At 45.5% G+C, this 72,089-nt stretch overlaps 2 protein-coding genes across 2 annotated transcripts; both read left to right on the top strand.

The window, feature by feature from the left end:
* The first annotated feature begins 42,066 nt into the window (after window positions 1–42,066).
* LOC147980148 (uncharacterized) lies at window positions 42,067–53,982 on the top strand. The gene is made up of 16 exons (XM_087547390.1): window positions 42,067–42,434; window positions 42,534–42,618; window positions 43,063–43,165; window positions 43,258–43,342; window positions 43,792–43,875; window positions 43,965–44,068; window positions 44,390–44,498; window positions 44,757–45,193; window positions 45,891–45,972; window positions 46,129–46,311; window positions 46,380–46,433; window positions 51,468–51,560; window positions 51,648–51,713; window positions 51,824–51,870; window positions 51,991–52,662; window positions 52,808–53,982. The coding sequence occupies exons 1-16, from the start codon at window positions 42,318–42,320 to the stop codon at window positions 53,190–53,192; spliced, it is 2,706 nt and encodes a 901-aa protein (XP_087403516.1). The 5' UTR covers window positions 42,067–42,317; the 3' UTR covers window positions 53,193–53,982.
* LOC147980149 (uncharacterized) lies at window positions 48,152–50,407 on the top strand. The gene has a single exon (XM_087547391.1). It carries the CDS (start codon window positions 48,507–48,509, stop codon window positions 50,328–50,330), a length of 1,824 nt encoding a protein of 607 aa, XP_087403517.1. The 5' UTR covers window positions 48,152–48,506; the 3' UTR covers window positions 50,331–50,407.
* Window positions 53,983–72,089: the final 18,107 nt, after the last annotated feature.

The raw sequence follows: 72,089 nt of genomic DNA, 5'->3' as shown, positions 1-72,089 counted from the left end.
GAACGTTTGGCAAGCTCGGTATGATAACTACTTGATAGTTTAGTGCGCCATGCTTTATGGCTTAGAACCGGGACTTCAAAAATGTTTTGAATGCCATGGGGCATATAAGATGTTCCAAGAGCTGAAATTGGTATTTCAGACTCATGCCCGAGTCGAGAGGTATGAGACCTCTGACAAGTACTTTGCCTAAAAGATGGAGGAGAATAGCTCAACCAGTGAGCATGTGCTCAGATTGTCTGAGTACTACAATCGCTTGAATCAAGTGGGAGTTAATCTTCCAGATAAAATAGTGATTGACAGAGTTCTCTAGTCACTATCACCAAGTTCCTAGAACTTTGTGATGAACTATAATATGCAAGGGATGACGAAACCGATTCCCGAGCTCTTCGTGATACTAAAATCGATGAAGGTAGAAATCAAGAAAAGCATCAAATGTTGATGGTTGACAAGACCACTAGTTTCAAGTAAAAGGGCAAGGGAAATAAAAGGGAACTTCAAGAAGAATGACAAGAAAGTTGCCACTCCCATGAATAAGCCCAAAGCTAGACCCAAGCCTGATACTGAGTGCTTCTACTGCAAAGGAAATGGTCACTGGAAGCGGAACTGCCCCAAATACTTGGCGGATAAGAAGGATGGCAAAGTGAACAAAAGTACATATGATATACATGTTATTGATGTGTACTTTACTAGTGTTCATAGTAGCCCCTGGGTATTTGATACTGGTTCAGTTGCTATGATTAGTAACTAGAAACAAGAGTTACAAAATGAACAAAGAATAGTTGAGGGCAAGGTGACGATGTGTATTGGAAGTGATTCCAAGGTTGATAAGATCACCATCGCACACTCCCTTTACCTTCAGGATTAGTGTTGAACCTAAAATAAATGTTATTTGGTGTTTACGTTGAGCATAATATGATTGGATCATGTTTATTGCAAATTCATTTAAGTCAAAGAATAATTGTTATTCTGTTTACATGAATAATACCTTCTGAGGTCATACACCCAAGGTGAATGGTTTACTGAATCTCGATCGTAGTGATACACATAATATTGATGCCAAAAGATGCAAAGTTGATAATGATAGTGCAACATACTTGTGGCACTGCCGTTTAGGTCATATTGGTGTAAAGCGCATGAAGAAACTCCATGTTGATGGGCTTTTGGAATCACTTGATGCTTGCGAACCATGTCTCATGGGCAAGATGACTACGACTCCGTTCTCCGGAACAATGGAGCGAGCAACTAACTTATTGGAAATAATACATACTGATGTATGTGATCCGATGAGTGTTGAGGCTCACGGCGGGTATCGTTATTTTCTGACCTTCACAGATGATTTGAGAAGATATGGGTATATCTACTTAATGAAACACAAGTCTGAAACATTTGAAAATTTCAAAGAAATTTAGAGTGACGTAGAGAATCATCGTAACAATAAAATAAAGTTTCTATGATCTGATCGCGGAGACAAATATTTGAGTTATGAGTTTGGCCTTCAATTAAAACAATGTGGAATAGTTTCACAAACTCATGCCACCTGGAACACCATAGCATAATGGTGTGTCCAAAGATCATAACCGTACTTTATTAGATATGGTGCGATTTATGATGTCTCTTACCGATTTACCCCTATCGTTTTGGGGTTATGCATTAGAGACAACTGCATTCACGTTAAATAGGGAACCATCTAAATCCGTTGAGACGACACCATATGAACTGTGGTTTAGCAAGAAACCTAAGCTGTCGTTTCTTAAAGTTTGGGGCTATGATGCTTATGTGAAAAAGTTTCAAACAGATAAGCTCGAACCCAAATCGGAGAAGTACGTCTTCATAGGATACCCAAAAGAAACTGTTGGGTACACCTTCTATCACAGATCCGAAGGCAAGGTAATCGTTACTAAAAATGGATCCTTTCTAGACAAGGAGTTTCTCTCGAAAGAAGTGAGTGGGAGGAAAGTAGAACTTAATGAGGTAATTGTACCTTTTCTCGAATTGGAAAGTAGCTCATCACTGAAATCAGTTCCAGTGATGCCTACACCAATTAGTGAGGAACTTAATGATGATGATCATAAAACTTCAGATCAAGTTACTACCAAACCTTGTAGGTCAACCAGAGTATGATCTGCACCAGAGTGGTACGGTAATCTTTTTCTGGAAGTCATGTTGCTAGACCATGATGAACCTACGAACTATGAGGAAGCGATGATGAGCCCAGATTCCGACTTATGGCTTGAGGCCATCAAATCTAAGATAGAATCCATGTATGAGAACAAAGTGTGGCCTTTGGTGGACTTGCTTGATGATCAGCAAGCCATTGAGAATAAATGGATCTTCAAGAGGAAGACAGACGCGGATAGTATTGTTACTATCTACAAAGCTCGACTTGTTGAAAAGGGTTTTTGATAAATTCAAGATGTTGACTACAATGAGATTTTCTCACTCGTATCGGTGCTTAAAGTCTATCTGAATCATGTTAGCAATTGCCACATTTTATGAAATCTGGCAAATGGATGTCAAAACTGCATTCCTTAATGGATTTCTTAAAGAAGAGTTGTATATGATGCAACAAGAAGGTTTTGTCAATCCTAAAGGTGCTAACAAAGTGTGCAAGCTCCAGCGATCCATCTATGGACTGGTGCAAGCATCTCGGAGTTGGAATATATGCTTTGATAGTATGATCAAAGCATATGGTTTTATACAGACTTCTGGAGAAGCCTGTATTTACAAGAAAGTGAGTGGGAGCACTACAGCCTTTCTGATAAGTATATGTGAATGACATATTGTTGATCGGAAATGATGTAGAATTTTCTGAAAATCATAAAGGAGTGTTTGAAAGGAGTTTTTCAAAGAAAGACCTTTGCGAAGCTACTTACATATCGAGCATCAAGATCTATAGAGATAGATCAAGACGCTTGATATATTTTCAGTGGGTACATACCTTGACAAGATTTTGAAGTAGTTCAAAAATGGAACAGTCAAAGAAGGAGTTCTTGCCTGTGTTGCAAGGTATGAAGTTGAGTAAAGACTCAAAACCCGACCACGGCAGAAAATAGAAAGAGAATGAAAAGCCATTCCCTATGCCTCAGTCATAGGTTCTATAAAGTATGCTATGCTATGTACCAGACCTATTGTGTACCTCACCATGAGATTGGCAAGAGGGTACAATAGTGATCCAGGAGTGGATCACTGGACAGCGGTCAAAAATATCCTTAGTGGAATAAGGAAATGTTTCTCGGTTATGGAGGTGACACAGATTTCATCGTAAAGAGTTATGTCGATGCAAGCTTTGACACTGATCTAGATGACTCTAAGTCTCGATCTAGATACATATTGAAAGTGGGAGCAATTAGCTAGAGTAGCTCCGTGCAAAGCATTGTAGACATAGAAAAATTGAAAATACATACGGCACTGAATGTGGCAGACCCGTTGACTAAATTTCTCTCACAAGCAAAACATGATCACTCTTTGGGTGTTAATCACACAGCGATGTGAACTAGATTATTGACTCTAGTAAACCCTTTGGGTATTAGTCACATGGAGATGTGAACTAATCACATAAAGATGTGAACTATTGGTGTTAAATCACATGACGATGTGAACTAGATTATTGACTCTAGTGCAAGTGGGAGACTGAAGGAAATATGCCCTAGAGGCAATAATAAAGTTGTTATTTATATTTCCTTATATCATGATAAATGTTTATTATTCATGCTAGAATTGTATTAATCGGAAACTTAGTACATGTGTGAATACATAGACAAACAGAGTGTCCCTGGTATGCCTCTACTTGACTAGCTCGTTAATCAAAGATGGTTAAGTTTCCTAGCCATGGACATGTGTTGTCATTTGATGAATGGGATCACATCATTAGAGAATGATGTGATGGAGAAGACCATCCGTTAGCTTAGCATAATGATCGCTTAGTTTATTGCTATTGCTTTCTTCATGACTTATGCATGTTCCTATGAATATGAGATTATGCAACTCCCGAATACCAGAGGAACACTTAGTGTGCTATCAAACGTCACAACGTAAGTGGGTGATTATAAAGATGCTCTATAGGTGTCTCCGATGGTGTTTGTTGGGTTGGCATAGATCGAGATTAGGATTTGTCACTCTGTGTATCGGAGAGCTATCTTTGGGCCCTCTTGGTAATTGTAACACCCCGGATATGACTTTCCTAATATGTATTCCAACTCTTGCCGTTTCCGGCCTTAAGTTATTTTATTTTCTCGGGTTCGGGCTTTTGTCTCCGTGTGTTGTTGTCGTTGTCATGCATCTCTTATCATGTCATCATGTGCATTGCATTTGCATACGTGTTCATCTCATGCATTCGAGCATTTTCCCCGTTGTCCGTTTTGCATTCCGACGCTTCGTTCTCCTCCGGTGGTCATTTCTACCTTTCTTTCATGTGTGGGGATTAAACATTTCTGGATTGGACCGAGACTTGCCAAGCGGCCTTGGTTTACTACCGGTAGACCGCCTGTCAAGTTTCGTATCATTTGGACTTCGGTTGATACTCCAACGGTTAACCGAGGGACCGAAAAGGCCTCGTGTGTGTTGCAGCCCAACACCCCTCCAATTTGGCCCAAAAACCCACCAAAACCTTCTCCATCATCTAGAACATTCGATCACGATCGCGTGGCCGAAAACCTCACCTCATTTGGACTCTCCTAGCTCCCTCTATGCCTATATAAAGCCCCCTCAAAAATCTCCTTCTTCCCCATCCAAACCCTAGATCCATCTCCACCCGCGTCGCCGGACGAAAACCCGGCCGGCCGGATGTGTCCGGTCCGCCCCGCCACCGCCACGTGGCATGCTGCCATTCGCCGCGCCCCGTGACCACTTCGCCGCCCCTGCACCACGGTCCCGCTAGGCCCGTGCGGGGCCCTCCACCGGCCCGGCAGCGCCGCCCGCCTGCTGCGCCTCGCGCCTCAAGCCGCCGCCATCCCCTTCGCATCTGGCGCCCGAGGCGACCGGAGCCGTCGTCCGCCATCGATGCCAACCGGCGCAGCTCGCCCGACCCGGCGCCGCCGCACCCGGGACCGGCCACCGTCCCCGGCCGCGCCTCGCCGCCGCCTCCGCCCCTCGTCGCCCCGGCCACCGGCGCCCGACGCCGTTGTTCCTCCTCCTCCGGCCGCTGCGTCGATTGTCTCCGGCGAGCTCCTTCCCCGACGAACCTCGGGATCCACGCCGGCTGGATCTGGATCTAGATCTCGGTTGACCTAATCTCGCCCGAAACCCTAACTTTTTACGTTTTCCCTCATGCTATAACTTTGCATCCGTAGCTCCGTTTTTGGCATATAGCATATCAAAATGTTCGTCTCAGAGAGTACATCATTTCATTCCATTGCATCATTTTCATTTGAGTTCATCTTGATGCCCGAAATGCTGTTAGAAGAGGGCTACTTGAGATAATTGGCAAATCTGCTGCTCCATTTAGATATTTGTCATTTTTCCATGATTAATGTGTGCATGATATGCCCATGAGCTCTACATATGTTTTGTTAAGGGTTTTGCCATCTTTCCAGAGGTGCAACGCATGTATTTTTGTGATGTGTGTGGTGACTAGCACAAGCTTGCAAAGTGAGACACTTGGTAATGCTGATTTTAGGGACTTAGCATTTCCACTAAGTCCTTGACCTGTTTATCTCATGTTGCCATATGTTCATGTTGTTTCATAGTGATCCGTGCCTCTTTTGAGGATGATCAGTAAGGATGTTTTGTTAATCGTGTAGTGCTCTATCCATCCATGGCTTTGTTTGCAATTATGGATCAACCTAGCTTGAGTCAATCGAGCTCTACTTTTGCTACTTCGTGAATCTGGGCAGATTGTCTACTTGTTAGCGATTTTGCCGAGGATGTTGTAGTTGATCCGTGCATTCTATGCTATTGTTCTTGCCATGTCTAGCTTGCATTTTGTGTATTCTTGATGGATGTATTCTTAGCTTGTGATGACTTGCTCCGTAGTGAGTGCATCGAGCTCTTAAACATGCCTACTTGATATCTGTCTCAGCATGTTACAGTTTTCACTAAGTCTGAGAACTGATTATGTTTTTGCCATGTTCACATGCTTGCAATTGTATTTTCTGATCCCTTTTGGCTCAAGGTCACTAAGGGACTTTTGTTAAGCTCTTTGAGTAGCTCCATGCCATGCTTTACTTTGCCATGTTCAGGTCCTGTAGCATACAGTTTTGTTGCTCCGAAGTGTGCTACCTGATCTGAAATCCCAGACAAGTGTTAATTTCACTAAGTCTGAAATCTGTTTACCATATGCTTTTTTGCCATGCTTGTTTGAACCTGTTAATGGATGAATTGGCCGTAGCTCAGTGCTAGACTTGTGTTAAGCATCATGAATGCATCCCTGATATGTATTTTGTTGTCATGTTTGAATGTTGTAGCATGTTCATCTCATTGCATTTAGATGACTACTTGCTGTAAATCGCAGAACGTGGTCATATTTGAATTGCTTGCCATTTCCAAACCGTAACTCCGATTCCGGCGTTCTTTATATCGTTTTCAAGCGATTTCATCTCATCTTTCCAGTGGCACACTTGAATTCCCAAGTTGAGGCCAGGTTCATGCATCCCTTGTCAAATCTTGCAGATGCATCCCGCATCGCATCCCGCATAGCATACCATGGTTGCATCATATTGTTTGATCCTTGCACGTGGTTGATTATGTCCTTGTTGCTTGTTTGTCTTGTTTGGGTAGAGCCGGGAGACGAGTTCGCTAACGAGGAGCCCGTTGAGTTTGCTTTCGAGGACCCAGTCAACTCTGACAACTTTGCAGGCAAGATGATCATACCCTCGAAATCACTACTATCTTTGCTTTGCTAGATGCTCGCTCTTTTGATATGCCAATCTACAATGCCTACCACTTGATTTCAAGCCTCCCAAATTGCCATGCCAAACCTCTAACCCACCATGTCCTACCAAACCGTTGTTTGGCTATGTTACCATTTTGCTTAGCCCCTCTTATAGCGTTGCTAGTTGGAGGTGAAGATTGGAGGCCGTTCCTTTTTTGGAACATTATTTACTTGTTGGGGTATCATTATATTATCTTGTTATCTTAATGCATCTATATACTTGGTAAAGGGTGGAAGGCTTAGCCTCTCGCCTAGTGTTTTGTTCCACTCTTGCCGCCCTAGTTTCCGTCATATCGGTGTTACGTTCCCGGATTTTGCGTTCCTTATGCGGTTGGGTTATAATGGGAACCCCTTGACAGTCCACCTTGAATAAAACTCCTCCAGCAATGCCCAACCTTGGTTTTACCATTTGCCACCTAGCCTTTTTCCCTTGGGTTTCGTGGACTCAAGGGTCATCTTATTTTAACCCCCCCCCCCCGGGCCAGTGCTCCTCTGAGTGTTGGTCCAACCTAGAGCACCGTGCGGGGCCATCCCTTGGCAACTTGGGTTACGTTGGCTCCCGTACGCTTAGCTTATCCGGTGTGCCCTGAGAACGAGATATGTGCAGCTCCTATCGGGATTTGTCGGCACAACGGCTGGTGTTGCTGGACTTGTTTTACCATTGTCAGAGTTGTCTTGAAGAACCGGAATACCGAGTCTGATCGGAACGTCTCGGGAGGAGGTCTATTCCTTCGTTGACCGTGAGTGCTTGTCATGGGCTAAGTTGGGACTCCCTTGTAGGGATTTGATCTTTCGAAAGCCGTGCCCGCGGTTATGGGCAGATGGGAATTTGTTAATGTCCGGTTGTAGATAACTTAAACCTTAACTTAATTAAAATGAATCAACCATGTGAGTTACCGTGATGGCCTCTTCTCGGCGGAGTCCGGGAAGTGGACACAGTGTTGGAGTAATGCTTGCGCAGGTTGTCGTCTAGTTTCTCGCTCGCGCTTTGCCTCCTCTTCTCGCTCTCTTTTGCGAATAGGTTAGCCACCATAGATGCTAGTCGCTTGCTGCAGCTCCACATATTTATCCTTGCCTTTTCCTATTAAGCTTAAATAGTCTTGATCGCGAGGGTGCGAGATTGTTGAGTCCCTGTGGCTCACAGATTACTATTAAACCAGATGCAGGGCCTGATGATTCCGCCCCAGGTGACGCGCTCGAGCTCAAGTGGGAGTTCGATGAGGACTCTCAACGATACTATGTTTCCTTTCCTGATGATCAGTAGGGGTGCCCAGTTGGGGGTGATCGGGACCGTGTTGCATGTTGGGTTATCTTTTATTTTGGCGTCGTAGTCGGGCCATGAGTGTTTGGATGATGTAATGTTATTTATGTACCTTGATTGACGTGGCGAGTGTAAGCCAACTATGTTATCTCCCCCTTTTATTATCTATATTACATGGGATGTTGTGAAGATTGCCTAACTTGCGACATATGCCTTCAATGCGATTATGCCTCTAAGTCGTGCCTCGACACGTGGGAGATATAGTCGCATCGAGGTGTTACAAGTTGGTAATCAGAGCATTCCCCGACCTTAGGAGCCCCATTGCTTGATCGTTTTTAGCGGCCAAGTTGTGTATAGAAAAATGTTTTGAGTCATTTAGGAATTATATATCGGAGAGTTTAGAAATTCTTTTTACTTCCCAGTCTCCTCATCGCTCTGGTAAGGCATCCTGACGTAGAGTTTTGACTCTTCTCTTCTCAAATTTCACTAAAAAAATTTAGGATCACGCGGGTATCTTGGAATCGTTCCGATGGTTTTATGATGAGAACATTGTCTTGGTGCCTCCTGTCAGGGGTTTTGTGGAAGTGTCCCGGGGAGTTGAGCTCTGAGGTGTTGTCGTCATAATTTTATCGTTGCAGTTCTGGATTACCTGAGTTTAGTACGCCGACATCGAAAATCTCTTTTATGCAGTTCGTTGGTGAGATAACCTCGACGCCACCCAGTACTGGGGCGGGAGTTCGGGAGTATCGCCATAACTTGTATAACGGATGCTTTTCGAAGGTTGAGGTAGATGGTTTCCGAAGTTTTTCTCGGTTATGTGTTGAAGGATGGATACAGCTGGATGTAGGATTTGCTAGATTTGGGTGAGATATTATGCTTCCCCTGTATCCCCCACCTGATTGCATAACCGGAAAGGTTCGGGAGTTTCATAGGTGGGAATTCTAGTAGCTCTAGTTCTTCTTCCACGGATATTTGGTTTGAGATTGGGGTTTCTTACCGAGTATTCATTCTTGATCCGTACCTTGTTGATTTATTTCTCTACCTAAATTCTACGTGGCTTCTCAATTTATGGATATGTGACCATTTCAAGAGGAATGCATTCGTTCATTTTGTTCGGATGTGAAGACTTTATGTTGCAATTTTCATTCTGTTGGATTCAGCGTCATTTTATCTGTCTATGTGCTAACAGTGGTCAACCTCTTCAGGATGGCTCCCGCTAAGAGCACCAGTCAGAATCAGAATCAAGATCCGCCACCACCTCCCCCTCCTCTGGAGGCATGGCAAGCTTTGATGGCCGCAACCAATGCAAACACATAGTTGATCATGCAAATTCTTCAAGAGCGCAATCAAGCGAATCAAGGCAACCAAGGGAATCAAGGCAACAATCAGAATCACTTTGCTACACTCAACCAGTTCCTTGCTAACGGGCCAAAGACTTTCAGCAATTGTGTTGAGGCAACCGATGCTGACGATTGGCTTGTGGATCTGTGCAAGCATTTCGAGTGCAGTAACGTCAGGCCTGAGGACTTCGTAAAGTTTGCTTCCTTCCAACTCAAAGATCAAGCTGCAGAATGGTTCCAGCAGTATAAGGATTCCAGAGGTGGACGTGTTATTACCTGGGATGAATTCCGTCAAGATTTCAGAGCTCACCATATTCCCCAGAGCGTGGTTGAAAGCAAGCATGAGGAATTCCGCAACCTGTAGCAAGGCTCTTTGTCTGTCTGTGACTACAACAAGTTGTTTCAGAAGCTCGACCGCTTTGCCAAATAGGACGTCCCTGATGAGAAGAGCATGATATACCAGTTCAGGGGTGGTCACAGAGAAGAAATTCAGCTAGCTCTTGTTCTCTTCGAGCCCTTGAGATACGATGAGTTCTACAACATGGCACTGAAGCAAGAGGCCGCTCAGTTGAGGTGTGATGCTTCCAAGAAGCGAGTCAGAGATGCTACTCCTTCTTCCTCTACTCAAGTGGCCAAGCAGCAGAAGTATTGGCTTCCTCCTCCTCCATTCCGTTAGCCGTATCAGCAGAAGAGCAAAGGTGGCAGTGGATCTTCCCACCCACCCAACCCTGGCTTTCAGAACAAGACTTTGTCTCAAGCTCCAAGATCGAGTGCTCCGTACCACCGTCCGCTTTCAGAGGTCACGTGAAACAAGTGCCAACAGAAGGGTCACTATGCCAACAAGTGTCTCAATCAGAGGCGCCTCCCTCCTCCTCCTATCAGATCGGCAAGTACAGCTGTGGTCAAGCATAACCCCAAGCACGCTAAGGTCAACTTGCTGAATGCAGCTCAGGCAGAGGACTCATCAGATGTCATCATGGGTAACTTTCCAGTTAACTCTTTTCCCACAAAAGTTCTTTTTGACACTGGTGCATCGCATTGTTTCATGTCAAGATCATTTGTTTCCAAGCATGACTTCGTTTCACAAATGTTGGGTAAACCTATGGGAGTGGTTTCTCCGGCTAAGTCTATGAGGGCTACTTCAATAGTCCCGGATATTTCTATCATGATGGGTGATTTCAAGTTTCTGGCTTCCCCAATGGTTCTTGGTAACTCGGATATTGATCTTATTCTCGAGATGGATTGGCTTTCTAAGCACAAGGCTCAGCTTGATTGTGCAGCCAGGCAGATTCAATTGACTCATTCGTCTGAGGATGTAATTGTCTTTGCCGCGAATGACGATACCATCCGTCTATTTTCTCTCAATGAGAAGGGTGAACTGGATGCCATCTCGCAAATTCCAGTCGTTTGTGAATATCAAGACGTCTTTCCAGAAGAGCTTCCAGGAATGCCTCCGCACCGGCCAGTTGAATTAGTTATTGATCTTGAGCCCGGCACGGAACCAGTGTGCAAGCGTCCTTACAAGCTCGGACCTGAAGAGTTGAAGGAGCTGAAGAAGCAACTCGATATTCAAGAGAGAATGGGTCTCATCCGGCCTAGTTCGTCTCCGTGGGGTTGTGGTGTTCTTTTTGTGAAGAAGAAGGATGGAACGGACCAACTTTGTGTTGATTACCGTCCATTGAACAAGAAGACCATCAAGAACAAATACCCACTTCCCAACATCAACGAGCTGTTCGAACAACTCAAAGGTGTCCAAGTATTCTCCAAGCTTGATCTCCGTATGGGTTATCATCAGATTCGTATCCGTGAGCAAGATATTCCCAAGACGGCTTTCAGGACAAGCTATGGTTCATATGAATACACTGTCATGTCTTTTGGCCTCGTCAACGCTCCTCCGACTTTCTCTCGCATGATGAACTTCATCTTCAACGCCTACACCAATGACTTCGTTTTGGTCTATCTCGACGACATTCTGGTTTTCTCGAAGAACAAGGAAGATCACGCCAAGCACTTGCGTTTGGTGCTTGATAAGCTGAGGGAACACCAGTTCTACGCCAAGTTCTCCAAGTGCGAATTTTGGCTCGATGAGGTTCTTTATCTTGGTCATATCATCTTTGCCAAGGGCATTTCCGTGAATCCTGAGAAGGTGTCTGCAATTGTGAATTGGGAACCTCCTCATAACGTGAAGCAACTCTGTAGCTTCCTCGGTCTCGCAAGCTACTGTCGAAGATTCGTTGAAAACTTTTCTAAGATCGCAAAGCCTCTCTCAAATCTTCTCCAGAAGCACGTCAAGTACGTTTGGTCTCCGGAGTGTGGCATTGCTTTCTACACTTTGAAAGAGAAATTGATCACTGCTCCAGTTCTGACTCCGCCTGATGAATCCAAGCTGTACGAGGTCTTTTGTGATGCCTCTCTCCAAGGTCTTGGCGCAGTGTTGATGCAAGAGAAGAAAGTTGTTGCTTATACCTCTCGCTAGTTGAAGCCCAATGAGAAGAACTACCCCACTCATGATCTTGAGTTGGCGGCAGTTGTGCATGCTCTTTTGACTTGGAGACATCTCTTATTGGGAAGAAAAGTGGACATTTTCACTGATCACAAGAGTATCAAGTACATCTTCACTCAGCCTAATCTCAACCTCAGGCAAACTCGATGGGTCGAAATGATTCAAGAGTATAATCCAAGTATTGAGTATACTCCAGGCAAGGCCAATGTGATTGCTGACGCATTGAGGAGGAAGGCTTACTGCAATAGCCTGATTCTCAAGCCTTATCAACCCGAGCTTTGTGAAGCTTTCCGCAAACTTAATCTACAAGTTGTTCCTCAAGGTTTCCTCGCCAACCTTCAAGTCTCTCCTACCTTGGAAGACCAGATTCGACAAGCTCAGCTTCTTGATGCTATGGTGAAAAAGGTGAAGATTGGGATTGCCAAGAGTCAACCCAAGTACAAGTGCTACCGCCTTGATGACAAGGATACTCTCTTCTTCGAGGATCGTATTGTTGTACCCAAAGGTGACCACCGTAAAGTGATCATGAACGAGGCTCACAATTCTCTCCTCTCCATCCACCCTGGGAGCACGAAGATGTATCAAGACCTCAAGCAGGCTTATTGGTGGACTCGAATGAAGCGCGAGATTGCTCAATTCGTGAACAAGTGTGATGTCTGCAGAAGAGTGAAGGCAGAACACCAAAGGCCAGCTGGTCTCCTCCAACCGCTTGCCATTCCAGAATGGAAGTTTGACCACATTGAGATGGACTTCGTGACTGGGTTTCCAAAGTCCAAGCGTGGCAATGATGCTATATTCCTTGTCATCGATAAACTCATCAAAGTGGCTCATTTTCTGCCTATCAAAGAGTCAATCACTGCAGCTCAATTGGCGGAACTCTATACCTCTCGAATTGTCTCTCTGCACGGTATTCCTCAAGTGATCTCTTCAGACCATGGCAGCATCTTTACCTCCAAGTTTTGGGATTCTTTTCAGAAGGCCATGGGCACCAACATCCGCTTCAGCACAGCTTTCCATCCTCAAACTAGCGGTCAAGTCGAGCGTGTCAACCAGATTCTTGAAGATATGCTCAGGGCTTGTGTGATCTCCTTCGGCATGAAGTGGGAGGATTGTCTTCCTTATGCTGAATTCTCCTACAACAACAGTTTTCAAGCAAGTTCGGGCAAGGCCCCATTTGAAATTCTGTATGGCAGGAAGTGCCGTACCCCTCTCAACTGGTCCGAAACCGATGAACGTGAGCTTCTCGGAAATGACTTAATCACAGAGGCAGAGGAAATGTGCAAAGTCATTCGAGATAACCTCAAAGTAGCCCATTCCCGCCAGAAGAGCTACTATGATACTAAGCACCGTGATTTGGCTTTTTAGAGATCGGAGATCATGTTTACCTCCGCGTCTCTCCTATGAAAGGTACTCGTCGCTTCGGTATCAAAGGGAAGCTTGCCCCCAGATACGTGGGACCTTTCAAGATTGTCAACAAGAGAGGCGATCTCGCCTATCAACTCGAGCTTCCTTCAAACTTTGCAAATGTTCATGATGTGTTCCATGTCTCTCAGCTTCGAAAGTGCTTCAAGACTCCTGACCGCACCGTCAACTTCGAGGACATTGAGCTCCAAGAAGATCTCTCCTATCGTGAGCACCCAGTTGCTATTCTTGAAGAGATTGAACGCAAGACTCGCAACAAGTCAATCAAATTCCTCAAAGTCAAGTGGTCACACCATTCCGACCGTGAAGCTACCTGGGAACACGAGGATCACCTCTGTTCTAAGTACCCGGCGTTTTTTCAGTCCTAGATCTCGGGACGAGATCCTTTCATAGTGGTGGAGTGTTGTAACACCCCGGATATGACTTTCCCAATATGTATTCCAACTCTTGTCGTTTCCGGCCTTAAGTTATTTTATTTTCTCGGGTTCGGGCTTTTGTCTCCGTGTGTTGTTGTCCTTGTCATGCATCTCTTATCATGTCATCATGTGCATTGCATTTGCATACGTGTTCATCTCATGCATTCGAGCATTTTCCCCGTTGTCCGTTTTGCATTCCGGCGCTTCGTTCTCCTCCGGTGGTCATTTCTACCTTTCTTTCGTGTGTGGGGATTAAACATTTCCGAATTGGACCGAGACTTGCCAAGTGGCCTTGGTTTACTACCGGTAGACCGCCTGTCAAGTTTCGTATCATTTGGACTTCGGTTGATACTCCAACGGTTAACCGAGGGACCGATAAGGCCTCGTGTGTGTTGCAGCCCAACACCCCTCCAATTTGGCCCAAAAACCCACCAAAACCTTCTCCATCATCTAGACCGTTCGATCACGATCGCGTGGCTGAAAACCTCACCTCATTTGGACTCTCCTAGCTCCCTCTATGCCTATATAAAACCCCTCAAAAATCTCCTTCTTCTTCCCCGTCCAAACCCTAGATCCATCTCCACCCGCGTCGCCGGACGAAAACCCGGCAGGACGGACGTGTCCGATCCGCCCCCCCGCCGCCACGTGGCACGCTGCCATTCTCCGCGCCCCGTGACAACTTCGCCGCCCCCCGCGCCGCGGGCCCGCTAGGCCCGTGCGGGGCCCTCCCCCGGCCCGGCAGCGCCGCCCGCCTGCCGCGCCTCGCACCTCAAGCCGCCGCCATCCCCTTCGCATCCGACGCCCGAGGCGACCGGAGCCGCCGTCCGCCATCGACGCCAGCCGGCGCAGCTCGCCCGACCCGGCGCCGCCGCACCCGGGACCGGCCACCGTCCCCGGCCGCGCCTCGTCGCCGCCGCCTCGCCCGGCCGCCGCCTCCGCCCCTCGTCGCCCCGGCCACCGGCGCCCGACGCCGCCGTTCCTCCTCCTCCGGCCGCTGCGTCCATCGTCTCCAGCGAGCTCCTTCCCCAACGAACCTCGGGATCCGCACCGGCTGGATCTGGATCTAAATCTCGGTTGACCTAATCTCGCCCGAAACCCTAACTTTTTACGTTTTTCCTTATGCTATAACTTTGCATCCGTAGCTCCGTTTTTGGCATATAGCATATCAAAATGTTCGTCTCAGAGAGTACATCATTTCATTCCATTGCATCATTTTCATTTGAGTTCATCTTGATGCCCGAAATGCTGTTAGAAGAGGGCTACTTGAGATAATTGGCAAATCTGCTGCTCCATTTAGATATTTGTCATTTTTTCCATGATTAATGTGTGCAAGATATGCCCATGAGCTCTACATATGTTTTGTTAAGGGTTTTTCCATATTTCCAGAGGTGCAACCCATGTATTTTTGTGATGTGTGTGGTGACTAGAACAAGCTTGCAAAGTGAGACACTTGGTAATGCTGATTTCAGGGACTTAGCATTTCCACTAAGTCCTTGACCTGTTTATCTCATGTTGCCATATGTTCATGTTGTTACCTAGTGATCCGTGCCTCTTCTGAGGATTATCAGTAAGGATGTTTTGTTAATCGTGTAGTGCTCTATCCATCCATGTCTTTGTTTGCAATTATGGAGCACCCTAGCTTGAGTCAATCGAGCTCTACTTTTGCTACTTCGTGAATCTGGGCAGATTGTCTACTTGTTAGCAATTTTGCCGAGGATGTTGTAGTTGATCCGTGCATGCTATGCTATTGTTCTTGCCATGTCTAGCTTCAATTTTGTGTATTCTTGACGGATGTATGCTTAGCTTGTCATGACTTGATCCGTAGTGAGTGCATCGAGCTCGTAAACATGCCTACTTGATATCTGTTTCAGCATGTTATAGTTTTCACTAAGTCTGAGAACTGATTATGTTTTTGCCATGTTCACATGCTTGCAATTGTATTTTCTGATCCCTTTTGGCTCAAGGTCACTAAGGGACTTTTGTTAAGCTCTTTGAGTAGCTCCATGCCATGCTTTACTTTTCCATGTTTAGGTCCTGTAGCATACAATTTTGTTGCTCCAAAGTGTGCTACCTGATCTGAAATCCTAGACAAGTGTTAATTTCACTAAGTCTGAAATATGTTTACCATATGCTTTTTTGCCATGCTTGTTTGAACCTGTTAATGGATGAATTGGCCGTAGCTTAGTGCTAGACTTTTGTTAAGCATCATGAATGCATCCCTGCCATGTATTTTGTTGTCATGTTTGAATGCTGTAGCATGTTCATCTCATTGCATTTAGATGACTGCTTGCTGTAAATCGCAGAACGTGGTCATATTTGAATTGCTTGCCATTTCCAAACCATAACTCCGATTCCGGCATTATTTATATCGTTTTCAAGCGATTTCATCTCATCTTTCCAGTGGCACACTTGGATTCCCAAGTTGAGGCCAGGTTCATGCATCCCTTGTCAAATCTTGCATATGCACCCCGCATCGCATCCCGCATAGCATACCATGGTTGCATCATATTGTTTGATCCTTGTACGTGGTTGATTGTGTCCTTGTTGCTTGTTTGTCTTGTTTGGGTAGAGCCGGGAGACGAGTTCGCTAACGAGGAGCCCGTTGAGTTTGCTTTCGAGGACCCAGTCAACTCTGACAACTTTGCAAGCAACATGATCATACCCTCGAAATCACTACTATCTTTGCTTTGCTAGATGCTCGCTCTTTTGCTATGCCAATCTACGATGCCTACCACTTGCTTTCAAGCCTCCCAAATTGCCATGCCAAACCTCTAACCCACCATGTCCTAGCAAACCGTTGTTTGGCTATGTTACCGTTTTGCTCAGCCCCTCTTATAGCGTTGCTAGTTGCAAGGTGAAGATTGGAGGTCGTTCCTTTTTTTGGAACATTATTTACTTGTTGGGGTATCATTATATTATCTTGTTATCTTAATGCATGTATATACTTGGTAAAGGATGGAAGGCTCGGCCTCTCGCCTAGTGTTTTGTTCCACTCTTGCCGCCCTAGTTTCCGTCATATCGGTGTTATGTTCCCGGATTTTGCGTTCCTTACGCGGTTGGGTTATAATGGGAACCCCTTGACAGTCCGCCTTGAATAAAACTCCTCCAGCAATGCCCAACCTTGGTTTTACCATTTGCCACCTAGCCATTTTCCCTTGGGTTTCGCGGACTCAAGGGTCATCTTATTTTAAACCCCCCCGGGCCAGTGCTCCTCTGAGTGTTGGTCCAACCTAGAGCACCGTGCGAGGCCGTCCCTTGGCAACTTGGGTTACGTTGGCTCCCGTACGCTTAGCTTATCCGGTGTGCCCTGAGAACGAGATATGTGCAGCTCCTATCGGGATTTGTCAGCACAGCGGGTGGTGTTGCTGGACTTGTTTTACCATTGTCGGAGTTGTCTTAAAGAACCGGGATACCGAGTCTGATCGGAACGTCTCGGGAGGAGGTCTATTCCTTCGTTGACCGTGAGAGCTTGTCATGGGCTAAGTTGGGACTCCCCTGCAGGGATTTGATCTTTCAAAAGCCGTGCCCGCGGTTATGGGCAGATGAGAATTTGTTAATGTCCGGTTGTAGATAACTTAAACCTTAACTTAATTAAAATGAATCAACCGTGTGAGTTACCGTGATGGCCTCTCCTCGGCAGAGTCCGGGAAGTGGACACAGTGTTGGAGTAATGCATGCGCAGGTTGTCCTCTAGTTTCTCGCTCGCGCTTTGCCTCCTCTTCTCGCTCTCTTTTGTGAACAGGTTAGCCACCATAGATGCTAGTCGCTTGCTGCAACTCCACATATTTATCCTTGCCTTTTCCTATTAAGCTTAAATAGTCTTGATCGCGAGGGTACGAGATTGCTGAGTCCCTGTGGCTCACAGATTACTATTAAACCAGATGCATGGCCTGATGATTCCGCTCCAGGTGACGCGCTCGAGCTCAAGTGGGAGTTCGACGAGGACTCTCAATGATACTTTGTTTCCTTTCCTGATGATCAGTAGGGGTGCCCAATTGGGGGTGATCGGGACCGTGTCGCATGTTGGGTTATCTTTTACTTTGCCGCCGTAGTCGGGCCATGAGTGTTTGGATGATGTAATGTTATTTATGTACCTTGATTGATGTGGCGAGTGTAAGCCAACTATGTTATCTCCCCCTTTTATTATCTATATTACATGGGATGTTGTGAAGATTGCCTAACTTGCGACATATGCCTTCAAAGCGATTATGCCTCTAAGTCGTGCCTCGACACGTGGGAGATATAGTCGCATCGAGGGTGTTACAGTAATGCTCATCACTATAAGCCTTGCAAGCAATGTGACTAATGAGTTAGTTGCGGGATGAAGTATTACGGAACGAGTAAAGAGACTTTCCGGTAATGAGATTGAACTAGGTATGATGATACCGACGATCGAATCTCGGGCAAGTAACATACCAATGACAAAGGGAACAATGTATGTTGTTATGCGGTTTGACCGATAAAGATCTCCGTAGAATATGTAGGAACTAATATGAGCATCCAGGTTCCGCTATTGGTTATTGATCGGAGATGAGTCTCGGTCATGTCTACATAGTTCTCGAACCCGTAGGGTCCGCACACTTAATATTCGATGACGATTGGTATTATGAGTTATGTGATTTGATGTATCGAAGGTTGTTCGGAGTCCCGGATGAGATCACGGACATGACGAGGAGTCTTGAAATGGTCGAGACGTAAAGATCGATATATTGGAAGGCTATATTCAGACATCGGAAAGGTTCCGAGTGATTCAGATATTTTTTGGAGTACCGGGGAGTTACGGGAATTCACCGGGAGAAGTAATGGGCCTTATTGGGCTTTAGTGGAGAGAGGGGAGAAGGGCCAAGAGGTGGCGCGCACCTCCCCCTGCCCAAACCGAATTGGACAAGGGGTGGGGGCACAACCCCCCTTTCCTTCTCCCTCTCCCTCTCTTTCCTTCTCTCCTACTCCGAATAGGAAAGAGGAGGGGAATCTGATGTCTACTACACAACCTTCTTCTTGTAGACGTTGTTGGGCCTCCAAGTGCAGAGGTTTTTAGGACAGTAGCAAATTTCCCTCAAGTGGATGACCTAAGGTTTATCAATCCGTAGGAGGCGTAGGATGAAGATGGTCTCTCTCAAGCAACCCTGCAACCAAATAACTGTAACATCCCAAATTTTCAATTTGGAATGTTATACATTAGGTCATCACTGCATATCATATTTTATTTGCTTTTGGCATGATCCAGAAATTCTACGCAACTCAAGGACCCACGGAGAGAGTTGGGGATTTCGTTATTTTCATATTTGAGTTTTTCTCAAATTTTGAAAATAGGATCATTAATTTTATTTATTTTATCTTCAATTATTTCTATAATAAAATATGAGAGAGGGAATAAAATGACTTTCCCAAAATAAAGAAATATTGAAGGTTTAATAAAAAAATCAAGTAAGATTTTATTTCGGATTTTGTCGCTATTTTATTTGAATTTAGGAAAAATTGCACGTTTTTAAAACTGCATTTTAGGGCCAAGAAAATGTTCATCCTGTTCTAAATATTTTATTTAGACAGTGAAAATTTGTTTTGGCATTTTTAGATTTTTTATTTATTTTTCTAGAATTTATTTTATGTTCGGCGGAATTATTTAAAAAAACGCGCGAGAGCCCGACTGGGCCAAGGCCCAGCCGAGTCGGGCCGGCCTCGCCAGCGCCACCGCCAGCCTCGCCGTGTCGCCGCCGGACTCGGGGAGTCTGACCCCGAGCCGCCTCCGTCGTCGCCCCTTCCCCAAGCCAGCCGAGCCCCCCCCCTCCTACAAATACGCCGCCACCCCGCCGCCCTCACCCCGTCCTAGCCCCGCTGAGCCGCCGCCGCCTCGCACCGCCGCCAGGAGCCGCCCCCCCCTCCCCCCGCCGCCGCAGCCCCGTCACCCCGCACCGTCCCGTCGCCCCGCCGGAGGTATAGCCGCCGCCGCCGCCGTGGTCCGGTTTAAAAAAAAATGATCCGGTTTTTTAGAAACCCAAGTTTCGTTTTTTTATAAATCGGTTTTTCCGGTTTATTTGTTTAGCGAGCGTTCGCTCGTTCGTTCGTTTTAACGAACGTGTTCACCGTTTAGTTTCAAATAACGAACGTTCGTTCGTTAATATGTTCGTCAGTTTTTCTTTTTCTCAGATTTTCTGCGGTTATTTCTGATCGCGATTTCCGATCCGATTTTTGTTTTAGTTTATCTTTTCGCTCGTTTGCCGGAATCAGGCGATTCAAGCGCCTGGAGTTTCGTCTCAAAACCCTCTTTCCGTTTAACCAACTCAAACAAGTTTTTGCATCTGTAAATTTGACTTAGATCCGGATTAGTAAACGAAGTTTGTTTCTTTTGCTGTTTGACTTTCGTTGTTTCGTTCGAGTTGATTCTTTTTGCAAACCGGAGTTCTTAATTTGAACTTTCTGGTTAGTTTTCTTATTTGAGTTTTACCCGTGCATTAGATGAGTACTTATTGTATGCTTGTTTGTTTGTGATAGAGTACCCGGAGTGCGCCGCTTGCTACTTTGAATCTCTAGGTTTCGCGGATTATCAGCCAGGCAAGTAACACTTTGATCATACCTCTTTAATACCCAGTTTTATTGCATTAGATCAATCCTCAAACAATTGCATGATTAGGATCTAATTAAATTGTGGGTTTTGGAAAGTAGATGAGGTAGTACCTATTACCTGTTTTATTATCAAACCCTTGGGAGTTACTTCTACGTTTGCTTATTATGCCATGTTATGCTAGTAGACGTGGATTGGGTGAGTGTATCCATGACAGATGTGAGATTGATAAATTAATGGTTTATTTAAGGTGGCAACTTAAACACACATTTGGGTGGATTGAGGCACCTGGGTATTCCAGCGATTGCCTGTTTTTCTTTATGGACCGCCACCCAGGCTCAAAGGGATCATGAGATTATTCATACTAGAAACTTCCGTGTGCAGCCACAAGCTACTATGGGCTCTAGCATAGTTGACTAAGTCGTGTGAACTCTTACAGTGGTAGACTAGCAGATGTAGGGGATGTAGGTTCATACTGTCTACCCGATCGTAAGGTGCTAGCACTTCTGAAAGACTATGTCTCGGTCATCCGTTTCTCAAACATCATGCAGTGCGAGAATCCCAACGGAGGAGATCGAGTCTTGTGGGGAAAAGTGCGCAAACCTCTGCAGAGTGTATAAACTAATCATGGTTAGCCATGTCCCTGGTTATGGACGTCTTGAGTATATAGTACTTGGATTATCATGTGAATCTCATCATGTTACTTTAAATTAATATTGTTGGGTTTTAATGATGATACTTAATTGGGATTGAGAGGATGTCTATCTTCTCAATGTTTAACAACCACCATGATAGTTAAATAAAATTTATTCCTTTGCAGTAGGGAAAAATTGGCTTTATGCAAAAACTGTAAGCATAGAGCTTTCCACCAGCCATATATGCATGTAGTATAGCTTTATTCTTTCATTACTCTCTATGTGTTACATTGCCAGCATATTCCATGTGTTGACCCGTTTTCGGGCTGCAACGTTCATGCTGCAGACTTTTCAGACGACGAGTAAGGTGCCTTTAGGTCGTGGTTCTATACTCAGTGATGCCGTTGGAGTTGATGGACTCACTTATCTTCCAAGCCTTCCGCTGTTATCGTTATTAGATGGCCTTAAGCCATATTTATTATAACAAGTTCTCTTTTGAGACATTCGATGTAATAAGTGTGTGATTTCTACTCTGTTATAAATCCTTAAAGTACTGTGAGTGTCAGCATTACTGATCCAGGGATGACACTAAAGCACAGAGATCAGACTATTTGAGGTCTGGTCGCTACAAGATGGTATCAGAGCACATGCTGAATGTAGGACACGACCACTAAGCTAAAAGCCCTAGATCACTACTCACTCTTCTCATTTCTGACTCCTCATCTTTTCTACTCTTTTAGGATGGCGGATGCAAGGAACAAGTTCACGCAACCAGATGAAGATACACCCTTTGGACGTCACTTGAAGGAAGTCACTAGATACCTGAACATCGGAGTACCAAGCTTCACCGGGACCTGCAACGCCACTTTACCTGAAGAGGAACGCTGAATGATTCAAGTTCAAGTTCCAGGAAGGACGTTCATGCCCGTCACTGAGCCCATAGAGTTTTCCTTTGATGCACCAACCTGGAGTCTAGGAAAGAGCATCGCAGCCCACATCACTATGGGGCGCATTGGAGAAGTTTACCACAAGGATCTCAAGGATACTATCTACCAGATTTGTGGGCGCCGAGATGAGAAATGGGAGATGATCAGCACCAGGAAGGATAGATCAATTGCATCTTTCATCCAGGAGATAAACCAGCAATGTGTTGAAACAAGGCCTAGGGTTCATACTTTCACTAGTGCAAGTTCCCTCAACAATAATAACATAATTGGATCACATAACTATCCCTCAAGATGCAACAAAGAGTCACTCCAAAGTCACTAATAGCGGAAAACAAACGAAGAGATTATGGTAGGGTACGAAACCACCTCAAAGTTATTCTTTCCAATCAATCCGTTGGGCTATTCCTATAAGTGTCACAAACAGCCCTAGAGTTCGTACTAGAATAACACCTTAAGACACAAATCAACCAAAACCCTAATGTCACCTAGATACTCCAATGTCACCTCAAGTATCCGTGGGTATGATTATACGATATGAATCACACAATCTCAGATTCATCTATTCAACCAACACATAGAACCTCAAAGAGTGCCCCAAAGTTTCTACCGGAGAGTCAAGACGAAAACGTGTGCCAACCCCTATGCATAGATTCCCAAGGCCACGGAACCCGCAAGTTGATCACCAAAACATACATCAAGTGGATCATAGAATACCCCATTGTCACCACAGGTATCCCACGCAAGACATACATCAAGTGTTCTCAAATCCTTAAAGACTCAATCCGATAAGATAACTTCAAAGGGAAAACTCAATCCATTACAAGAGAGTAGAGGGGGAGAAACATCATAAGATCCAACTATAATAGCAAAGCTCGCGATACATCAAGATCGTATCACCTCAAGAACACAAGAGAGAGAGAGAGATCAAACACATAGCTACTGGTACATACCCTCAGCCCTGAGGGAGAACTACTCCCTCCTCATCATGGAGAGCACCGGGATGATGAAGATGGCCACCGGAGAAGGATTGCCCCGTCCGGCAGGGTGCCGGAACGGGTCTAAATTGGTTTTCGGTGGCTACGGAGGCTTCTGGCGGCGGAACTCCCGATCTATTGTCGTCCTCGATAGTTTTAGGGTATATGGATATATATATATAGGCGGAAGAAATACATCAGGGGAGCCACAAGGGGCCCACGAGGGTGGAGGGCGCGCCCAGGGGTGGGCGCGCTGTTGGGGAACGTAGTAATTTCAAAAAAAATTCCTACGCACACGCAAGATCATGTGACGCATAGCAACGAGAGGGGGGAGTGTGATCTACATACCTAGTAGATCGACAACGGAAGCGTTTGGTTGATGTAGTCGTACGTATCCACGGTCCGACCGATCAAGCACCGAAACTACGGCACCTCCGAGTTCTAGCACACGTTCAGCTCGATGACGATCCCCGGACTCCGATCCAGCAAAGTGTCGGGGAAGAGTTCCGTCAGCACGACGGCATGGTGACGATCTTGATGTACTACTGCAGCAGGGCTTCGCCTAAACTCCGCTACAATATTATCGAGGACTATGGTGGAAGGGGGCACCGCACACGGCTAAGAATATGATCACGTGGATCAACTTGTGTCTCTGGGGTGCCCCTGCCTCCGTATATAAAGGACTAAAGGGGGGAGGCTGGCCGCCCAAGGAGGGCGCGCCAGGAGAGTCCTACTCCCTCTAGGAGTAGGATCCCCCCCAATCCTAGTTGGAATAGGATTCGCGGAGGGGGGAAAAGAGAGAGAGGGGCCGGCCCCCTCTCCTTGTCCTATTCATACCAAGGGAGGGGAGGGGCGCGCGGCCCATGAGGGGCTGCCTCTTCTCTTTTCCACTAAGGCCCATCATGGCCCATATAGCTCCCGGGGGGTTCCGGTAACCTCCCGGTACTCCGGTAAAATCCCGATTTCACCCGGAACACTTCCGATATCCAAACATAGGCTTCCAATATATCAATCTTTATGTCTCGATCATTTCGAGACTCCTCGTCATGTCCGTGATCACATCCGGGACTCCGAACAACCTTCGGTACATCAAAATGCATAAACTCATAATATAACTGTCATCGTAACCTTAAGCGTGCGGACCCTACGGGTTCGAGAACAATGTAGACATGACCGAGACACGTCTCCGGTCAATAACCAATAGCGGGACCTAGATGCCCATATTGGCTCCTACATATTCTACGAAGATCTTTATCGGTCAGACCGCATAACAACATACGTCGTTCCCTTTGTCATCGGTATGTTACTTGCCCGAGATTAGATCGTCGGTATCTTAATACCTAGTTCAATCTCGTTACCGGCAAGTCTCTTTACTCGTTCCGTAATACATCATCTCACAAGTAACTCATTATTTGCAATGCTTGCAAGGCTTATGTGATGTGCATTACCGAGAGGGCCCAGAGATACCTCTCCGACAATCGGAGTGACAAATCCTAATCTCAAAATACGCCAACCCAACATGTACCTTTGGAGACACCTGTAGAGCTCCTTTATAATCACCCAGTTACGTTGTGATGTTTGGTAGCACACAAAGTGTTCCTCCGGCAAACGGGAGTTGCATAATCTCATAGTCATAGGAACATGTATAAGTCATGAAGAAAGCAATAGCAACATACTAAACGATCGGGTGCTAAGCTAATGGAATGGGTCATGTCAATCACATCATTCCCCTAATGATGTGATCCCGTTAATCAAATAACAACTCTTTTGTTTATGGTTAGGAAACATAACCATCTTCGATTAACGAGCTAGTCAAGTAGAGGCATACTAGTGACACTTTGTTTGTCTATGTATTCACACAAGTATTATGTTTCCGGTTAATACAATTCTAGCATGAATAATAAACATTTATCATGATATAAGGAAATAAATAATAACTTTATTATTGCCTTTAGGGCATATTTCCTTCAGTCTCCCACTTGCACTAGAGTCAATAATCTAGTTCACATCGCCATGTGATTTAACAGCAATAGTTCACATCACCATGTGATTAACACCCATAGTTCACATCGATATGTGATCAACACCCAAAAGGTTTACTAGAATCAGTAATCTAGTTCACATCGCTATGTGATTAACACCCAAAGAGTACTAAGGTGTGATCATGTTTTGCTTGTGAGATAATTTTAGTCAACGGGTCTGTCACATTCAGATCCGTAAGTATTTTGCGAATTTCTATGTCAACAATGCTCTACACAGAGCTACTCTAGCTTATTGCTCCCACTTTCAATATGTATCTAGATCGAGACTTAGAGTCATCCAGATCTGTGTCAAAACTTGCATCGACGTAACTTTTTACGACGAACCTTTTTGTCACCTCCATAATTGAGAAATATTTCCTTATTCCACTAAGGATAATTTTGACCGCTGTCCAGTGATCTACTCTTAGATCACTATTGTACTCCCTTGCTTAACACAGTGTAGGGTATACAATAGATCTGGTACACAGCATGGCATACTTTATAGAACCTATGGCTGAGGCATAGGGAATGACTTTCATTCTATTTCTATCTTCTGCCGTGGTCGGGCTTTGAGTCTTACTCAATTTCACACCTTGCAACACAGGCAAGAACTCTTTCTTTGACTGTTCCATTTTGAACTACTTCAAAACCTTGTCAAGGTATGTACTCATTGAAAAAACTTATCAAGCATCTTGATCTATCTCTATAGATCTTGATGCTCAATATGTAAGCAGCTTTACCGAGGTATTTCTTTGAAAAATTCCTTTCAAACACTCCTTTATGCTTTGCAGAATAATTCTACATTATTTCCGATCAACAATATGTTATTCACATATACTTATCAGAAATGTTGTAGTGCTCCCACTCACTTTCTTGTAAATACAGGCTTCATCGCAAGTCTGTATAAAACTATATGCTTTGATCAACTTATCAAAGCGTATATTCCAACTCCGAGATGCTTGCACCAGTCCATAGATGGATCGCTGGAGCTTGCATATTTTGTTAGCACCTTTAGGATTGACAAAACCTTCTGGTTGTATCATATACAACTCTTCTTTAGTAAATCCATTAAGGAATGCAGTTTTGTTTATCCATTTGCCAGATTTCATAAAATGCGGCAATTGCTAACATGATTCGGACAGACTTAAGCATAGATATGAGTGAGAAAATCTCATCGTAGTCAACACCTTGAACTTGTCGAAAACCTTTTGTGACAATTCTAGCTTTGTAGATAGTAACACTACTATCAGCGTCCGTCTTCCTCTTGAAGATCCATTTATTTTCTATGGCTTGCCGATCATCGGGCAAATCCATCAAAGTCCATACTTTGTTCTCATACATGGATCATATCTCAGATTTCATGGCCTCAAACCATTTCGGCGGAATCTGGGCTCATCATCGCTTCCTCATAGTTCGCAAGTTCGTCATGGTCTAGTAACATGACTTCCAGAACAGGATTACTGTACCACTCTGGTGCGGATCTCACTCTGGTTTACCTACGAGATTCGGTAGTAACTTGATCTGAAGTTACATGATCATCATCATTAGCTTCCTCACTAATTGGTGTAGTAGTCACAGGAACAGATTTCTGTGATGAACTACTTTCCAATAAGGGAGCAGGTACAGTTACCTCATCAAGTTCTACTTTCCTCCCACTCACTTCTTTCGAGAGAAACTCCTTCTCTAGAAAAACTCCGAATTTAGCAACAAAAAGTCTTGCCTTCGGATTTGTGATAGAAGGTGTACCCAACAGTCTCCTTTGGGTATCCTATGAAGACATATTTCTCCGATTTGGGTTTGAGCTTATCAGGGTGAAACTTTTTCATATAAGCATCACAATCCCAAACTTTAAGAAACGACAACTTTGGTTTCTTGCCAAACCACAGTTCAGATTGTGTCGTCTCAACGGACTTAGATGGTGCCCTTTTAAACGTGAATGCAGCTGTCTTTAATGCATAACCCCAAAACAATAGTGGTAGATCGAAAAGAGACATCATAGATCGCACCATATCTAATAAAGTACGGTTATAATGTTCAGACACACCATTATGCTGTGGTGTTCCAGGTGGCGTGAGTAGTAAAACTATTTCACATTGTTTTAACTGAAGGCCAAACTCGTAACTCAAAATATTTTACCTCTGCGATCATATCGTAGAAACTTTTATTTTCTTGTTACGATGATTCTCCACTTCACTCTGAAATTCTTTGAACTTTTCAAATATTTTAGACTTGTGTTTCATTAAGTAGATATACTCATATCTGCTCAAATCATCTGTGAAGATCAGAAAATAATGATACTTGTCGTGAGCCTCAATATTCATCGGACCACATACATCAGTATGTATGATTTCCAACAAATCTGTTGCTTGATCCATTGTTCCGAAGAACAGAGTCTTAGTCATCTTGCCCATGAGGCATGGTTCGCAAGCATCAACTGATTCATAATCAAGTGATTCCAAAAGCCCATCAGCATGGAGTTTCTTCATGCGCTTTACACCAATATGATCTAAACGGTAGTGCCACAAATAAGTTGCACCATCATTATTAACTTTGCATCTTTTGGTTTCAATATTATGATTATGTGTATCACCACGATCGAGATCCAACAAACTATTTTCATTGGGTGTGTAACCATATAAGGTTTTATTCATGTAAACAGAACAACAATTTATTCTCTTACTTAAATGAATAACCGTATTACAATAAACATGATCAAATCATATTCATGCTTAACGCAAACACCAAATAACACTTATTCAGGTTCAACACTAATCCCGAAAGTATAGGGAGTGTGCGATGATGATCATATCAATCTTGGAACCACTTCCAACACACATCATCACTTCACCCTTAACTAGTCTCTGTTTATTCTGCAACTCCCATTTCGAGTTACTAATCTTAGCAACTGAACTAGTATCAAATACTGAGGGGTTGCTATAAACACTAGTAAAGTACACATCAATAACATGTATATCAAATATACTTATGTTCACTTTGCCATCCTTCTTATCTGCCAATCACTTGGGGTAGTTCCGCTTCCAGTGACCAGTCCCTTTGCAGTAGAAACACTTAGTCTCAGGCTTAGGACCAGACTTGGGCTTCTTCACTTGAGCAGCAACTTGCTTGCTGTTCTTCTTGAAGTTCCCCTTCTTCCCTCTGCCCTTTTCTTGAAACTAGTGGTCTTGTCTACCATCAACACTTGATGTTTTTCTCGATTTCTACCTTCGTCAATTTCCGCATTACGAAGAGCTTGGGAGTCGTTTCCGTTATCCCTTGCATATCATAGTTCATCACGAAGTTCTACTAACTTGGTGATGGTGACTAGAGAATTCTGTCAATCACTATCTTATCTGGAAGATTAACTTCCACTTGATTCAAGCGATTGTTGTACTCAGACAATCTGGGCACATGCTCACTAGTTGAGCGATTCTCCTCCATCTTTTAGCTATAGAACTTGTTGGAGACTACATATCTCTCAACTCAGGTATTTTCTTGAAATATTAACTTCAACTCATGGAACATCTCATATGGTCCATGACGTTCAAAACGTCTTTGAAGTCCCGATTCTAAGCCATTAAGCATGGTGCACTTAACTATCAAGTAGTCATCATATTGAGCTAGCCAAACATTCATAACGTCTGCATCTGCTCCTGCAATAGGTCCGTCACCTAGCGGTGCATCAAGGACATAATTCTTCTGTGCAGCAATGAGGATAAACCTCAGATCACGGATCCAATCCGCATCATTGCTACTAACATCTTTCAACACAATTTTCTCTAGGAACATATCAAAATAAACACAGGGAAGAAACAACGCGAGCTATTGATCTACAACATAATTTGCAAAATACTACCAGGACTAAGTTCATGATAAATTTAAGTTCAATTAATCATATTACTTAAGAAATCCCACTTAGATAGACATCCCTCTAATCCTCTAAGTGATTACGTGATCCAAATCAACTAAACCATGTCCGATCATCACGTGAGATGGAGTAGTTTCATTGGTGAACATCACTATGTTGATCATATCTACTATATGATTCACGCTCGACCTTTCGGTCTCCGTGTTCCGAGGCCATATCTGTATATGCTTGGCTCGTCAAGTATAACCTGAGTATTCCGCGTGTGCAACTGTTTTGCACCCGTTGTATTTGAACGTAGAGCCTATCACACCCGATCATCACGTGGTGTCTCAGCACGAAGAACTTTCGCAACGGTGCATACTCAGGGAGAACACTTCTTGATAATGAGTGAGAGATCATCTTAAAATGCTACCGTCAAACTAAGCAAAATAAGATGTATAAAAGATAAACATCATATGCAATCAAAATATGTGACATGATATGGCCATCATCATCTTGCGCCTTTGATTTCCATCTCCAAAGTACTGTTATGATCTCTATCGTCACTGGCATGACACCATGATCTCCATCATCTTGATCTATATCAATGTGTCGTCACGTGGTCGTCTCGCCAACAATTGCTCTTGCAACTATTGCTATCGCATAGCAATAAAGTAAAGCAGTTATTGGGCGCTTGCATCTTATGCAATAGAGAGACAACCATAAGGATTTTGCCAGTTGCCGATAACTTCAACAAAACATGATCATCTCATACAACAACTTATATCTCATCACGTCTTGACCATATCACATCACAACATGCCCTGCAAAAACAAGTTAGACGTCCTCTACTTTGTTGTTGCAAGTTTTACGTGGCTGCTACGGGCTTAGCAAGAACCGTTCTTACCTACGCATCAAAAACCACAACGATAGTTTGTCAAGTTGGTGCTGTTTTAACCTTCGCAAGGACCGGGCGTAGCCACACTCGGTTCAACTAAAGTTGGAGAAACTGTCACCCGCAAGCCACCTATGTGCAAAGCACGTTGGGAGAACCAGTCTCGCGTAAGCGTACGCGTAATGTCGGTCCGGGCCGCTTCATCCAACAATACCGCCGAACCAAAGTATGACATGCTGGTAAGCAGTATGACTTATATCGCCCACAACTCACTTGTGTTCTACTCGTGCATATAACATCAACATATAAAACCTAGGCTCTGATACCACTGTTGGGGAACGTAGTAATTTCAAAAAAATTCCTACGCACACGCAAGATCATGTGACGCATAGCAACGAGAGGGGGGAGTGTGATCTACATACCTAGTAGATCGACAACGGAAGCGTTTGGTTGATGTAGTCGTACGTCTCCACGGTCCGACCGATCAAGCACCAAAACTACGGCACCTCCGAGTTCTAGCACACGTTCAGCTCGATGACGATCCCCGAACTCCGATCCAGCAAAGTGTCGGGGAAGAGTTCCATCAGCACGACGGCGTGGTGACGATCTTGATGTACTACTGCAGCAGGGCTTCGCCTAAACTCCGCTACAATATTATCGAGGACTATGGTGGAAGGGGGCACCGCACACGGCTAAGAATATGATCACGTGGATCAACTTGTGTCTCTGGGGTGCCCCTGCCTCCGTATATAAAGGACTAAAGGGGGAAGGCTGGCCGGCCAAGGAGGGCGCGCCAGGAGAGTCCTACTCCCTCTGGGAGTAGGATTCCCCCCCCCCCCAATCCTAGTTGGAATAGGATTCGCGGAGGGGGGAAAAGAGAGAGAGGGGCTGGCCCCCTCTCCTTGTCCTATTAGGACCAAGGGAGGGGAGGGGCGCATGGCCCATGAGGGGCTGCCTCTTCTCTTTTCCACTAAGGCCCATCATGGCCCATATAGCTCCCGGGGGGTTCCGGTAACCTCCCGGTACTCCGGTAAAATCCCGATTTCACCCGGAACACTTCCGATATCCAAACATAGGCTTCCAATATATCAATCTTTATGTCTCGATCATTTCGAGACTCCTCTTCATGTCCGTGATCACATCCGGGACTCTGAACAACCTTCGGTACATCAAAATGCATAAACTCATAATATAACTGTCATCGTAACCTTAAGCGTGCGGACCCTACGGGTTCGAGAACAATGTAGACATGACCGAGACACGTCTCCGGTCAATAACCAATAGCGGGACCTAGATGCCCATATTTTCTCCTACATATTCTACGAGGATCTTTATCGGTCAGACCGCATAACAACATACGTCATTCCCTTTGTCATCGGTATGTTACTTGCCCGAGATTAGATCGTCGGTATCTTAATACCTAGTTCAATCTCGTTACCGGCAAGTCTCTTTACTCGTTCCGTAATACATCATCTCACAACTAACTCATTAGTTGCAATGCTTGCAAGGCCTATGTGATGTGCATTACCGAGAGGGCCCAGAGATACCTCTCCGACAATCGGAGTGACAAATCCTAATCTCGAAATACGCCAACTCAACATGTACCTTTGGAGACACCTGTAGAGCTCCTTTATAATCACCCAGTTACGTTGTGACGTTTGGTAGCACACAAAGTGTTCCTCCGGCAAACGGGAGTTGCATAATCTCATAGTCACAGGAACATGTATAAGTCATGAAGAAAGCAATAGCAACATACTAAACGATCGGGTGCTAAGCTAATGGAATGGGTCATGTCAATCACATCATTCCCCTAATGATGTGATCCCGTTAATCAAATAACAACTCTTTTGTTTATGGTTAGGAAACATAACCATCTTCGATTAACGAGCTAGTCAAGTAGAGGCATACTAGTGACACTTTGTTTGTCTATGTATTCACACAAGTATTATGTTTCCGGTTAATACAATTCTAGCATGAATAATAAACATTTATCATGATATAAGGAAATAAATAATAACTTTATTATTGCCTCTAGGGCATATTTCCTTCACGCGCCCCCCTGCCTCGTGCTCTCCTTGTTGATCCCCTGACGTGCACTCCAAGTCTCCTATATTGCTTTCTTTCCAAAAATAACTTTTCCGAAGGTTTCATTCCGTTTGGACTCCATTTGATATTCCTTTTCTGCGAAACACTGAAACAAGGGGAAAACAGAAACTGGCACTGGGCTCTCGGTTAATAGGTTAGTCCCAAAAATCATATAAAATAGCATATAAATGCATATAAAACATCCAAGGTTGATAATATAATAGCATGGAACAATCAAAAATTGTAGATACGTTGGAGACGTATCAACATCCCCAAGCTTAATTCCTGCTCATCCTCGAGTAGGTAAATGATAAAAAAAGATTTTTTGATGTGGAATGCTACCTAACATATTCATCATGTATTTCTCTTTATTGTAGCAAGAATATTCAGATCCATAAGATTCAAGACAAAATTTTAATATTGACATAAAAATAATAATACTTCAAGCATACTAACTAAGCAATCATGTCTTCTCAAAATAACATGGCCAAAGAAAGTTCATCCCTACAGAATCATATAGTTTGGTCATGTTCCATTTTCGTCACACTAGAATGCTCTCATCATGCACAACCCCGATGACAAGCCAAGCAATTGTTTCATACTTTAGTAATCTCAAACTTTTTTCAACTTTCACGCAATACATGAGCGTGAGCCATGGATATAACACTATGGGTGGAATAGAATATAATGAGGGGGTTATGTGGATAAGACAAAAAGGAGAAAGTCTCACATCGACGCGGCTAATCAATGGGCTAGGAAGATGCCCATCAATTGATGTCAATGCAAGGAGTAGGGATTGCCATGCTACGGATGCACTAGAGCTATAAATGTATGAAAGCTCAACAAAAGAAACTAAGTGGGTGTGCATCCAACTTGCTTGCTCATGAAGACCTAGGGCACTTGAGGAGGCCCATTGTTGGAATATACAAGCCAAGTTCTATAATGAAATTTTCCCACTAGTATATGAAAGTGACAACATAAGAGACTCTCTATCATGAAGATCTTGGTGCTACTTTGAAGCACAAGTGTGGGAAAATGGATAGTAGCATTGTCCCTTTTGTATTTTTTTATTTGGCCTTTCTCTTTTTTTGGCCTTTTATTTGGCCTTTCTCTTTTTTGGGGACAATGCTCTATTAATGATGATCATCACACTTCTATTTATTTACAACTCAAAGATTACAACTCGATACTAGAACAAGATATGACTCTATATGAATGCCTCCGGCGGTGTACCAGGATTGTGATGAATCAAGAGCGACATGTATGAAAAATTATGAACGGTGGCTTTGCCACAAATACGATGTCAACTACATGATCATGCAAAGCAATATGACAATGATGATGTGTGTCATAATAAACGGAATGGTGGAAAGTTGCATGGCAATATATCTCGGAATGGCTATGGAAATGCCATAATAGGTAGGTATGGTGGCTGTTTTGAGGAAGATATAAGGAGGTTTATGTGTGAAAGAGCGTATCATATCACGGGGTTTGGATGCACCGGCGAAGTTTGCACCAACTCTCAATGTGAGAAAGGGCAATGCACGGTACCGAAGAGGCTAGCAATGATGGAAGGGTGAGAGTCCGTATAATCCATGGACTCAACATTAGTCATAAAGAACTCACATACTTATTGCAAAAATATACAAGTCATCAAAAACCAAGCACTACGCGCATGCTCCTAGGGGGATAGATTGGTAGGAAAAGACCATCGCTCGTCCCCGACCGCCACTCATAAGGAGGACAATCAAATAACACCTCATGTTTCAAATTTGTTACATAACGTTTACCATACGTGCATGCTACGGGACTTGCAAACTTCAACACAAGTATTCCTCAAATTAACAACTACCCAACTAGCACAAATTTGATATCACTATCTCCATATCTCAAAACAATCATCAAGTATCAAACTTCTCTTAGTATTCATTGCACTTCTATGAAAGTTTTTATTATATCCCTCTTGGATGACCATCATATTAGGACTTGTTTCATAACCAAAGCAAATTACCATGCTGATTAGGACTCTCAAAATAATATAAGTGAAACATGAGAGTTCATCTATTTCTATAAAATAAAACCACCACTGTGCTCTAAAAGGATATAAGTGAAGCACTAGAGCAAATGACAAACTACTCCGAAAGATATAAGTGAAGATCAATGAGTAGTCAAATAATTATGCAACTATGTGAAGACTCTCTAATATTTAATAATTTCAGATCTTGGTATTTTGTTCAAACAACAAGCAAAACAAAAGTAAATAAAATGACGCTCCAAGAAAAACACATATCATGTGGCGAATAAAAATATAGCTCCAAGTGAAGTTACCGATGAACGAAGACGAAAGAGGGGATGTCTTCCGGGGCATCCCCAAGCTTAGGCTCTTGGTTGTCCTTGAATATTACCTTGGGCTGCCTTGGGCATCCCCAAGCTTAGGCTCTTGCCACTCCTTATTCCATAGTCCATCGAATCTTTACCCAAAACTTGAAAACTTCACAACACAAAACTTAACAGAAAACTCGTAAGCTCCATTAGCGAAAGAAAACAAAACACCACTTCAAGGTACTGTAATTAACTCATTCTTTATTTATATTGGTGTTAAAACTACTGTATTCAAAATTCTCTATGGTTTATAAACTATTTTACTAGCCATAGATTCATCAAAATAAGCAGACAACACATGAAAAACAGAATATGTCAAAAACAGAACAGTCTGTAGTAATCTGTAACTAACGCAGACTTCTGGAACCCGAAAAATTCTAAAATAAATTTCTGGACATGAGGAATTTATATATTAATCATCTGCAAAAATAATTAACTAAATATCGCTCTCGAATAAAAAATGGCAGCAATTCTCGTTAGCGCTAAAGTTTCTGTTTTTTACAGCAAGATCAACAAGACTTTCCCCAAGTCTTCCCAACGGTTCTACTTGGCACAAACACTAATTAAAACATAAAAAATCAATCATAACATAGGCTAGGTAAATTATTTATTTCTAAACAGGAGCAAAAATTAAAGAACAAGAATAATATTGGGTTGCCTCCCAACAAGCGCTATCGTTTAATGCCCCTAGCTAGGCATGATGATTTCAATGATGCTCACATAAAAGATAAGAATTGAAATATAAAGAGAGCATCATGAAGAATATGAATAGCACATTTAAGTCTAACCCACTTCCTATGCATAGGTATTTTGTGAGCAAACAACTTATGGGAACAAGAATCAACTTGCATATGAAAGCAAAACAAGCATACCTTCAAGATTTTAAGCACATAGAGAGGAAACTTGATATTATTGCAATTCCTACAAGCATATGTTCCTCCCTCATAATAATTTTCAGTAGCATCATGAATGAATTCAATAATATAACCAGCATCTAAAGCATTCTTTTCATGATCTACAAGCATAGAATTTTTATTACTCTCCACATAAGCAAATTTCTTCTCATGAATAATAATGGGAGCAAACTCAACAAAATAATTATCATGTGAGGCATAATCCAATTGAAAACTAAAATCATGATGACAAGTTTCATGGTTATCATTATTCTTTATAGCATACAAGTCATCAAAATAATTACCATAGATAGCAACTTTGTTCTCATAATCAATTGGAACCTCTTCCGAAATAGTGGATTCATCACAAAATAAAGTCATGACCTCTCCAAATCCACTTTCATCAATATAATCATCATAAATAGGAGGCATGTTTTCATCATAATAAATTTGCTCATCAAAAATTGGGGGACAAAAATATCATCTTCATCAAACATAGCTTCCCCAAGCTTGTGACTTTGCATATCATTAGCATCATGGATATTCAAGGAATTCATACTAACAACATTGCAATCATGCTCATCATTCAAATATTTAGTGACAAACATTCTAATGCATTATTCTTCTAGCACTTGAGCACAATTTTCCTTTCCATCATTCTCACGAAAGATATTAAAAAGATAAAGTGTATGAGGCAAACTCAATTCCATATTTTTTTTGTAGTTTTCTTTTATAAACTAAACTAGTGCTAAAACAAGAAACAAAAAGATTCGATTGCAAGATCTAAAGATATACCTTCAAGCGCTAACCTCCCCGGCAACGGCGCCAGAAAAGAGCTTGATGTCTACTACAAACCTTCTTATTGTAGACGTTGTTGGGCCTCCAAGTGCAGAGGTTTGTAGGACAGTAGCAAATTTCCCTCAAGTGGATGACCTAAGGTTTATCAATCAGTAGGAGGCGTAGGATGAAAATGGTCTCTCTCAAGCAACCCTGCAACCAAATAACAAAGAGTATCTTGTGTCCCCAACACACCCAATACAATGGTAAATTGTATAGGTGCACTAGTTTGGCGAAGAGATGGTGATACAAGTGGTATATGGATGGTAGATAAAGGTTTTTGTAATCTGAAATATAAAAACAGCAAGGTGACTATTTATAAAAGTGAGCGTAAATGGTATTGCAATGCGTTGAAACAAGGCCTAGGGTTCATACTTTCACTAGTGCAAGTTCCCTCAACAATAATAACATAATTGGATCACATAACTATCCCTCAACATGCAACAAAGAGTCACTCCAAAGTCACTAATAGCGGAGAACAAACGAAGAGATTATGGTAGGGTACGAAACCACCTCAAAGTTATTCTTTCCAATCAATCCGTTGGGCTATTCCTATAAGTGTCACAAACAGCCCTAGAGTTCGTACTAGAATAACACCTTAAGACACAAATCAACCAAAACCCTAATGTCACCTAGATACTCCAATGTCACCTCAAGTATCCGTGGGTATGATTATACGATATGCATCACACAATCTCAGATTCATCTATTCAACCAACACATAGAACCTCAAAGAGTGCCCCAAAGTTTCTACCGGAGAGTCAAGACGAAAACGTGTGCCAACCCCTATGCATAGATTCCCAAGGTCACGGAACCCGCAAGTTGATCACCAAAACATACATCAAGTGGATCATAGAATACCCCATTGTCACCACAGGTATCCCACGCAAGACATACATCAAGTGTTCTCAAATCCTTAAAGACTCAATCCGATAAGATAACTTCAAAGGGAAAACTCAATCCATTACAAGAGAGTAGAGGGTAAGAAACATCATAAGATCCAACTATAATAGCAAAGCTCGCGATACATCAAGATCGTATCACCTCAAGAACACGAGAGAGAGAGAGATCAAACACATAGCTACTGGTACATACCCTCAGCCCCGAGGGAGAACTACTCCCTCCTCTTCATGGAGAGCACCGGGATGATGAAGGTGGCAACCGGAGAAGGATTGCCCCCTCCGGCAGGGTGCCGGAACGGGTCTAGATTGGTTTTCGGTGGCTACAGAGGCTTCTGGCGGTGGAACTCCCGATCTATTGTCGTCCTCAATAGTTTCAGGGTATATGGATATATATAGGCGGAAGAAATACATCAGGGGAGCCACGAGGGGCCCACGAGGGTGGAGGGTGCGCCTAGGGGGGTGGGCGCGCCCCCTGCCTTGTGCTCTCCTCGTTGATCCCCTGACGTGCACTCCAAGTCTCCTGTATTGCTTTCTTTCCAAAAATAACTTTTCCGAAGGTTTCATTCCGTTTGGATTCCGTTTGATATTCCTTTTCTGCGAAACACTGAAACAAGGGAAAAACAGAAACTGGCACTGGGCTCTGGGTTAATAGGTTAGTCCCAAAAGTCATATAAAATAGCATATAAATGCATATAAAACATCCAAGGTTGATAATATAATAGCATGGAACAATCAAAAATTATAGATACGTTGGAGACGTTTCAGAATCCTACTTGGACTGGGGAGTCATAGTAGGATTCCCCACACCTGGAGCGCCCCCTTAGGGCCGGCCACCTCTTCCCTCCCCTCCTTCATATACGTGGCCAGGGGCACCCCATAGACACACAAGTTGATTCTTAGCCGTGTGCGGTGCCCCCCATCCACAGATTTCCACCTCAGATCATATTGTCGTAGTGCTTAGGTGAAGCCGTGCGTCGGTAACTTCATCATCACCGTCAACACGCCGTCGCTCTGACGAAACTCTCCCTCGGCCTCAGCTGGATCTAGAGTTCGAGGGACGTCACCGAGCTGAACGTGTGCAGATCGCGGAGGTGTCATGCGTTCGGTACTTGATCAGTTGGATCGCGAAGATGTTCGACTATATCAACCGCGTTACTTAACGCTTCTGCTTTCGGTCTACGAGGATACGTGGACACACTCTCCCCGCTCATTGATATGCATCACCTAGATGGATCTTGCATGTGCGTAGGCAAATTTTTGAAATACTATGTTCCCCAACACTTATTCCATAGTCCATCAAATCCTTACCCAAAACTTGAAAACTTCACAACACAAAACTTAGCAGAAAATCTCATAAGCTCCGTTAGTATAAGAAAATAAATCACCACTTTTGGTACTCTTGTGAACTTATTCTTTATTTATATTGGTGTAATATCTACTATATTCCAACTTTTCCATGGTTCATACCCCCTGATACTACCCATAGATTCATCAAAATAAGCAAACAACACATAGAAAACAGAATCTGTCAAAAACAGAACAACATGTAGTAATCTGTAAGTCTCGAATACTTATGTAACTCCAAAAATTCTGAAAAATTTGGACAACCTGGGAAATTTGTGTATTAATCTTCTGCAAAAATAATCAGTATTTTATCAGGCTTCTGTTGAAAATGAGAATTGTTTTCCTGAGCGCAAAAGTTTCTGTTTTTCAGCAAGATCAAAACAACTATCACCGTAAGCCATCCTAAAGGTCTTACTTGGCACAAACACTAATTAAAACACCAAAACACAATTACTATAGAAGTAATAATGTGTAATTTATTCAAGAACAGAAAGGAAATATATTGGGTTGTCTCCCAACAAGCGCTTTTCTTTAAAGCCTTTTAGCTAGGCACTGATAATTTTAATGATGCTCACACGAAAGACAAGAATTGAAGCATAAAGAGAGAATCATAAAACACGTGATGAACACATCTAAGTCTAACATACTTCCTATGCATAGGCATCATATAAGCAAAAAAATTATTAAAACAAGCAAAAACTAGCATATGCAAGGAAGAAGAAAGAAACAATAGCAATCTCAACATAATGAAAGGTAATTTAGTGACATGAAAATTTCTACAACCATATTTTCCTCTTTCATAATAATTACATGTAGGATCATAATCAAATTCAACAATGTAGCTATCACATAAAATTTTCTCTTCATGATCCACATGCATGCAAAGTTGACACTCTTCCAAAATAGTGGGATTATCATAAAATAAAGTCATGACCTCTCCGAACCCACTTTTATCGATAACTTCATAAGATTTATCAATCTCCAAAGTAGTGGGATCATTATTTTCTAAAGTTGACACTCTTCTAATCCCACTTTCAATATTATTGCAAACATTATTATCAATCTCATATTCATCATGGGGATTAAATAAATTTTCAGGATCATAAGAAGAATCACCCCAATCATGATCATTGCAATAAGTAGTGGACATAGAAAAATTAGCATCCCCAAGCTTAGGGTTTTGCATATCATTAGCACATTGACATTAAGAGAATTTATAATAACATCATTGCAATCATGCTTTTTATTCAAGGATCTATCGTGAATCACTTCATAAAGCACTTCATCACAATTTTCAAATTCACGGATTCCAAGCAAAATTTCATAAAGATAATCTAGTGCACACAACTCACTAGCAATTGGTTCATCATAGTTGGTTCTTTTAAAAAGATTAGCAAGTGGACGAGGATCCATAAACTCTTTGCTTCTGATTTTCAATAAACACACAATTATACCAAGCAAACGAGCAAACAAATCAAGTAAGACATAAGGACAAACGAAAAGATGAACTAACGAAGGGCGAAGAAAAGGGCAAATCTTTTCGAAAATCGTTTTAGAAGCGGGGGAGAGAAAACGAGAGGCAAATGGCGAATAATGTAATGCAAGAGATGAGAGTTTTATGATGGGTACTTGGTATGTCTTGAATTGGCGTAGATCTCCCTGGCAACGGCACCAGAAATTCTTCCTGCCATTTCTTGTGCTTGCGTTGGTTTTTTCCTTGAAGAGGAAATGGTGATGCAGCAAAGTAGAGATAAGTATTTCCTTCAGTTAGAGAAGTAAGGTATCAATCCAATAGGAGACAATGCACATATCACTAATACCTGCACAAACAATCAAACAACTTGCACCCAACGTGATAAAGTGGTTGTCAATCCCTTCACGGTCACTTGCAAAAGTGAGATCTGGTAGAGATAGATAAAACTAAAGAAACGACAAAGTAAATATTGTTGGGTTTTTTGGTTTATAGATCGGAAAGTAAAATATTGCAAAATAGTAGATCGAAAACTTATACGATGGAAAATAGACCCGGGGGGTATAGGTTTCACTAGAGGCGTCTCTCAAGATAACAAATCATGCAATGGGTGAATAAATTACTATTGAACAATTGATAGAAAAGCGCAAAGTTATGACGTTATCTAAGGCAATGATTATGAAATATAGGCATCACGTCCGTGTCAAGTAGACTGACTCCTGCCCGCATCTACTACTATTACTCCACACATCGACCGACTCCTGTCTGCATCTAGAGTATTAAGTTCATGAAGAACAGGGTAACGCATTAAGTAAGATGACATGATGTAGAGGAATAAACTCAAGCAATATGATGTAAACCCCATCTTTTTATCCTCGATGGCAACAAAACAATACGTGCCTTGATGCTCCTACTGTCACTGGGAAAGGATACCGTAAGATTGAACCCAAAGCTAAGTACTTCTCCCATTGCAAGAAAAACCAATCTAGTTGGGCAAACTAAACTGATAGTTCGAAGAGAATTACAAAGATATTAAATCATGCACAAAAGAATTAAGAGAAGATTCAAATAATATTCATAGATAAGCTGATCATAAATCCATAATTCATCGGATCTTGACAAACACACCGCAAAAAAAGATAACATCGGATAGATCTCCAAGAACATCAAGGAGAACATGGTATTAAGAATCAAAGAGAGAGAAGAAGCCATCTAGCTACTAGCTATGGACCCATAGATCTGAGGTAAACTACTAACGCTTCATTGAAAGGGCAATAGAGTTGATGTAGAAGCCCTCCGTAACCGAATCACCCTCCGACAGGATGCCGGAAAAGGCCCAAAGATGGAATCTCACGGGAACAAAATGTTGCGGCGGTGGAAAAGTGTTTTTGTGGATACTTCTGATGGTTTTGGAATATATGTGAATATATAGGAGGAAGATCTAGGTCAGGGGGTCACCGAGGGGCCCACAAGGTAGGGGGCGTGCCCTACCCCTGGACGCGCCCTTCATCCTTGTGGCCGCCTCGGAGCTCTTCTGACTTGCACTCCAAGTCTTCTGGGTGTCTTCTGGTCTAAGAAAAATCATCGCGAAGATTTTATTCCGTTTGGACTTCGTTTGGTATTCCTTTTATGCAAAGCTAAAAAACAAGGAAAAATATAAACTGGCATTGGGCTCTAAGTTAATAACTTAGTCTCAAAAATAATATGAAATAACATATTAATGCATATAAAACATCTAAAATAGATAATATAATAGTATGTAACAATTAAAAATTATATATACGTTGAAGACGTATCAGCCGGCCACGGGGATGGATAGAAGTAGTATGCAGGGTGCGGCTAGGTTGCTGCGACCGAAAGACTAGCAGGCGGGCGGCGGCTAGGGTGCGGGCGTGCATCGAGAGTTGCCGATGCATATGCAGTAGGGATTGGGAGAAGGATTTTATCGCTCTTCGGGCTGAGTAGTTGGGCCGTGGGCTACGTAGGTTTCTCTGGATTCGATCTATTTCTCGGTGCTTCGGTGTATCCGGATGCTCGATACATATACCCGAATTAATCGAAGAAAGTTCGGTTTTACGGATGGGCTGACCGAATTTATGATCGAAGGATTTGGTTTTGGTGCCTTCGAGTTTGGTCTCAGTTAGTTTGGTTTGGTATTTTGGTCATCGGTTTATATGCCCATCCCATTAGGCATGGTTTTCATCCGCGTGGATAGAAACGAATACAGACGGATAAAATAGGTTGGCCCGTTGGAGTTTGCCTTAGCACGTCCGAGGAAATCCAGATGCACGGACGCGGTGCACACGGTCCGATCGGCGCGAGGAGGATCGGAATCCGTCCGATCGATTCTCATGTGACAAATCGCCAGTCCGCTGGTTCCACACCAGCCAAAACCCTCGCCGCCGGCGCCGGCTACGGCGACACCCCCCCCCCCCCCCCCCCCCCCCACACACACACACAAACCCTGGATGCGGTGAGTCGATTTGTACTCGAGATAGCTGGTCGCCTCGGAGTTGTGGTAGCTTAGTATTAATGCGACTTCTCAGAACATATAAATCCACTTTCTTACTGCTGGCAAACTACAAAATCCATTTTCTTAGTATTATCGCTGGCACTGAAAGTAAAGGTTAACTTGAGTCTCATAGATCATATGACGTGGGTCTTGCAGATTTTAACTTGCGTTTGTTGCTCTAAGGACGCTTCAATCTTTGTGCCATGGATCCGCATTACCAGGCCGCTACGCTGATTGCTGCTCCGTCCTATCCGAACTCCATTACCTGGTCAAGCGAGAACTTGGTGGCTGTTGCTTCTGGTCACATTGTCACTATCCTGGTATGTGCAATTTCATCAACCTAAGGTATTTGCCTTCAGGCATTACTGTACTTCATCAACTGGATTGACCTTGCATTCATCATGTTTTTTTAATTATAGAACCCAGCCGCAATTGAAGGGCCTCGTGGATTTGTCTTGCTTCGCCCTAGAGATCCTTTTCCCATTGGAGTGGTTAAAAGAGAAGGTTTCTTGTCTTCACAAAAACACGAGCATTGCACTATGTTCCTTTTTTTTTGTATAGTTCATGTTGGTAGGCTACTCATGCAATTTGATGGACGGAACAAACTGGGATAGAAATTTAATAATGATATTCTGCAAATTAAGTGCTTGTGAGAGTACCACCTATGTAGTTAGTTTGGAGACGATGGGTAATTTGAAGTTTTGAATTGTTATACTCACTTACTCAGTGATCAATTTGAAGTTTCTTCCCAATATCAACATTGCAGTGAGAATTTAATGCTGATATGCTATTTGAATTGAATGGAAAAGCCAGAAACATTTGAGGCTATAATGCTTTAACTGTCTTGGCTCTTGGTCAGTGATAGTTTAACAAGTCAGCTGCTTTACGACAATTGCAAATTAACAGCTCTTTGCTCGATCTGAAATGTTCAATTCTCAACGGATGCAGATCTCCTTGAACCATGTTTAGTCCCCATTTTCTTAGTGCGTGATACTGAACCATGCGCACGGTCAATTTCATGGTCTCGACAAGGCTTTGCACCTAATTCTGGGTATATATAATTTTAGTGGTATTCAAAGCTATTTTTTGTCTTAATGAAAATTTTATCGCCCATCTTCTTGTTTATATGGATGATCATTTCAGTTGTTTGCTTGCCGTTTGTACTGTTGATGGTCATGTAAATCTTTACCGCCCACCAATTTGGGAATTCTGTGATGAATGGGTTGAGGTAAGCCTATTCAACCAATGTTTATAAATTTTAATATGCACAATTTTTCATATAAAAACAGCTGGAAGGTTAGATTTAATGCGCACCAAATTTCTATTTTGCCACACTGATAGTTCTTCTCATGTTCCACTTACGGCCAAAGTGATCTGTAAATATTCCTGGGGGACAAGGAAGTCAGGATAAGCTCACCATTAACAGCTTCAGCTAGCATGCATTCTATTTATTTGTACAGTACTACTTTCCCTCTGTTAGAAATAAATAAACTTGTACTTTGCAGTTTTGATTTGTCATTTAAAACACTTTTTTTGTTTTCTATCATTTTTTTTACAGCTTTGTTCTTGCCAGAAGTTAAATTTTCTGTTTCGGTCCATTGCTTTTTGTTCATCTACAACAGATGGCCTAGGTTGCAGATACCACTATGCTCATAAACTTCTATTCTGTTGCTCTAGGTCTCGGATGTTTCTAAATTACTGTTCAACTATTACAAAAGTATAAACTTTGGAGAGGATGATAGTCCTGATTCAATTCCTCAGGTGTGCCCCCTTCCACTCGAACACTGGGAATTTCATTTGCTGGATTACCTCAGAGTTTTATTGTTCAATGTTTTTTGTTCATATATTAGGAAAAGGCAAATAGTGAGCAGACACATGCGATGGAATGTACTGGTGAATTGCAAGGACCTCTTTCCTGCAGCGATCTTGGGCGGAGAAAAAGGAAACCATCAAGGTGAATGATGCTTTCCTATTTCCATCATCAAGTTATTTTCATAGCATTGTGGCTTTGCAGTTAAGCACCATCATTTTTTCCCAAGTATGGCAAAAACCTGAGCCAAGAATTTCATATATAAACCTGAGCCAAGAATTTCATATACTAGAAATATTGCCACACATTATTAGGGTTTGACATTTGTGTATGGCATGAACAAAGAAGCCCTTTAGATTTTTCTCCTCTGCCCCTCTTAGGGTTATTTGTTGTATTTCCTTGCATGAAGCCAGCATTGATATATTGTGCCTGAGTTTATTTTAAGTAGATCTCGTTTGATCTTAGATTTGAAAGCTATGTTTATGATGAGGATGAAGGTGATTTAGATGCTTCAAAGGATGCAGACTTCTGGCTCAATCCATGCTGCAAGTCAAAGAAGATATCTATGAAGACGGTATGGACTTAGCATGTTCACATGTTCGGATCTACTCTGCATATTCACACGCAGGCTGAAATTTTGGGTTAAATTGATTCAGCTTTGAGTCGTAAAAGGCATAGAAATGGCTTTCCTTAGAATTTATCAAATGAAACAACTAATTATCCTGAAAATCCAAACTATTTCACGGCCTATATGAGTTTTGGCTTTTATTTTTCATACACCCCCAGACATCTATTTGGTGTTCTATTCTAGTTAACCCAATTGTGTCTCCAGATTGTCAAATCTGGGCGTACAACTGCTATCGTAAATGGGTTAGGTGGCTCACAGGATACGAAAGCAGCAGTCTCTTGCAACAAAGAAAACGCATGTCTTCCTCTTATCACCGCAGAACAGTATGCACTTCAAAATGCAATTTTGTCTTCTCTGGTAGTTGCATGGTCTCCAGTTGTGCCATCACGCGACACTACTTCACATTTGTTGAGAAATTGGTGCATTCTTGCTGTTGGCTCCAAGTCTGGGGACGTTTCATTTTGGAAAATATGCAAGCCTGAGTATTACACCATAGATGTTTGCATGGTTACCAGAGATCCAATACTCATCGGGGTTCTCAAAGCACATAATTCATGGGTTAGTGCCATCAGTTGGGAAGTTTCCTTTGCAGACTCTTCAAAGTCCTCACTACTTTTAGCAACTGGATGTTCGGATGGAAGGTGAACACAATCACGTCAATTCTTTTCCAGTCTTTCCCACTGTGTGCTTGACATGTTTTTGTTGACTTTGCTCCTCGTATAATTCATTAAATGGCAGAAGGATAATGTGTTTAATGAACAATGAAGTTTGAACATGACATTTGAGCTAGTAAATAGTGCTTCAAACAAGTTCCCAGATAAGCACGAGACATGCATTTTCATGCTTCTGCCTTAAATGAAAATTCTTTGTAAAGATTATTAAAAAGCTAAACTCACTACTGTATCATGTGAAACCCACTTATTGATGAAAATTATCACCATTGGAAAATGATTTTCCTGATCTTCAGCACCAAATATAAATTTTACCACCTCTGTTCTTGAATAGATGACATCCTAGAATGTGTGAGTCAAACTTCCCTAACTTTGGCTCATATTATATCAGAACTTATTTTGTTTCCTCATTGAAATTGATATTATTACATTTGTAATGAATGCAACATATGTTTTTTAGTTTGAAAAATGAATAATATATTCATAATGTCACTAGATTTGTATCGCCGTATACATGTGAAAGAATGGTCAAAGTTGCGTATTGGAGACCATGTCCAAATTTAAAGTGTATATGCTTATTATTCCTTCTCACTCCCTAGTCCCTACATTGATGATAGTTCACTAGAAACTCTTTCATATCTCACCGTGGGAAATTATATCTTTTCAGTGTGAAGATATGGTCCGGTAATACCGAAGGATTAAATCAATGTACATATGTAAAAGAATTGCCATTTTCATTATTGGTTGAGGTATATAATAAGCATTGCCTTGTTTTTATGTTCTTAATATTTTTGTTTATGCACATAATTGATGTTCGACTAGCAATTGATGAAACATCCAATGGACATGGGCCTGCATGTCTTTTCAATTTAATGTTATTCAACTCAAAATGGTCTACTGGTCAGGTCACTGCTAATTCGTCAGCACCAGTCTCGTCAGTTTCATTATCTGTACCAGCTCAGCCTCAACATGGGGTTAGTTTTAACTTGGCAATCGGAAGAGTATCCGGGTCACTGGAAACATGGATGTGGGATCCATGTAGAAACAAAATTGAGAATACCAGTGCATGTCATGCACATGATCAAGTGGTAAAGCTTCATTGCATTTCAGTATCTTTTCTCTTCAATAAAGGATCTTTTTTCTAACTTTACCTCAGGTGACAGGTTTATCGTGGGGTTTGGATGGCCATTGTTTATACAGCTGCAGCCAGGTCAGTTGAATTACCATGGCACTGTTTAGGTTACAGGTTTATCATTATTTATTTTATTAGCTGTCTACCTTCGAGTAAAATCTGTTTGTTCTCTGAAGTTAACCTACTCATACTCATAGTGTGTAGCTTTGCATTTTGACTAGTTGCTGATTACCTATCTGAAAGAGCTACGTTGGTGAGGTTCATTCTGTGTTTGTATACCCTCACTCAGACTAGGTACCCACTACCTATAATAGAACTTGTTGTTCTTATCTAAGATCTTGGAGAAACACTGAAGCCGAGACTCCCTCCTCCCGCTACCGCGTCGCCCCCGCGGGCGGCCGGTCGCGACCGACCTCCTCCCCCGAGCGCCTCTCCCTCCCCCTTCCTCTCTGCCGCCGGCGCCGGCGCCCGCCACGGGCCTGGCCCGGGCGACGCTGGTGGCGGCGGCCCCCTGGCTTTTCCCCTCTTGGGTGTCCGCCGGTGCGGGACGGGGCGACCCCGGGCGGTGCTTCTAGGTGGCGACGGTCCAGCGCGGCGGCGGGGGCGGACTTCTGGACGGCGGCGTCGCCGTTGGCGGCGGGGCGACGCGGCGGCGCGGTCTGGCGGTGCCCGCTCGGCCCAGATCTGGGCCCTTCGGGCCCCATCTGGGCCTGGGCGGGCCGGCGGCAGGGTGGGTCTGCCTCGTGGCTTCCGGGAGGCGTGGGAGAGGCGATGAGCGGCAGGGTGCTGGCGGCGCCATCGCCGGCTTGTTGCAGCGTGGCGGCAGGGCTTAGCGGGCCGTTTCGGGCCTGGCCGGGCCAGGGGTGGCCTGGCATGCCCTGCTGCCACGTCCGGACGGCTACCGCGACAGTGCCCGAGGCTCTGGCCTCCCGCACGACGGCGGTGGAGGTGGTTCCCTCCCGTTCGGCTTCGGTGCTGCTTCTCCCTCCGCGGGGCGCTTCTCTCTGGTCCTCTTGGCCTCATGTTGGTATTCGCAGTGAGGCGGCGTGGGTGGCGGCGCAACCGCGATGGCGCATGGTGGTGGGCGGCGGTCTGGCTGGTCGGCTCCGGTCCGTTGGGCGGTGGGGATTGGAGTACGGGAGAAATCCTTGCCGGTCTTCAGCTCCGATGCGGTGACACCTGCGGGTGCCACCATCCCTTCCTGGAGGGTGTCGGTGATATCCATCCCCCACCTCCCTCCGCGTGCCAGGGAAACCCTAGGACATGTCCGGGCAGCAGCGTCGTCGGCGTCGCTTTCCTTCTTGGAGGTGCTGTTTTGTATGCGGTGGTTCGGAGCCTCGGGTTGTAGTGGTTTGTCTCTGGTGGGCGTAGCGGTGGCGGATCATCCGCGCTTTGTCGAGCTGCCGTTGTTGGCATTTATTTCTTCTTCTTTTTCTTTTGGGCTTGTTGTGCTGTTCGCCCCAGCGATCCTGTATCGGTGATGGTTGCTTTGAAATACAAAGCGGGGGGAAACCCTTTTTCGGTATACCCTCACTCGGTGACTGCATGTAACAGCAGCAATAAGTGATTTTCACATCAAATCATACATTTTCTGTCTATATTTTTCATATGAGGCCACAAATTCACAATTGCTTCAATTGGATTCTAGATCTTTCCATGCAGTTCAATTTGACCCAAAGTACAAGGTTGAAGTTTCCATTTGTTCTAGATCTTCAATACTGGAATTAACAAACATTTGCTACTTTTCCCTCAAAAAACAAAAAAAAACACAAACACTTTGTTATGACCGACCGGCTTAGGCCCGCAAGTTATCTTAGTTTTTATTTTCAGATTAGGCAAGTTATCTTAGGCAAGTTATCTTAGGTTGATTCTTCTACAAGTTATCTAGGATATAAATATAGGTTGTAATGCTCTTTTTGAAGGCAAGCAATAAGAAGAATATTATCTCCTATTGCCCGGCTCCCTGAGGAGCCGGAACCCTAGCCGCCAACAGCCCTAGCCACCGCCCTTCTCCTAGCCGCGACGGCGCCCTGCCGCCGGCGCGCCCGATCCTCGCCACGTCTCCCTCCATCCTTCCCTTACCACCTACGCCCTAGACCTGGTAGAGTACTTGATCCTACCAATTTGGTATCAGGTAACCGGGTTTCGACCATGTCTCCGCCAATTCCACCGCCACCACCACCGCTGCCCGCCAACTCCTCCACCACCGCCGCCTCTGCGCCGGGCGTCACGGCCTCGCTCTCGGCGGGCACCATTGCGTCGCTCTCAGTGCCGGTCCTAACGGCACCCGGCACCACGCCGGGCCAAGGGCAGCCACAGGCCCCCGTCCAACACTCGCCGCCGCCATCACCTCCCCCGCAGCCGCAACAGTTCACGCCGGAGGCCATGGCGGGCGTCCTCAACGACCTCGTCACCGCGGTTCAAGGGATCCGCCTCTACCTGGCAGGTCCGTACGGGCCGCCCCCACCACTCCATCCAGCCATGGCCGCGGGTCAGCAGGCGCTTCCGTGGTACTCGGCACCGGGGGCCATCACCGGACTCCATCCAGCCATGGCCGCAGGTCAGCAGGCGCTTCCATGGTACTCGGCACCGGGGGCCATCACCGGAGGCTACCCGGCGCTCCCCACCCCAGCGGCCGCACCGCCGCCTTGGGCGCAGTGGCCGCCGCAGATCGCGCCGGCAGCCCCGCCACTTCTCGCCACCACGGGGCCGCAGTGGCCCACTTGGACCGTGCCGGCCGCGCCGTCCTCCGTCGCGCCCTACCTTCCAGCGGCCTCGGAGCAGGGTCCTCCACCGGCCCCGCCCAGCCCTAACCTGGGCACCGGCGCCTCGGAGCAGGGCCAGACCCAGCAGCTTCTTCTGGCGTCACCGTCGGCCCCCACGCCGCAGGCACCGGTGCAGCTCCACCAGGCGCCGCCGCCATCGACAGTACCACCACCCGCGCCTAGGGCTACGGGTCGGCCCCTGCACCAGGTGCAGTTTCCACCGTCACCATCGCCGATCCCCGCTTGGGCGACCGGCTCGTCTTCGGGGCCGGTCTACTCCACGGCGCCGGAACACCCGACGCCCTCCCTGCGGTTTGATCACCCCTCCAGCTCGGCGAACTACGCCCCGGCGCTTCCCGACCCAGCATACGCGCTGGCGGCGACTACGGCCGCCCCCGGGCACGGCGGGCCGACACCCCCTCGCTTCGCCAAACTGGACTTCGCCACCTACGAGGGCACGGAGGACCCCCTCAACTGGCTCAACCAGTGCGAGCAGTTCTTTCGAGGGCAGCGGACGCTCGCTTCGGATCGCACCTGGCTCGCGTCCTATCATCTTCGAGGCGCAGCGCAGACCTGGTACTACGCCCTCGAGCAGGACGAGGGCGGCATGCCACCATGGGAGCGCTTCCGGGAGCTCTGTCTCCTCCGGTTCGGGCCTCCTATCCGCGGGAGCCGACTGGCGGCCCTCGGCCGCTTACCTTTCACATCCACGGTGCAGGACTACGCCGACCGCTTCCAGGCCCTGGCGTGCCACGCGCCGGGCGTCTCCGCCACTCAGCGTGCCGAGTTATTTGTGGGCGGTCTACCGGACCATATCCGCGTGGACGTGGAGCTTCGGGGACCCCAGGATCTCCAGTCGGCCATGTATTACACCCGCGCGTTCGAGCGCCGCGCGGTGGCCATCCAGCAGGAATCACCGTCCCAGACTGCTGGGTCGCTACCCGGACCGGATTCCGCGCAGGGTCGGCCTGTGCAGGCTTCTGCGGCACCCCTTGCCGCGACCGCGGGGCGCCCGTTCCGCCGGCTCACCCCAGCTGAGATACTCGAGCGTCGCCGCCAAGGGTTGTGCTTCAACTGCGACGAACCCTACAAGCCCGGCCACGCCTGCCTGCGACTCTTCTACCTGGAGGTGGCAGACTACATTCCGGAGGACGCCGTCGCCGCTGACCTGGCCGCCCCAGATGTCGAGAAGGTGTTTGACGCTGGTTGATTACCTCGAAGAGTTCAAGCAAGCGCTTCCCCACCTTACAGCTCGAGGACGAGCTGTTTGTGCAGGCGGGGAGAAGTGTTATGACCGGCCGGCTTAGGCACGCAAGTTATCTTAGTTTTTATTTTCAGATTAGGCAAGTTATCTTAGGCAAGTTATCTTAGGTTGATTCTTCTACAAGTTATCTAGGATATAAATATAGGTTGTAATGCTCTTTTTGAAGGCAAGCAATAAGAAGAATATTATCTCCTATTGCCCGGCTCCCTGAGGAGCCGGAACCCTAGCCGCCAACAGCCCTAGCCACCGCCCTTCTCCTAGCCGCGACGGCGCCCTGCCGCCGGGGCGCCCGATCCTCGCCACGTCTCCCTCCATCCTTCCCTTACCACCTACGCCCTAGACCTGGTAGAGTACTTGATCCTACCACACTTCCTACTAAGGCCCCGCTTGGAATGGGGATAAATTTATACACCCGTATTACTTCTACAGGTGTATATCACCAGCCATATGTGATTTCCCACCGGAAAAGAAAACGGCCGATTGAGGTCTGTATCTTTTACAGGTGTAAAAGTGTGGAAAACGACAATCCAATCAGGCCCTAATATTGTGAGATGAGCAGCAATCTCAATTGGACTTACCACATGAACATTCGTTGCCTATAACAGTACAAGCACAGCATATATTTCTCTTTTCTTGAATCCAAAAGAAATTACCAATTATTGTCCTGATTGGAACTCATCAGAGAGATGATGGACATGATTAAAGCTAATAACTTTTTGAGGATTTGGGTCAAAATGAAAACAGAGCAGGGGCCTATGGTAAAAGAATCCCTCAAGCCGGGAAGCTAGTCGACCACTTGACCTTGTTATGGCTAAAAATGACCACTATCCTGACCCGTTAACAATTAATTTATTGTACTAGTAATGCTGATGGCCATCAGGCCATGTGCCCATCTGCTGGCGACGATACCTTTTGACACTATCAAGCTGAGCTTTCTTGTGTAATAATTACTGAAAAATTACAGTTCTCCTTTTGATTAACAAGGTATCTGGTGCAGTTGTTGCAGTTTTAGCATATGTGCTTTGTTCATTACTTAAACCCTGTTTTTCATGCTAATGCATAATATGTTCTTCTTTATATCAGGATAATTCTGCACACTGTTGGATTTTCGAGAAACTGAAACTTGAAGGAATTCCCGTGCACACAAATTTTCAGGAGCTAAAAGAGTCAACAGATGTAAGAAAAATAGCATCCTCTAATCCCCCTTTTTTCTCTGAATGTGTGTTTTCTTCTTTCTGATTGGCATATGCGATGTGCATGCAGCTACCAAAAGTATCTGATCAATGCTTTGGACTTTCGATTGCACCAGGACAACTAATGATTGCTGTGGTATGTTGTAGGTCTTTTCTTATATCCGTTTGTTCCTCAACTGCACAATTTTATACTTGAGCTTCTATACATATACGTGAGTACAAATTGATGAACATTGTTTCCTTCAGGTCCGCACTTTGGATCAAAATCTGTTAGATCAGATGTATCAAGCCAGGTAATTTTGCTTACAGTTCACTGAATAGTACTCAGGTGTTTTTGTATACAATTGTCGCATTTTTAAGATAACATTAGGGAATGCTTAGTTACTTGTAACAATTTTTAATGTATAAAACAGGACAGAGAAAGCAGTGGTTGAGTTCATTTGGATTGGTGGTCAGTTCCTTGGTCTTCCACTAGACAAGGGCATTTATATCTGCAGTCCACAATCTGGCACTAACTTCTTATGGTGGGGATCCAACATATTTTGGTCATTGAAGAAATATGAAAATGGTGAAAGAGGACTGATCTTATGGGATATCATAGTTGCGCTACAAGTGCTAAAGAAATCCGCACCGACCTTTCTGGAAACGTTAATGCATAAATGGGTCTCAAGTCTGCTTTCATATGATCAGTGTGATTCTATCATTATCTCGCATCGTTCGAGAAATGACATGATATCCAAGGCCAGCTTGCGGAAGTTACACTTGCTGAATATCGTTTGTAGGAAAGTAATGCTTAGCGACCATCCACAGTATTCTCCTGGTGGAGAAGAGGGTAACAATGCGGCAACTGATTTATGGACCAATCTTCTAGTGAGTAGCGAAACAGAGCTGCGGAAGAGGCTTGTGGCTTTCACTTTTGCTGCTGTCTTGGGTCGAATATCATATTTGCGGAAGGGCGTCTCTAATGACAACCGGTGGTTTCCTGTTGGAATTGCCCAGATGGATTCGTGGGTATCTATGAATAGTGGAGAAGTGCACAATGAGCTCAAGTCTCTGAAATCGAGGATCAAAGACTTAGGAAGCAGGTATTCGGTTTGCCAAATTAATCGACTGTCCTCCCTCAGCTAATTTCACTCCTGAAAGGACATAAAACATTCATACTTTTTTCAACAGCTTACTGAAACCAAAATTTGGATGTTGCGTGTTTCTAAAACTGTTGTCCTCTTGCAGGATCGACTCGGTGTGTGAATATTCGGTTGAAGAAACCTGCCCCTACTGCTCTGCGCCGGTGCGCTTTGAGTCGCCCGATGTAGCCCTGTGCGGAAGCGGAGATTCTGCTATGGTCCCAGCTGAAAGGCACAGACTGTCGAGATGCGCAGCGTCGATGCGCCTTTGCTCCGTCCTGCAACCAGCCTGGCACTGCACATGTTGTGGAGGAATGGTCGATAAGCTGGTGCCGGAGACCTTCTTCACCATGACGGCATCCCCTCTGGATGCCAACCATGGCAGTGAATCGCTTTGCTTGTCAGCGCCTGCCGTTCCACTTTGCCCCTTCTGCGGCATAACGCTGCAGAGGTCGACGCCGGCGTTCCTGCTCTCCGTCTCCCCGTTATAGAAATTAGCGGGACTCCCCAATCATTCAGATGATTTGCCTTGAGAATCTATGAATTTGACAGGAGTAGCAGCTTAACGGACTAGCCTTTGGTTTCAGTTGCAAGCCACAACCTGCAACTCCATCTTCCTGGCACGCTTCACCAACCAGCCGCACCCATTTCCTCGTTCAACTTCAATTCCTCCACCCTGTCTCTTCCTCTCACTATCCAAGTGTAACATCTACTGTAGTTCTTTTGCAGTATTGTGCACCTGTTGTTAGTAGATGCTGCTTGAAAGCGCAGCGATATTTCTTAATAACTGTTACATGCAGATGGGACGATGGGACGATGGCTCGGCTGCCTGGTGCATGCTCCCGTCATTCCGGCCACCAGACACTAGATGCTTAGGGAGATGTTTAGAAAAATAAACTGAGTTCTTCTATAACGTCAGTGCTTATTTTTGCCGCAAAAAAAAAACATCAATGCTTATTTGTATAGAGCCTACTTAAACGTCTATCCTCTATCAATAAGCAACAGTGCTTAGAGAAATACTGATTTATTTTTCTAAGCGCCTTCCATTGTACTTAGGGTGTGCGGTGCATCAAATCGAACACACCGAACTCGCGGACATGTCCGGACTTGCTGCGGACAGTGGTAGTGGAGCCTGCTATCCAACCCGGTGCACTAAATGTCTGCCCCAGATTTGGATGCATACTCGCTCTTCTTCATTTGACATGTATATATAGATTAATAGCAATTTAACATATTGGGTCTCCTTCATTTGACATGTATATGTAGATCATGACTAAAAAGTGCTGGATCATGTAAAAGTCTCATTTTTTTTGCCCTTACAAACATGTGCCAAATTCTTCACTGTGTGATCGGCTCCTCATCACTGGCTGGCTCCTCCAAATTGGCCGCTAGATGCTTCTACATCCTAGCATGGTAGGCTTGCATGATCTTCGCGAGGATTCAACTTCATGGTCAACACCTTGGAGCTTGGTCTTCTTATATTGCACCATAATGCACTTGTCGAATCTCTTGGCCTTCTTTTCCTCAACGTCATTGCAATTGAGTCATGTCTCCTTCTTTTCACCATGATGTTCTTGATCCTCTCTATCATCTTGTCTGCCGCCCCTTCTCACTTCTTCTCCTTTCACTTTCTCCCTCGGTTCCTAGCCATCCTTTTGGCTGGAGCAAGGCCTCCTTTGTTGGATCACCATCTTCACCTACATTGGGCATGGCGGCCGTCCGGTTGCCTTGGGTTGAGAGTCCTCCTGTCGGTGTCAAAACCGGCGGATCTCGGGTAGGGGGTCCCGAACTGTGCGTCTAGGTCGGATGGTAACAGAAGGCAAGGGACATGAAGTTTTACCCAGGTTTGGGCCCTCTTGATGGAGGTAAAACCCTATGTCCTGCTTGATTAATATTGATGATATGGGTAGTACAAGAGTAGATCTACCACGAGATCGGAGAGGCTAAACCCTAGAAGCTAGCCTATGGTATGATTGTTGTTCTGTATGTTGTCCTACGGACTAAAACCCTCCGGTTTATATAGACACCGGAGAGGGTTAGGGTTACACAAAGTCGGTTACAATGGTAGGAGATCTACATATCCGTATCGCCAAGCTTGCCTTCCACGCCAAGGAAAGTCCCTTCCGGACACGGGACGAAGTCTTCAATCTTGTATCTTCATAGTCCAAGAGTCCGGCTGAAGGTATAGTCCGGCCATCCGGCACCCCCTAATACAGGACTCCCTCAGTAGCCCCTGAATCAGGCTTCAATGACGACGAGTCCGGCGCGCAGATTGTCTTCAGCATTGCAAGGCGGGTTCCTCCTCCAAGTACTTCATAAAAGATTTTGAACACAAAGATAGTGTCCGGCTCTGCAAAATAAGTTTCCACATATTGCCATAGAGAGAATAATATTTACACAAATCTAATCTGCTGACGTATTCCGTAGTGTGACACACCACGGCCAAGCCTTTATCCAAATCGTTTTATTATCCCACCTCAGCGCGTCATGCGAGGCGGTTTCCTTGGCACGTCTTGTTAAAGCAGAGATCGTGTCCCCTTATTCCGGGATTCTCATCAATACGGGCGTGGGTAACCCAACCGTGCCATTGATTACGGCGCTTGAAGATAAGCGAGTTTTACCAGGCTGGTGGGGACACGTAGTTGCGTCCACCCATATAAGGGGATAAGGATCCACCTTTTCACCTACGCCTTCTTCCTCCTTTGCCTATCCATTTTCGCGCACTCGAGCTCCAGCGCCCAAGTCCGCACTCCCCACCTCAACCTTCTCCAGCCATGTCCGGAGCGGGAGGCAAGTGGATGGCCTCCTCCGTCACGGAGGGACACATCAAAAAACTGAGGAAGGCTGGATACTTGTCTAACGACATCGCGTACCGGCTTCCCGAAGAGGGGCAGCTCCTCCCCACCCCAAGGCCCCATGAGAGGGTAGTATTCCTTCCCCACTTCCTCCGTGGACTGGGCTTTCCTATCCACCCATTCGTCCGGGGACTCATGTTCTACTATGGCCTGGATTTCCATGATCTGGCCCCGAACTTTATCCTCAACATCTCGGCGTTTATCATCGTGTGCGAGGCTTTCCTCTGCATCCGCCCCCATTTCGGCCTATGGTTCAAGACTTTGAACGTCAAGCCGAAGGTGGTGCGTGGCAACCAGGCGGAGTGCGGAGGCGCCATGGTGGGCAAGATGCCCAACATCTTATGGCTCGAGGGCTCCTATGTGGAGACCCTGAAGGGGTGGCAATCGGGGTGGTTTTACATCACCGAGCCGCGCGAACCTGAGTGGGTCGCAGCCCCCCGGTCCAGACCCCCAACGCGGCTCACGTCCTAGAAAGAGACAGGCCTGTCGTGGGACAGCAAAGGAGAGGTGACTGGACTGCAAACATGCATCCAAACCCTGATGGACAAGCAGCTCAAGCTTGTCAACGTAGTCCAGGTTATGCTCATCCACCGGATCCTCCCGTGTCAACAACGGGCCTTCAATCTGTGCGAGTTCAACCCGGCGCAGCACCGAACTCTGAGCAGGCTCTTCGACACGACGTACGAAGATGCCGGGAAGGTGCTTTTCAAGGGCGTCGAGGCTCCCGCATCCGCTACCGAGGATCGCGGATTCAGCGCGCAGCGTCACGCTAGCACGGTAAGTTGTTTGTACCTTTTACAGGGTATTAGTTTTTCATAGTTTAACTCTACGCGGGATCTAAGCTCCCTTACCTTTGACAGGTTTGGCAGGCGAAGTCCGGACAGATCGACTGTCCGGCTCCTTTGCCCGAAGACCCAGCTGATGCCCGCTTGGCAAAGCTGCTGGTTCCGGCACCCCATGTGGTGCCGGAGAAGAAGGCCATGAAGAAGGCCACGGGGACTCAAAAGAGTGCCCGGCGCCAGGAGGTGTCGGGTTCCTCATCCGACGACTCCAAGGCGCATTCCTCCCGTGAAGACGAGGAGGAGGAAGAAGAGACCTCTCCCCCCCCCAGCGGGAGGAGAGAATAAAAGGAAGGCCGCACTTACCGGGGAGGCCGAAGGGTCCAAGAAGGGAAGAACCCTTCCTCCGGACTACTCCACCGACGCCGATGACGGCGGAGAGGAGTGGCCGCTCAGGGCCAAGCCCCCAGCGAAATCGTAGGTATCCGGATACCAGAGTAATTCATAGTATTCCTTTATTGCACAGCTTTCCCTTATGTCGAATATGATTATGCAGCCCACCCAAAGACTGGCTCGACGCGTCGTCGAGCGGTTCACTGGACTTGTCGGATGTGAATTCCCTTTCGACGACTTCCTCCCCCCGCCCTGCGGACGACGCCGAAGTGTTGTCCTGACAGGTTCCAAGCCAGGAGGAGGTGGTCCTGGAGGCGCCGCAAGGCGACCTCCCGGACTCCAGGAGTAAAGGGGATAAAACCCCCCAGGGCTCCAAGTCCGGCCCTAGGCCGGACACCGCTCCGGAACCTTCAAAGGTTCCGGAGTCTGGCAGGCGACCTCCTCCCAAGGGGAGCAAGTGAAGGAAATATGCCCTAGAGGCAATAATAAAGTTATTATTTATTTCCTTATAATCATGATAAAGGTTTATTATTCATGCTAGAATTGTATTAACCGGAAACATAATACATGTGTGAATACATAGACAAACAAAGTGTCACTAGTATGCCTCTACTTGACTAGCTCGTTAATCAAAGATGGTTATGTTTCCTAACCATGAACAATGAGTTGTTATTTGATTAACGAGGTCACATCATTAGTTGAATGATCTGATTGACATGACCCATTCCATTAGCTTAGCACCCGATCGTTTAGTATGTTGCTATTGCTTTCTTCATGACTTATACATGTTCCTACAACTATGAGATTATGCAACTCCCGTTTACCGGAGGAACACTTTGGGTACTACCAAACGTCACAACGTAACTGGGTGATTATAAAGGAGTACTACAGGTGTCTCCAAAGGTACATGTTGGGTTGGCGTATTTCGAGATTAGGTTTTGTCACTCCGATTGTCGGAGAGGTATCTCTGGGCCCTCTCGGTAATGCACATCACATAAGCCTTGCAAGCATTGCAACTAATGAGTTAGTTGCGGGATGATGTATTACAGAACGAGTAAAGAGACTTGCCGGTAACGAGATTGAACTAGGTATTGGATACCGACGATCGAATCTCGGGCAAGTAACATACCGATGACAAAGGGAACAACGTATATTGTTATGCGGTCTGACCGATAAAGATCTTCATAGAATATGTAGGAGCCAATATGGGCATCCAGGTCCCGCTATTGGTTATTGACCGGAGACGTGTCTCGGTCATGTCTACATTGTTCTCGAACCCGTAGGGTCCGCACGCTTAAGGTTACGATGACAGTTATATTATGAGTTTATGCATTTTGATGTACCGAAGTTAGTTCGGAGTCCCGGATGTGATCGCGGGCATGACGAGGAGTCTCGAAATGGTCGAGACATAAAGATTGATATATTGGAAGCCTATGTTTGGATATCGGAAGTGTTCCGGGTGAAATCGGGATTTTACCGGAGTACCGGGAGGTTACCGGAACCCCCCGGGAACCATATGGGCCTTAGTGGGCTTTAGTGGAAAGGAGAAAGGAGCAGCCCAAGGTGGGCTGCGCGCCTCCCCCCTCCCCTAGTCCTATTAGGACTAGGAGAGGTGGTCGGCCCCCTCTCTCTCTCCCCCCCCGAGGAATCCTATTCCAACTAGGATTGGGGGGGGGGGGAAATCCTACTCCCGGAGGGAGTAGGACTCTCCTGGCGCGCCCCTTGTGGCCGGCCAGCCTCCCCCCTTTGGTCCTTTATATACTGAGGTAGAGGCACCCTAGAACACACAAGTTGATCCACGTGATCTATTCCTTAGCCGTGTGCGGTGCCCCCAGCCACCATAGTCCTCGATAATACTGTAGCGGAGTTTAGGCGTAGCCCTGCTGCTGTAGTACATCAAGATCGTCACCACGCCGTCGTGCTGACGGAACTCTTCCCCGACACTTTGCTGGATCGGAATCCGGGGATCGTCATCGAGCTGAACGTGTGCTCGAACTCGGAGGTGCCGTAGTTTCGGTGCTTGATCGGTTGGATCATGAAGACGTATGACTACTTCCTCTACGTCGTGTCAGCGCTTCCGTAGTCGGTCTGCGTTGGGTACGTAGACAACACTCTCCCCTCTCGTTGCTATGCATCACATGATCTTGCGTGTGCGTAGGAAAATTTTGAAATTACTACGAAACCCAACAGTGGCATCCGAGCCTAGGTTATTTATGTTGATGTTATATGCACGAGTAGAACACAAGTGAGTTGTGGGCGATATAAGTCATACTGCCTACCAGCATGTCATACTTTGGTTCGGCGGTATTGTTGGACGAGACGACCCGGACCAACATTACGCGTACGCTTACGCGAGACCGGTTTCCCCGACGTGCTTTGCACACAGGTGGCTTGCGGGCGACTGTCTCTCCAACTTTAGCTGAACCGAGTGTGGCTACGCCCGGTCCTTGCGAAGGTTAAAACGGAGTCTATTTGAAAAACTATCGTTGTGGTTTTGATGCGTAGGTGAGATTGGTTCTTACTTAAGCCCGTAGCAGCCACGTAAAACTTGCAACAACAAAGTAGAGGACGTCTAACTTGTTTTTGCAGGGCATGTTGTGATGTGATATGGTCAAGACATGATGCTGAATTTTATTGTATGAGATGATCATGTTTTGTAACCGAGTTATCGGCAACTGGCAGGAGCCATATGGTTGTCGCTTTATTGTATGCAATGAAATCGCGATGTAATGCTTTACTTTATTACTAAGCGGTAGTGATAGTCGTGGAAGCATAAGATTGGCGAGACGACAACAATGCTGCGATGGAGATCAAGGTGTCGCGCCGGTGACGATGGTGATCATGACGGTGCTTCGAAGATGGAGATCACAAGCACACGATGATGATGGCCATATCATATCACTTATATTGATTGCATGTGATGTTTATCCTTTTATGCATCTTATCTTGCTTTGATTGACAGTAGCATTATAAGATGATCTCTCACTAAATTATCAAGAAGTGTTCTCCCTGAGTATGCACCGTTGCCAAAGTTTGTCGTGCCCAGACACCACGTGATGATCGGGTGTGATAAGCTCTACGTCCATCTACAACAGGTGCAAGCCAGTTTTGCACACGCAGAATACTCAGGTTAAACTTGACGAGCCTAGCATATGCAGATATGGCCTCGGAACACGGAGACCGAAAGGTCGAACGTGAATCATATAGTAGATATGATCAACATAACGATGTTCACCATTGAAAACTACTCCATCTCATGTGATGATCGGTTATGGTTTAGTTGATTTGGATCACGTGATCACTTAGAAGATTAGAGGGATGTCTATCTAAGTGGGAGTTCTTAAGTAATTTGATTAATTGAACTTAAACTTATCATGAACTTAGTACCTGATAGTATCTTGCTTGTTTATGTTGATTGTAGATAGATGGCTCGTGCTGTTGTTCCGTTGAATTTTAATGCGTTCCTTGAGAAAGCAAAGTTGAAAGATGATGGTAGCAATTACACGGACTGGGTCTGTAATTTGAGGATTATCCTCATTGCTGCTCAGAAGAATTACGTCCTGGAAGCACCGCTGGGTGCCAGGCCTGCTGCTGGAGCAACACCAGATGTTATGAACGTCTGGCAGAGCAAAGCTGATGACTACTCGATAGTTCAGTGTGCCATGCTTTACGGCTTAGAATCGGGACTTCAACGACGTTTTGAACGTCATGGAGCATATGAGATGTTCCAGGAGTTGAAGTTAATATTTCAAGCAAATGCCCGGATTGAGAGATATGAAGTCTCCAATAAGTTCTATAGCTGCAAGATGGAGGAGAACAGTTCTGTCAGTGAGCATATACTCAAAATGTCTGGGTATAATAATCACTTGATTCAGATGGGAGTTAATCTTCCAGATGATTGCGTCATTGACAGAATTCTCCAATCACTGCCACCAAGCTACAAGAGCTTCGTGATGAACTATAATATGCAAGGGATGAACAAGACTATTCCCGAGCTCTTCGCGATGCTGAAAGCTGCGGAGGTAGAAATCAAGAAGGAGCATCAAGTGTTGATGGTTAACAAGACCACTAGTTTCAAGAAAAAGGGCAAAGGGAAGAAGAAGGGAAACTTCAAGAAGAACGGCAAGCAAGTTGCTGCTCAGGAGAAGAAACCCAAGTCTGGACCTAAGCCTGAAACTGAGTGCTTCTACTGCAAGCAGACTGGTCACTGGAAGCGGAACTGCCCCAAGTATTTGGCGGATAAGAAGGATGGCAAGGTGAACAAAGGTATATGTGATATACATGTTATTGATGTGTACCTTACTAGAGCTCGCAGTAGCACCTGGGTATTTGATACTGGTTCTGTTGCTAATATTTGCAACTCGAAACAGGGACTACGGAATAAGCGGACACTAGCAAAGGACGAGGTGACGATGCGCGTGGGAAACGGTTCCAAAGTCGATGTGATCGCGGTCGGCACGCTACCTCTACATCTACCTTCGGGATTAATATTAGACCTAAATAATTGTTATTTGGTGCCAGCGTTGAGCATGAACATTATATCTGGATCTTGTTTGATGCGAGACGGTTACTCATTTAAATCAGAAAATAATGGTTGTTCTATTTATATGAGTAATATCTTTTATGGTCATGCACTTTTGAAGAGTGGTCTATTTTTGATGAATCTCGACAGTAGTGATACACATATTCATAATGTTGAAGCCAAAAGATACAGAGTTGATAATGAAAGTGCAACTTATTTGTGGCACTGTCGTTTAGGTCATATCGGTGTAAAGCGCATGAAGAAACTCCATACTGATGGACTTTTGGAACCACTTGATTATGAATCACTTGGTACTTGCGAACCGTGCCTCATGGGTAAGATGACCAAAACACCGTTCTCCGGTACTATGGAGAGAGCAACAGATTTGTTGGAAATCATACATACCGATGTATGTGGTCCGATGAATATTGAGGCTCGTGGCGGATATCGTTATTTTCTCACCTTCACAGATGACTTAAGCAGATATGGATATATCTACTTAATGAAACATAAGTCTGAAACATTTGAAAAGTTCAAAGAATTTCAGAGTGAAGTGGAAAATCATCGTAACAAGAAAATAAAGTTTCTACGATCTGATCGTGGAGGAGAATATTTGAGTTACGAGTTTGGTGTACATTTGAAAAATTGTGGAATAGTTTCGCAACTCACGCCACCCGGAACACCACAGCGTAATGGTGTGTCCGAACGTCGTAATCGTACTTTACTAGATATGGTGCGATCTATGATGTCTCTTACTGATTTACCGCTATCGTTTTGGGGTTATGCTTTAGAGACGGCCGCATTCACGTTAAATAGGGAACCATCAAAATCCGTTGAGACGACGCCTTATGAACTATGGTTTGGCAAGAAACCAAAGTTGTCGTTTCTTAAAGTTTGGGGCTGCGATGCTTATGTGAAAAAGCTTCAACCTGATAAGCTCGAACCCAAATCGGAGAAATGTGTCTTCATAGGATACCCAAAGGAGACTGTTGGGTACACCTTCTATCACAGATCCGAAGGCAAGACATTCGTTGCTAAGAATGGATCCTTTCTAGAGAAGGAGTTTCTCTCGAAAGAAGTGAGTGGGAGGAAAGTAGAACTTGACGAGGTAACTGTACCTGCTCCCTTATTGGAAAATAGTACATCACAGAAAACTGTTTCTGCGACATCTATACCAATTAGTGAGGAAGCTAATGATGTAGATCATGAAACTTCAGGTCAAGATACTGCTGAACCTCGTAGATCGACCAGAGCGAGATCCGCACCAGAGTGGTATGGTAATCCTGTTCTGGAAATCATGCTACTAGATCATGATGAACCTACGAACTATGAAGAAGCGATGGTGAGCCCAGATTCCGCAAAGTGGCTTGAGGCCATGAAATCTGAGATGGGATCCATGTATGAGAACAAAGTATGGACTTTGGTTGACTTGCCCGATGATCGGCAAGCAATTGAGAATAAATGGATCTTCGAGAAGAAGACTGACGCTGATGGTAATGTTACTGTCTACAAAGCTCGACTTGTCGCAAAAGGTTTTCGACAAGTTCAAGGGGTTGACTATGATGAGACCTTCTCACCCGTAGCGATGCTTAAGTCTGTCCGAATCATGTTAGCAATAGCCGCATTTTATGATTATGAAATTTGGCAGATGGATGTCAAAACTGCATTCCTGAATGGATTTCTGGAAGAAGAGTTGTATATGATGCAACTGGAAGGTTTTGTCGATCCAAAGGGAGCTAACAAAGTGTGCAAACTCCAGCGATCCATTTATGGACTGGTGCAAGCCTCTCGGAGTTGGAATAAACGCTTTGATAGTGTGATCAAAGCATTTTGTTTTATACAGACTTTCGGAGAAGCCTGTATTTACAAGAAAGTGAGTGGGAGCTCTGTAGCATTTCTGATATTATATGTGGATGACATATTACTGATTGGAAATGATATAGAATTTCTGGATAGCATAAAGGGATACTTGAATAAGAGTTTTTCAATGAAAGACCTCGGTGAAGCTGCTTACATATTAGGCATAAAAATCTATAGAGATAGATCAAGACGCTTAATTGGACTTTCACAAAGCACATACCTTGACAAGATTTTGAAGAAGTTCAAAATGGATCAAGCAAAGAAAGGGTTCTTGCCTGTGTTACAAGGTGTGAAGTTGAGTCAGACTCAATGCCCGACCACTGCAGAAGATAGAGAGAAAATGAAAGATGTTCCCTATGCTTCAGCCATAGGCTCTATCATGTATGCAATGCTGTGTACCAGACCTGATGTGTGCCTTGCTATAAGTTTAGCAGGGAGGTACCAAAGTAATCCAGGAGTGGATCACTGGACAGCGGTCAAGAACATCCTGAAATACCTGAAAAGGACTAAGGATATGTTTCTCGTATATGGAGGTGACAAAGAGCTCAACGTAAAAGGTTACGTTGATGCAAGCTTTGACACTGATCCGGACGATTCTAAATCGCAGACCGGATACGTGTTTACATTAAACGGTGGAGCTGTCAGTTGGTGCAGTTCTAAACAAAGCGTCGTAGCGGGATCTACATGTGAAGCGGAGTACATAGCTGCTTCGGAAGCAGCGAACGAAGGAGTCTGGATGAAGGAGTTCATATCCAATCTAGGTGTCATACCTAGTGCATCGGGTCCAATGAAAATCTTTTGTGACAATACTGGTGCAATTGCCTTGGCAAAGGAATCCAGATTTCACAAGAGAACCAAGCACATCAAGAGACGCTTCAATTCCATCCGGGATCTAGTCTAGGTGGGAGACATAGAGATTTGCAAGATACATACGGATCTGAATGTTGCAGACCCATTGACTAAGCCTCTTCCACAAGCAAAACATGATCAGCACCAAGGCTCCATGGGTGTTAGAATCATTACAGTGTAATCTAGATTATTGACTCTAGTGCAAGTGGGAGACAGAAGGAAATATGCCCTAGAGGCAATAATAAAGTTATTATTTATTTCCTTATAATCATGATAAAGGTTTATTATTCATGCTAGAATTGTATTAACCGGAAACATAATACATGTGTGAATACATAGACAAACATAGCGTCACTAGTATGCCTCTACTTGACTAGCTCGTTAATCAAAGATGGTTATGTTTCCTAACCATGAACAATGAGTTGTTATTTGATTAACGAGGTCACATCATTAGTTGAATGATCTGATTGACATGACCCATTCCATTAGCTTAGCACCCGATCGTTTAGTATGTTGCTATTGCTTTCTTCATGACTTATACATGTTCCTACAACTATGAGATTATGCAACTCCCGTTTACCGGAGGAACACTTTGGGTACTACCAAACGTCACAACGTAACTTGGTGATTATAAAGGAGTACTACAGGTGTCTCCAAAGGTACATCTTGGGTTGGCGTATTTCGAGATTAGGTTTTGTCACTCCGATTGTCGGAGAGGTATCTCTGGGCCCTCTCGGTAATGCACATCACATAAGCCTTGCAAGCATTGCAACTAATGAGTTAGTTGCGGGATGATGTATTATAGAACGAGTAAAGAGACTTGTCGGTAACGAGATTGAACTAGGTATTGGATACCGACGATCGAATCTCGGGCAAGTAACATACCGATGACAAAGGGAACAACGTATATTGTTATGCGGTCTGACCGATAAAGATCTTCGTAGAATATGTAGGAGCCAATATGGGCATCCAGGTCCTGCTATTGGTTATTGACCGAAGACGTGTCTCCGTCATGTCTACATTGTTCTCGAACCCGTAGGGTCCGCACGCTTAAGGTTACGATGACAGTTATATTATGAGTTTATGCATTTTGATGTACCAAAGTTAGTTCGGAGTCCCGGATGTGATCACGGACATGACGAGGAGTCTCGAAATGGTCGAGACATAAAGATTGATATATTGGAAGCCTATGTTTGGATATCGGAAGTGTTCCGGGTGAAATCGGGATTTTACCGGAGTACCGGGAGGTTACCGGAACCCCCCGGGAACCATATGGGCCTTAGTGGGCTTTAGTGGAAAGGAGAAAGGGGCAGCCCAAGGTGGGCTGCGTGCCTCCCCCCTCCCCTAGTCGTATTAGGACTAGGAGAGGTGGCCGGCCCCCTCTCTCTCTTCCCCCCGAGGAATCCTATTCCAACTAGGATTGGGGGGGGGGAATCCTACTCCCAGAGGGAGTAGGACTCTCCTGGCGCGCCCCTTGTGGCCGGCCAGCCTCCCCCCTTTGGTCCTTTATATACTGAGGTAGAGGCACCCTAGAACACACAAGTTGATCCACGTGATCTATTCCTTAGCCGTGTGCGGTGCCCCCATCCACCATAGTCCTCGATAATACTGTAGCGGAGTTTAGGCGTAGCCCTGCTCCTGTAGTACATCAAGATCGTCACCACGCCGTCGTGCTGACGGAACTCTTCCCCGACACTTTGCTGGATCGGAATCCGGGGATCGTCATCGAGCTGAACGTGTGCTCGAACTCGGAGGTGCCTTAGTTTCGGTGCTTGATCGGTTGGATCGTGAAGACGTACGACTACTTCCTCTACATCGTGTCAGCGCTTCCGCAGTCGGTCTGTGTTGGGTACGTAGACAACACTCTCCCCTCTCGTTGCTATGCATCACATGATCTTGCGTGTGCGTAGGAAAATTTTGAAATTACTATGAAACCCAACAGCAAGCCCACCGTGCCGGTGACCCCCGTCCAACCGGAGGTGCCGGACAATCTGTTGGAGGCGCTCCAAGGCGCCTCCATCGACGAGGAGCACCGCACCATTATGAGTGCGGTGGTCCAGAAGGTTCAGTCCGCCAAGAGCAGACTGACTGAAGCTTGTACTAGCCTTTTAACAGGCTTTGAGGTAAGTAAAGAATGTGTAAATAATATTACCGCATAGACAGTAGCCCCTGATGCTCTGTTTGGCGTTCGGGAAGAAAAGCCGAATAGAGGATCAAATAAAATTCGCAGGAGTCTAACAAAAAGGAGTCAATATGCGTATGCAGGCTTCACTGCTGGCGTCCGCCGCACTGACCGCGGAAGTGGACACGCTAAAGCAGAACCTCGAGCGGTCCGAGCAAGAGCTCGGGCATGCCAAGAAGCAGCTTGAGGACAAGGAAGGTAAGAAATACCATGTTTAAATATATATATATATATATATATATAAAGTGCAATTGCAAAAAATGACAGGATTATCGTGGCTATTGTAGGGGCCACGTCTGAGGTGGTGACCCTTAAGCAAGCGCTGGTCGAGGCCGAGAAGAGGGCGGCCACGGAGCGCACCGAGCGGGAGAAGTATGAGGCCCAGGTTGGCAAGGTGCAGCAAGAGCTCCAGGTTCTCATGAAAAAACATGAGAGTTTGGAGCTTGACTCAAAGACGCGAGCGTCCGAGCTCGCGGCGGCTATTAAAAACGCCAAGTCTGCCAAGGCCGAATCCCAGAAGACCCTCCAGGAGTTGGATGCGGTGAAAAAGATAGCAGCGGGTAAGGCATTCTTTATGCAAAGCAAACACATAAACGTGAGTTACTTGTTACATACCCGAATCCGGAGCTCTCCAGGGGCATTCGCAGATCTTCCCCGTAGAGTGCCCGATGCCGCCGCATTCTATCGAGCCGAGGAGGGCAGCTCGACAGAGAAGGTGTTCTGGTCTCAGTATGCTGAGGCCGGACACCCCGTGCCCCTGAGCGACCAGCTGAAGCAACTGGTCGAGCTCTACAAGGCGGTCGAACAGGCCATGAAGGGCCTCATAGTTCGGTTGTGGCCTGGAGAGGCTCTGCCTGGGAGCTATTTCGGGCTGGTGCAGTGGCTGGTGGGGGCCTGTCCAAGGCTCGAAGTCATCAAGCGCTCCGTCTGTATTGAAGGTGCCCGTAGGGCCCTTGCCCGTGCTAAGGTGCACTGGGGAAAGCTGGATGCTGAGAAGCTTGTGAAGGACGGGCCACCGCCGGGGAAAGAGCATCGCAAGCCCGAGAATTATTATAAGGATGTTCTGAAGGGTGCCTGCCTTATGGCGGATGAATGTTCCAGGGATGTAATTTTTGAGTAAAACTCGCTCGTTTTGTCCTGTGCGCTGAAAACTTGTTCATATGCGCTAAGCAATGCTGTTGGAATTTAAAATATTACCTTGTGTGTGGCTGTTTATCAATTCTGAGAGACGGCGAGTCGTCGGCTTCTGCCCCCGTGCCGCTAGTGCTAGGGTGTTCAGGGATAAACCTGAGCGCTCTTTTTCCCATGTTTGGGTCCTTCGAGGGAGGCGCTCAGCACAACGAACAAGGCAATCAGACTATAATGCGTGAACACTCTCACTTAGCCATAGAGTTCTATAATTTTAAATTTCGGCGAAGCCCCTGGTATTCGGAAGACCGAGTTCGGGGCACTATCCACGCCTTGGCCGGACAGAGCCGACTCCTCGCTCTAAGCGGCATAAGTCTTTAGGGACTTGAAAAACCTCTCGAACAGCGACCAGCTCTCGCTTCATCATGACAGTCAGTTTTAGCTTTCTCTACTGAGGTGCTCGACCCAGCTCAACTAGGGCACAATCGCAGTAGTTCTCCTAGTGCTACCTTAGCCGACACATCGGAATGTAAGGCAACAAAACATAGGAGCCGGGCAAACCCAACTATTGACCCAAGACATGATTCGGAGCCGAGGCATATAATGCTATAAGTTCGGGGTGCCGCACTTGTTAAAGTGTTCGGACTTCTCACACCATATTGAGGGGTACTGAAGCCCCTGGCGTATTTTGGACGTACCAAAGTGTACGGGTGCAACATGTTGTTAAGGAACATATATTTGTAAAAAAAGAGTAATGCAAAAATAGACAAAAGCTATGCATTATTTATTAAAAAGGGCTGCGATCAAAGTAGAACGATACAAATAACGCGATAGGCAAAAGGTTGGACTATTTAACATGTCCGTTCCAGGGGCAGGCTGCGGAATGGTATGCGAAACAGGTATACTGCTCGTGATAGAGACCACCTGGGAGTTCCGTAATGCGGCATGGCTTGTCTGCTTCCCTGGTTCTTGCATCGTTTGTGCGGCAATTGAACTGCCGAACAGGCCTTCAGAAGAATGGAGTCCTGAAAGTAAGAGAAAATGAAAAAATCGGCAGCCCCTGGTGCGGTTTAAGCCGTGTTTCGGGCGTGCCGTGATGGTGCCCCTCCCCTATACCCATGGTATTTCTAGAGCGTAGTTATGTACGCGAAGCACTGGCGTCGCATTTTTGTGAGGGCTGGGGTTGGGGCCATATTGTTACGCCTGCTCGGAACATGCCAGGCGGTCTTGTTGTAGGTTACTCTAGGTGCGCTTGACGGTGTCCGGATATTTAATGGCCGGACTGGAGAACTGCCTGGAGAGGCTGCTTTGAACTTCCGCTGCAAGGGCCGCCGTGTGCTCCTCCGTTCAGAGGGAGTGTTCGGTGTTTCCATTGACCATAATTACTCCTCGAGGGCCTGGCATCTTGAGCTTAAGGTATGCGTAGTGCGGTACCGCATTGAACTTGGCGAATGCGGTTCGCCCGAGCAGTGCGTGATAGCCACTGCGGAATGGGACTATGTCGAAGATTAACTCCTCGCTTCGGAAATTATCCGGAGATCCGAAGACCACTTCAAGTGTGACTGAGCCTGTACAGTTGGTATCTACACCTGGTATTACGCCTTTAAAGGTCGTTTTGGTGGGCTTAATCCTCGAGGGATCTATGCCCATTTTCCGCACTGTATCCTGGTAAAGCAGGTTCAGGCTGCTGCCGCCGTCCATAAGGACTCTAGTGAGATGAAATCCGTCAATAATTGGGTCTAGAACCAATGCGGCGAATCCGCCATGACGGGTGCTAGTGGGATGGTCCCTTCGATCAAGGGTGATCGGGAAGGAGGACCATGGGTTGAACTTTGGGGCGACTGGCTCTACCGTGTATACGTCCCTTAACGCGCGCTTCCGCTCCCTCTTGGGGATGTGGGTTGCGTATATCATGTTCACTGTCTGCACTTGTGGGGGAAAACCCTTCTGTCCACTGTTGTTCGACGGCCGGGGCTCTTCGTCGTCATCGCTATGCAGCCCCTTGTCGGTATTTTCGGCATTTAACCTGTCTGCCTGCTTGAACACCCAACAATCCCTGTTGGTGTGATTGGCCGGCTTTTCGGGGGTGCCATGTATCTGGCACAAGCGGTCGAGTATTCGGTCCAAACTGGACGGGCCCCTAGGATTTCTTTTGAATGGCTTTTTCCGCTGACCGGATTTATAGCCTCTGAATCCGGCGTTAACTGCCGTATCCTCAGCATTGTCGCTGTTAATGCGGCGCTTCTGCTTGTTGCGACGCGACCTGCCACTACTGTCCCTGGTATCCGAATTACCAGGGTTCTTGGTCATATTGTTGCTACGAGCAAGCCAGTTGTCTTCTCCCGTGCAAAAGCGGGTCATGAGTGCTGCCATAGATTTCGGCTTTTCCTGTCCAAGGTGCCGGGCAAGCCACTCGTCACGGATATTGTGGTTGAAGGCTGATAGGGCCTCTGTGTCCGGACAGTCGACTATTTGATTTTTCTTTGTTAGGAACCGTGTTCAGAATTGCCTGGCTGATTCCTCTAGTTGCTGAATTACGTGGCTTAGGTCATCGGTGTCTGGTGGTCGCACATAAGTGCCCTGGAAATTGTTGAGGAATGCGGCTTCCAGGTCCTCCCAACAACTGATTGATCCTGTTGGCAAGCTGTTAAGCCAATGCCGAGTTGGTCCTTTAAGCTTGAGTGGGAGGCATTTGATGGCGTGGAGATCATCACCGCGGGCCATGTGGATATGAAGGAGATAATCCTCGACCCATACCGCAGGATTTGTTGTGCCATCATATGATTCGATGTTTACGGTTTGAAACCCTCGGGGATTTGATGATCCATTACTTCGTCTGTGAAGCACAGTGGGTGTGCAGCGCCTCTGTACTGGGCTATATCACGACGTAGCTCTGATGAGCTTTGTCTACTGTGTTCGGCCCTGCCGGATTTGTGTCCAGCGTGACGGTTACCGTCTCGAGTCATGGGGCGCCCACGCGATCCGTAGATCGATCTTGTTTGCCTTTCCTTGTCCTCCAACATATCTCGCAGGTCAGGCGCATTTTCCCGTGCCTTGGTACGGGGTGCGGCTTGAGTGGAGGGCCGAGAGGCCTCTCTGTCGCGGCCACGAGGTGGCCGGTCGGCCGTATCGAGTGCTGGTGATGTAGGTTTAAGTGCTTCCTCCTCTAATCGGGGTAGCAACTTGCGCTTTGGGTAGCTCTTGGAGGGGCGTTCGAGTTTATGCTCTTCGGCGCAAGGACTTCAGTCCATCTGTCGACTAGCAAATCTTGATCAGCTCTAAGTTGTTGCTGTTTTTTTCTTGAGGCTTCTTGTCGTGGCCATAAGCCTGCGTTGAAAACGCTCTTGCTCGACGGGATCCTCTGGCACGACGAATTCGTCGTCGTCGAGGCTTGCCTTGTCTTCGGAGGGAGGCATATAGTTATCGTCCTCGACCTCTCTGTCTGCCGCTCTCTCATGAGGGCTGGCTTCTCCATCCTCCTGTGCTGAATCTTGCTGGAGGGGGTTTTCTTCGGCACTCTCCGGAGTATTATTATCTCCCGTGCTGGAATCACCGTATTTGCTTTGGCGGGATTTTGAGCAGCGCCGCTGACGCCGGCGCTTAGGCTGTTTCTTGGAGGGGTCATCCTCCGCTGTTCCATCGCCATCTCCTTCTTTTGGGGTGTCCACCATGTATATGTTGTACGACGAGGTGGCTTTCCAGGGCCCAATAGGCGCTGGTTCTTCATTGTCTCCTGCATCAACGTCCATACCATCGATGTCGAGCATGTCGGTTAAATCGTCGACAGTGGCTACAAAGTGGGTGGTGGGTGGGCTTTGAATTTCTTCATCGTCCGCATCCCAACCTTGCTGACTGTAGTCCGGCCAGGGCTCTCCTGATAAAGAGAGAGACTTTAGTGTCTTCAAAATATCGCCAAAAGGCGAGTGCTGAAAGATGTCCGCGGCAGTAAACTCCATGATCGGCGCCCAATCGGATTCGATCGGCAGGGGCGCGGAAGGTTCGGAGTCCGGAGAGGAGTCCGGCTCCTTGGAGTCATGAGTCTCGCGGAGTGCGGGGCTGGTGTTCGGCTCGATCGCCATTGGGATCGTAGCCCCCGAGGCGGCGTCCAACCACCCATCCTCGATCGGCGCAGTTGGCTCCGAATTAAGGGTCGAAGCCGATGTGGCCTCCAGGGCACTGTTCGGCGGCAGAGCTAGATCATGCTCGTCGTGACAGTGCGGCGTGCTCGGCAGTGGCTCGAATCCGTCGAAGATCAAGTCCCCGCGGATGTCATCCGTGTAGTTTAAACATCCAAATCTGACCTGACGGCCAGGGGCATAGCTTTCGATCTTCTCCAGATGGCCAAGTGAATTGGCCCGCAGTGTGAAGCCGCCGAAGACGAAGATCTGTCCGGCGAGGAAGGTCTCACCCTGGACTGCATCGCTATTGATGATCGTAGGAGCCATCAAGCCTGATGGCGACGACACAGAGGAACTCTCAATGAAAGCACCAATGTCGGTGTCAAAACCGGCGGATCTCGAGTAGGGGGTCCCGAACTGTGCGTCTAGGCCGGATGGTAACAGGAGGCAAGGGACACGAAGTTTTACCCAGGTTCGGGCCCTCTTGATGGAGGTAAAACCCTACGTCCTGCTTGATTAATATTGATGATATGGGTAGTACAAGAGTAGATCTACCACGAGATCGGAGAGGCTAAACCCTAGAAGCTAGCCTATGGTATGATTGTTGTTCTGTATGTTGTCCTACGGACTAAAACCCTCCGGTTTATATAGACACCAGAGATGGTTAGGGTTACACAAAGTCAGTTACAATGGTAGGAGATC

The sequence above is a fragment of the Triticum urartu genome, chromosome 3A (genome assembly GCF_056163025.1).
Source record: "Triticum urartu cultivar PI428250 chromosome 3A, HENAU_Tu73, whole genome shotgun sequence".
Lineage (NCBI taxonomy): Eukaryota > Viridiplantae > Streptophyta > Magnoliopsida > Poales > Poaceae > Triticum > Triticum urartu.
This window is presented reverse-complemented; position numbering and strand designations above follow the sequence as displayed.

Coding starts and splice junctions, on each gene's coding strand:
- LOC147980148 (XM_087547390.1), top strand. CDS start 42,318: ATGGATCCGCATTACCAGGCCGCTACGCTGATTGCTGCTCCGTCCTAT. Junction 44,499..44,756: donor AGAAGATATCTATGAAGACG/GTATGGACTTAG, acceptor TTGTGTCTCCAG/ATTGTCAAATCTGGGCGTAC. Junction 46,312..46,379: donor GTCATGCACATGATCAAGTG/GTAAAGCTTCAT, acceptor ACTTTACCTCAG/GTGACAGGTTTATCGTGGGG.
- LOC147980149 (XM_087547391.1), top strand. CDS start 48,507: ATGTCTCCGCCAATTCCACCGCCACCACCACCGCTGCCCGCCAACTCC.